Source organism: Schistocerca americana, chromosome 2, assembly GCF_021461395.2.
Source record: "Schistocerca americana isolate TAMUIC-IGC-003095 chromosome 2, iqSchAmer2.1, whole genome shotgun sequence".
NCBI lineage: Eukaryota > Metazoa > Arthropoda > Insecta > Orthoptera > Acrididae > Schistocerca > Schistocerca americana.
In genome coordinates, this window is record NC_060120.1 from 108,759,344 (window position 1) to 108,831,432 (window position 72,089).

Here is a 72,089-nt window from a genome sequence, read left to right on the forward strand (position 1 = left end):
TCTATTGACCATTTTCTCCACTTCCTCAAATGTGATCCTATTTCCATCATCATTCCTATCCCATTCTACCTCGAAATCTGAAACATTACTGATCGTATTTTCACCTACATTGAGCAACTCTTCAAAATATTCCCTCCATCTGCCCAAGGCATCATCAGGATTCACCAGCAGTTTTCCTGACCTGTCCAAAATACGTAATTTCCTTCTTACCTCCCTTTCGAGGACGGCTGATTACACTCCAGAATGGTTTTCCAGCAGCTTGACCCAAAGTCTCCAACCTGTTTCCACAGTCTTCCCAAGATTTCTTCTTGGATGCTGCAATTATCTGTTTGGCTTTGTTTCTTTCTTCAACATAACTTTCTGTGTCTACCTGAGTTCTAGTATGTAGCCAGTTTTGATACGCCCTCTTTTTCCTTTTACAGGCTGCCTTGACTGTGTCATTCCACCAAGCTGTTTGCTTCATCCTACCTTTACACACTACTGTTCCAAGACATTCTTTAGCCACTTCTAGTACTGTGTCCCTGTACCTTGTCCAAACCTTTTCCAATAACTGTAATTGACTACATTCAACTAACTGGTACCTTTCTGAGATCACTGTTATGTACTTGTGCCTGATTTCCTTATCCTGAAGTTTCTCCACTCTTATCCTCCTACATATGGACCTGACCTCCTGCACTTTCGGCCTCACAATACCAATTTCACTGCAGATTAAATAGTGATCAGTGTCATCAAAGAATCCCCTGAATACACGCGTGTCCCTCACAGCCTTACTGAATTCCTGATCTGTTATTATATAGTCAATGACAGATCTGGTTCCCCTGCCTTCCCAAGTATACCGATGAATGTTCTTATGTTTAAAAAAGGTGTTTGTCATTACTAAGCCCATACTGGCACAGAAATCCAAGAGCTGTTTCCCGTTCCTGTTGGCTTCCATATCCTCTCCAAATTTACCGATAACCTTTTCATACCCTTCTGTTCGATTTCCAATCCTGGCATTAAAATCACCCATGAGCGGAACACTGTCCTTGTCCTTTACTCTAACAACTACATCACTGAGTGCGTCATAAAAACTATCCATATTATCTTGATCTGTCCCTTCACAATGACACTATCCTAATTTTCTTGCTAGACACTGTCAAATCTATCCACATCAGTCGTTCGTTTACATACCTTATTGCAACTACGCTGGGTTCCATTTCTTTCCCGATGTAAAGCCCTACACCCCATTGTGCTATTCCTGCTTTGACTCCTGACAGATAGACCTTGTATTCTCTCACTTCCTCTTCCTTCTCACCCCTTACCCGAATGTCACTAACAACTAAAACGTCCAGCCCCATCTTACTTGCAGCCTCTGCCAGCTCTACCTTCTTGCCAGAGTAGCCCCCCCTTGATATTAATACCTTCCCATCTCGTTACCATTCGTTTGCCGAGTCCTATCTTAGGAGTCCCTGGTTTGTCAGTTAGAGGTGGGACTCCGTCACTTACAAAGGTGCGAGGCATTTTGCTCTGATTGTTGCCAGCATCATATTTATAGTACCAGGGAAGCAGGTTGCTAGCCTTACTTGCCCCGGGTCCCCTTGAGTTTTACCCCTAACGGTTGAGGGACTAACCGGTGGATTTGGTAGTCTGCCGTCTGAGCACAAAGGTGGCCACGACTCGGAATATGTCCGAGATGCCCAGCCTTATTCCAAAGTAACTGGTATCCTGACTGTCAGGACCACTTACTTGGCCACTCATACGTTGCCCGTGGTTCATGAACTAGGACATGACAACAGGAACCCACACCATTAACCACCTTCATCTTACTGTTTCAATTCTTATTTTATCCATTTTATTACAGCCTGTTACGTATCTCATGAACTTCATCTCTGCTGCTTGTATAAGCGACTTTTTCTTGTTACTGTCCATCAAATGGCTCTGAGCACTATGCGACTTAACCTCTGAGGTCATCAGTCGCCTAGAACTTAGAACTAATTAAACCTAACTAACCTAAGGACAGCACACAACACCCAGCCATCACGAGGCAGAGAAAATCCCTGACCCCGCCGGGAATCGAACCCGGGAACCCAGGCGTGGGAAGCGAGAACGCTACCGCACGACCACGAGATGCGGGCTACTGTCCATCGTTCTGAACCATATACAAGAGTAGGTAGAGCGATAACTTTGCAGAATTTTATTCATGTTTTTTTCCTGTTGTTCTTCCCAAAATTATTCCAGTTGTTCCGCAGATAGCTTGATACTTATGAACCTTCTTGTCGATGCTTTTGTTGAAACTAATATCATATGAAAGATAACTTAACTGGGATACTTGTTCCAAAATTTTCTCATTTATTATTATTTTCGATCTGACTGGATTCTTTCCTTTGAAAAGCATTATCTCTGTCTTTGGCTCGATGTCCTGGTTTAAATATCAAACCTCTCCGCAGTGTATCGGGAAGTGAGGGCAAGTCACATTCTTGATGGTGATCCGCCAGCCGTATGGGGACTGTAAGCTTGATGGCCCCCTTGGTGACGAGTAGGGTACGTCTCGATACCGGGGTTGACTCTTGCCCTTCTGTCATCATCATCACCATCATCATCATCATCATCATCATCATCATCATCACCGTCGTCGTCATACAACTGAAACATCACACTCCACTCCACACAAACACACACACACACACACACACACACACACACACACACACACACACACGCACAGACACACATACGGGCTGGGCCCCTGCGTCTGAGTAAAACCTCTGTGTTCAGGAGGTCTTTTGTAGGTCGGCGTCCGGTGAACTTATCCAATGCAGTACTAAAAACATTGCAATGAAGCATGTTGCGAATAAATAAACAAAATAAATCATGATTTGACACATCATATAAGTGTAACATTCCCTAGAAGATAGATCGGCAGAAATGGTCACGCATATTGCCTACCAGGTTCCTCAGACGTTCCCCCAAATGTAGAGACGTTTGAAATGGGAAATATACAAAGGAAAACTTGACACAAGACACGAATTGATTATTCATATTATGAGTAGTGCTGTCCTTAACGCTTTGTAGTTGATGAGACTCTTATATTCCACTAAAGGTAATAACCAGCTTCGATCGTTCGAATCTCTATACCTCATATCTCCGTAATGCTACAATCTAACGATAAGCATTCGGAACTTGGAGAAAAATACTATAGGACAATGCGGTGTGTACACAGGGTGGTCGATTGATAGTGACCGCGCCAAATATCTCACGAAATAAGAGTCAACCGAAGAAACTACAAAGAACGAAACTTGTCTAGCTTGAAGAGGGAACCAGATGGCGCTATAGCTGGCCTGGTAGATGGCGCTGCCATAGGTCAAACGGATACCAACTGCGTTTCTTAAATAGGTACCCCCATTTTTATTACATATTCGTGTAGTACGTAAAGAAATATGAAAGTTTTAGTTGGACCACTTTTTTTTACTTTGCGATAGTAATAGTAATAGTCACAAACATATGGCTCACAATTTTAGACGAACAGTTGGCAACAACTAGGTTATTTACATTAAAATACAGAAAGTAGGTACGTTTGAAAATTTTATTTCGGTTGTTCCAATGTGATACATGTACCTTTGTGAACTTATCATTTCTGAGAACGCATGGTGTTACAGCGTAATTACCTGTAAATACCACATTAATGCAATAAATGCTCAAAATGATGCCCGTCAACCTCAATGCATTTGGCAGTACGTGTAACAACATTCCTCTCAACAGCGAATACTTCGCCTTCCGTAATGATCGCACATGCATTGACAATGCGCTGACGCATGCCGTGAGGCGTTGTCGGTGGATCACGATAGCAAATATCCTTCAGCTTTCCCCACAAAAAGAAATCCGGGCCGGGGACGTCAGATCCGGTGAACGAGTGGGCCATGGTATGGTGCTTCGACGACCAATCCACCTGTCATGAAATATGCTATTCAATACCGGTTCAACCGCACGCGAGCTGTGTGCCGGACATCCATCATGTTGGAAATACATCGCCATTCTGTCATGCAGTGAAACATCTTGTAGTAACATCGGTAGAACGTTACGCAGGAAATCAGCATACATTGCACCATTTAGATTGCCATCGATAAAATTGATGTGTCGACAGAAGTGCCGACACAGTGTTATGTTGAGGGGGCCGATAGGCACGCTATCTAACGCAGACGGGCGTCAAGTCTGGAACAGGATAACTATTGAATGGTAGCAAAAAAAGTACGTAGCTGCTTTATACTTAACTTTTATTATGTGATGAATACAGCGTTCTTCTGGAGACATTTATACTGTAACTCTCAAAGTAGGTAAGGCTAATGGCGCCTTGCTAGGTCGTAGCCATGGACTTAGCAGAAGGCTATTCTAACTGTCTCTCGGCAAATGAGAGGAAGGCTTCGTCCGTATTGTCGCTAGCAATGTCGTCGTACAACTGGGGCGAGTGCTTGTTCGTATCACGAGACCTGCCTTGTGGTGGCGCTAGGTCTGCGATTACACAGTGGCGACACGCGGGTCCAACATGTACTAAATGGACCGCGGCCGATTTAATCTACCACCTAGCAAGTGTGGTGTCTGGCGGTGACACCACAAAAATGGGGGCCAATTATCCCTCCTCCCATAATGCCGCACCATACATTAACCCACCAAGTTCGCTGATGTTCCACTCGTCGCAGCCATCGTGGATTTTCCGTTGCCCTATGGTACATGTTTTGCTGGTTTACGTTACCGCAGTTGGTGAATGACGCTTCCTCGCTGAATAGAACGCGTGCAAAAAATCTGTCATCGTCCCGTAATTTCTCTTGTGCACAGTGGCAGAACTGTACACGACGTTCAAAGTCTTCGCCACGCAATTCCTGGTGCATAGAAATATGGTACGGGTGCAATCGATGTTGATGTAGCATTTTCAACACCGACGTTTTTGAGATTCCCGATTCTCGCGCAATTTGTCTGCTACTGATGTGCGGATTAGCCGCGACAGCAGCTAAAACACCTACTTGGGCATCATCATTTGTTGCAGGTCGTGGTTGACGTTTCACACGTGGCTGAACACTTCCTGTTTCCTTAAATAACGCAGCTCTCCGGCGTACGATCCGGACACTTGGATGATGTCGTTCAGGATACCGAGCAGCATACATAGCACACGCCCGTTGGGCATTTAGATCACAATAGCCATACATCAACACGATATCGACCTTTTGCGCAATTGGTAAACGGTCTATTTTAACACGGGTAATGTATCACGAAGCAAATACCGTCCGCACTGGCGGAATGTTGCGTGATAGCACCTACCTATACGTTTGCGACTATTACAGCGCCATCTATCAGAAAGCGAAAAAAGTGGTCCAACTAAAACATTCATATTTCTTTATGTACTACGCGAATATGAAATAGAAAATGGGGGTACCTATTTTAAAAAAAAAACCATAGCGCCATCTGGTTTCCCCCTTCAAGCTAGACGAGCTTCGTTCTTTGCAGTTTTTTCGTTTGATGCTTATTTCGTGCGATATTTGGCCCGGTCACAATCAATGGACCACCAAATAGGGCGACGTATGTTTTTAGCTGGTAGAGCCCTTCTGTTTCACGAAAATAGTGTCAAATTACCAAAGACCCCGTTCTAAGAACATTCGAAGTAAATAATTCTGTTTCCTTATAAATCACACCCGTTGTTCTGATACAGAACTACATCTCTCAGTGAGTCTGCTGGTTTGTAAACAATTTGTATTTAGTACGTCACGTATGCCCCAAGAAACACAGAATATAGAAAAAATGGTTCAAATGGCTCTGAGCACTATGGGAATCAACTGCTGAGGTCGTAAGTCCCCTAGAACTTAGAACTACTTAAACCTAACTAACCTAAGCACATCACACACATCCTCTTGACCAATAATTTTGTTTAAACTGCTTAACAAAATTATCCCAGTCCCTAAATTCAGTTCTATGCAGTACGGCCCATTCCGCAGCTTCTGCTTCTAAATGTCCTATTACAAATTGAATCCGTTTCTCATTACTCCATTTAGGAGATAATGAAGTTTCAAAAGCTTTTATAAAGATTATAGGGTGAAGTTCGCCTCCTGGTTTGAATACAGGAAATCGACTTGCTACATTTGAATTTGTCGTTATATCATCCCAACATTCTGCGAGAGACATAGTTGGATTTTGTTTAGATTGCAGAGACGGAGTTGCGTCGGATTTGCTTGCCGTGATTTCTTTATTTGTATTGTTGTCGTCCGAGCTAGCAAACACGATGCGACTGTTGTCTCTGATTACGTTATTATTTCTACTACTTGAAATGTTTTCATTATTATCTAATTCCGATAACCGTTTAGTAATTTCCTGTATTCGCATTTCTGTATTGGATACACGTTTAGCTAATATCGATTCTTCACTGTACCTTCGGCAATGTTATTATCTTTGGAAGTCTCAAGGTTACTGCATATTTCGGTAATTGAATATTTCATGTTTTCTATTTCAGTATGATCTTTTTCTACTCGATGAGTTAATGTCTCTAATTTTACATTATCTATTGAAGAAATCTCTACAGGTTTGGTAGAAACCTCTTTAATAGATTCTAATAATTCTCTACGAACAGTTTCTGTTTGCATAGAAAATTCATGTCGTAACTTATCGTTATTTTTCTCTATTTCATTTACAACTAAGACATTGACATTATCTAGTCTCTTGGTTAAGTCAGTAATATCATTTCGCATGCGAGCCTTTTCCTCACGCGATTCCTGGATATGTTCTTCTAACCTTTTACAATTATCAGCAATCTTATTACTAAGTCCTACTAGTTTTTCCTGCATTTCAACTTTAGAATCCTCTATTTTATCACTTAATTCTCGACTGGTTTCATTAAGATGTTCCTGTAACCTGTCTGTAGATTTTGTTAGCTCCCCTTTAAGTTCCTCTTTTAATCTAGCCGTAGATTCTTCGTTAGGTTGTTTTAATTCCTGTTTTAGTTCCTCTTTTAATCTAGCAGTAGATTCTTCGTTAGATTGTTTTAATTCAGCTAAAAAATTCCCGTTAGACTGTTTTAATTTAGCGATCGCCCTAAAAAGGGATCTCATGCTCCTATCGGTCACAGATTGCTCTTCGTCTGACATTTCACTTCCCGACATTATTGTAAGATATTAACTAGTTACACACGCAGACTTGTAATCAACAATCCTATTAAAAGCACACTCCTTATGTACAACACTCCACTTCCAACTTAAAACAGACTCAACGGACACTAATATTGCAGTTTGTAGTTCTCGGTGATCAGTGTGCTGCTATGGGCTGCAGAAGTAACAGCCGTCGATGCAGCCGCTGAGATGCTGCGACCCCGCTTCCGCAACCGGCAGGACGCTGAGTCGAACACCGGAGACGTCACTGGCTGCAACCACGCCCGGCCGCACCGTAGACAGGCGAAGCCCTCAGCAACACCTCTAATACCAGCCCGAGGAACGCCCCCCAGCTGACGTACTGGGCCTGTTAATTTAGAAAGAAAAAGGTTGTCGGGGTTTGCAGCGTTCAGCTGCTGCCCCACAGATGCGCCGGCTCGTGGAATAACCGCGTGATCGTACTGCTTGGCTGCGCTCCGTCAGATGCCCACACCCGCGAAGTCGCCGCTGGCTGGTGAAGGCTCCACGAAGACTCGCGTTGACTTCCGAAGGACTCTTGATGTTTTGTTTCGTACTTGTGAGTCTTAGTTGCACACAAGTCCTGTTTATAAGGTCGCCACGGTGTAGTGTGACGACGTAAGTTTTGTATAAATGATTTTCTTTTGACATATGACCATGTGCAGACTTCGTCACCAACGTCAGTTACAAAACACTTCAAAATTATTTAAACTCTTTTTAAAGTTGTCGCTGAATGGTCCTTGAACGAAACTGTAATTAAAACATCATCATTTGAGTCGTATGCGCAGAATTACGTCACTCAGTACAATTGGTTTGCGCAAACTTTTTTCAATTTAGATGTCGTTTGTTTCTTCTCAGAAATTATATTAATGCAAGTTATCTGCTTTAATAAATATTAAAACCTCATTGAATAAACTTTCAAGACTCAAACTCGCGATGAACGTTGTCAAAAATTAATAATCTTGTCAAATAAATTAGTAATACTTCTTCCTTAACATAATTCTTCATAAATAAATTCTCGGAACACGTATTTAAACTTTTGTAATATACGCTAGTTTATTATCTTCCTATATACTACATATAGACGTGAACATGAGTCTTGACAAGATAGGACTGAACATTTACAACATGATTAAACTTTCTATGACGTCATTGTTGTAGAAACATTACAAATTCTTATTTTTTCGGTTTTTAGAAGCACGACGCAACAACTCGGTTTCAGGATCTTCTGTTGGTCTTTGGCTGTCGACCCGCGACGTATAGTGGCCAGCAATTTTCTCTCTGGTCCCGGCAGTGAAGATGCTGTCTCCGTTCGTTGCGCCGCCCTCTCCGTACATGAGACATAAAAATAAATACAAAACTTTAAATAACTCACAACCATGACAAATATTACAAAATACATAAACAAAACACTAAATTAAATTTATATTCACCTGCAAACTGGGCTGACACTGGTGGATGGGTGACGCTTCAATTTCGCGTCCCACTACAGTATGTCCATTTACGAGGAGGGTTCAATGCAACACATTTTTTCCTCAGACAATTTAGCTTGAAAAAAATGCGGAATTTATATTGTGGAATATTCCCGCTTTATCCCCTACAGTTTCATGAAGTTCTAGTAGACGGCGGCGCTATACGTGGCCTTCAAAATGGCGGCTGTAGCGGAGGTACGTCCCAAGCAGAAAGTTGTCATTGGGTTTCTTATGGAGGAAAACCAGAGCATCGAAGATATTCATAGGCACTCCCAGAATGTCTAGGAGACGCATCAGTGAACAAAGGAATGTTAAGTCGCTGGGCAAGGCGTCTTTCATCATCGCAACAAGATCACGCAAACCTGTCCCATCTCCCGCGTGCCGGCCGGCCACATACAGCGCTGACTCCTGGGATGTTGCAACGTGCGGACACTCCCATTTGAGGTGATCCACGGATCACAACCAAACAACTCGCCGCTCAACTGGACGTCTCTGTTGGTAGAGCTGACACAGTCGTCCACAGTTGGGGTACTCAAAGGTGTGTGCCAGCTGAGTTAACAGAAGACATAAAGAGCAACGAAGGACAATCCGTGCGGAATTGTTTGCGCCTTACGAGTCTGGTCGTGACAATTATTTGTTGAACATCGTCACAGACGATGAAGTATGGGTTTACCATTTCGAACCAGAAACAAAACAGCAATCTATGAATTGGCGCCACACCACTCTCCTCCGAAGAAACAGTTCAAAGCTGCATCCTCAGCTGGTTAAGTCATGCTGACCATCTTCTGGGACTCTGAAAGGGGTTATTCTGTTTGATGTTCAAAATGGTTCAGATGGTTCTGAGCACTATGGGACTTAACTGCTACGGTCATCAGTCCCCTAGAACTTGGAACTACTTAAACCTAACTAACCTAAGGACATTACACACATCCATCCCCGAGGCAGGATCCGAACCTGCGACCGTAGCGGTCGCGCGGTTCCAGACTGTAGCGTCTAGAACCACTCGGCCTGTTTGATGTCCTCCGTCACGGTACAACGATCAACTATGAACTCTACTGTTCTACGCTCATGAAACTGAAGAAATTTCTTCAGTTTGCTGGTCGCCACAAAAATGCAAACGACCATCTCCTGCTTTGTGACAACGCAAAGCCTCACACAAGTGTGCTCACCCGAGAGGAGCTCACAAATATTCCTTGAACTGTTCTACCTCACCACCCTACAGCCCAAATCTCGCACCTTCCGACTTCCACATGTTTGGGCCAATGAACGATGCTCTCCGTGGGAAGCAGGATGTGGATGACAGAGAGATTATTGACGCAGCAAGACGTTGGCTCTGATGTCGTCAAGCAGAGTGGTACTACGTGGGCATACGGGCCCTTCCAGTAAGGTGACGTAAGGCCGCCACACAGAACAGAAATTGTGTTGAAAAATACAAATTTGTAGCAGAAGAGTGGGGAGTAATATGGAGTACTGTGATCCTTAATAAAACCAAAATCCTTTCAGAAAAAAAGTGTTGCATTACTTATTGAACGCCCGTCGTATTATAGCTCAGATACACTACTGGCCATTAAAATTGCTACACCAAAAGAAATGCAGATGATAAACGGTTGCCGGCCGGATTGGCCGTGCGGTTCTAGGCGCTACAGTCTGGAGCCGAGCCACCGCTACGGTCGCAGGTTTGAATCCTGCCTCGGGCATGGTTGTTTGTGATGTCCAAAGGTTAGTTAGGTTTAATTAGTTCTACGTTCTAGGCGACTGATGACCTCAGAAGTTAAGTCGCGTAGTGCTGAGAGCCATTTGAACCATTTGATAAACGGGTATTCAAATATATTACACTAGAACTGACATATGATTAATTTTCACGCAATTTGGGTGCATAGATCCTGAGAAATCAGTACTCAGAACAAACACCTCTGGCCGTAATAACGGCCTTCATACGCCTGGGCATTGAGTCAACCAGAGCTTGGATGGCGTGTACAGGTACAGCTGCCCATGCAGCTTCAACACGATACCACAGTTCATCAAGAGTAGTGATTGGCGTATTCTGATGAGCCAGTTGCTCGACCGCCATTGACCAGACGTTTTCAATTGGTGAAAGATCTGGGGAATGTGCTGGCCAGGGCAGCAGTCGAACATTTTCTGTATCCAGAAAGGCCCGTACAGGACCTGCAACAGTAACCAGTGGCACCCCATACCATCACGCAGGGTGATTCGGCAGTATCGCGATGACGAATACACGCTTACAATCTGCGTTCACCGCGATGTCGCCAAACACGGATGCTACCATCATGATGCTGTAAACAGAACCTGGATTCATCCGAAAAAATGACGTTTTCGCCATTCCTGCACCCAGGTTCGTCGTTGAGTACACCATCGCAGGCGCTCCTGTCTGTAATGCAGCGTCAAGGGTAACCGCAGCCATGGTCTCCAAGCTGATAGTACATGCTGCTGCAAACGTCGTCGAAATCTTCGTGCAGATGGTTGTTGTCTTGCATACGTCCCTATCTGTTGACTCAGGGATCGAGACGTGGCTGCACGCTCCGTTACAGCCATGCGGATAAGATGCCTGTCATCTCGACTGCTAGTGATACGAGGCTGTTGGGATCCAGCACGGCGTTCCGTATTACCCTCCTGAACCCACCGATTCCATATCCTGCTAACAGTCATTGGATCTCGACCAACGGGAGCAGCAATGTCGCGATACCATAAACCGCAATCGCGATAGGCTATAATCCGACCTTTATCAAAGTCGGAAACGTGATGGTGCGCATTTCTCCTCCTTACACGAGGCATCAGAACAACGTTTCACCAGGCAACGCCAGTCAAGTGCTGTTTGTGAGTGAGAAATCGATTGGAAACATTCCTTATGTCAGCACGTTGTAGGTGTCGCCACCGGCGCCAACCTTGTGTGAATGCTCTGAAAAGCTAATCATTTGCATGTCACAGCATCTTCTTCCTGTCGGTTAAATTTCGCGTCATCTTCGTGGTGTAGCAATTTTAACGGCCAGTAGTGTATTTCCCAAGCCACAACAAAAAATTTTGTTTGGAACAGTGTGTTTATTTAGCAATAACGCGGTATCGTTTGTACCGTGTTTAAGAAACGACCTTTTTGAAGCTTCAAATGTTATTGCATGCAATACTCGGTGTAAGTTATCGTTGCCTGCATCTTGGACTGGAGTAATAAACTCTGAAGATTAGTTTCTCTACGAAGATTTGGTCTCAGAGACGGGAGTGTCATGGGTTAATTTAAGGAATGTTTGCGTGGGATGAGACAAGAAACAAATTCTTTCTCTGCAGGGAGAGCTGTGTTCTGTTAGCGATGACACGTGTGGCTCTCTGTGCGAATGAAACCAGGACGAGTGGCGAGAGAACGAGGGAGTGTTCTGTTTTCTTCGCACTTACGCAAGAGAACGTCTGTTGCGAGTATGTTGACTTCCTGCCTATCGTCAACTGCTCAAACACCCAGAAACGCGAGTTAGTCATTTCCGAGCAAACAGTTTGTTTCCGCATTCTGACTAAGTGGTGACGAAATGAAACAAGTACCGCCTTACGAATAAAGTAATATTCACTGTTTTACCATTCAGTTGCTCCAGGGAATTTGCTAGTCCTTGGAAGATAATTTGACGAACAGAATCCATTAGTACCAAATTCTTCTTAGAGTAATAAGTTCCTGGGAACTTTAAACTTTTAATGACGACCTAATGGAATTTAGCATCCATACCCCCACAAAGACCAAGCGTACCTACATCAATCCCCTGCAAACCACTGTGAAGTACATGAGAGAGGGAATTTCCCCTTGTAAAATGCACTGTGGTTTCTTCCCATGTCATTTGCGTACGGAGCACACATAAAATGATTACTTAAATATCACTAATGGGTTTAAACCTGTCTTGGGAGCGATGCGTAGGGGGTTTCAGTGTATTTCTTATTTCTAGATTCTTCATGTAATACTGCTTGATGAAACTCTCACAGGCTTCAAATTTGTTGACGTTGTTAACCAGGAGATATGCAATCTGTTGCAAAATTTTTATTTATGTTAGAGATTTATTTGGATGGATTATTAGTATCGGCTAACAATTCAGCCATTTCCAGATCTAAGATGTAAAACAGATCTTTATCATGTTAGCAACATACAACACCATACAGAACTGCACATAATATTGTAGCAGGATTCAAGAGTACATACACGAATTAATTACAGAATACATACCATAATACCTTCTTGATTAGTGTCGGTGCCGTAACTGCTTCGTTCGTCGTTAAAATCTTTCTTGAAATGACAAAATACGTACATGATAACATAGTTAAGAACAGCTTCTCGTCGTTCGTGGCCAGTGCAATTGAACGATGATCATAAAACTGAAAATATACATTACTATAAAGAAGACGCAGTGAAAATAAAAGAAAAATATCTGCATAAGGAACTATCCACTGAAATGAGTAAATGTAAAACACACCGTCTTACCAAGGGCTTATGCTATTACAACTTAGTAAGCACAATCAGCATTTACATCGTCTCGTAACAGAGATCATCACATATCTGTTGCTGTATCGTGATACATGTGAACAGTATCGCAGCTGATGCCCATTATGACGCAGTAGTTGGCATATAAATAGTATGCAAATGTGTAGCTGGTACTGTAGCGAAATGGAGACTGGCGGCCACACGTTGCTTGCGTCGACGGCCGCTAGATGGAGTTAGCAGCTGGCCACATAAATTACCTAAAATGTACATGTTCTAATAATATTTTAAGAAATAAGATGTAAATGTATTTAAAATTAAATAGTTGACCTCAGAACAGCTAGTCTTATAGTTAAATCCGCAGGACTTGAAAGACAGTAAGTAGCATGATGGAACCTGCTGACGTTATATATATCAAGCGATGTAATTTTATGTAATACTTTATTTTTCTGATATTTTACAGTGGATTACTGATCTTAGCCACTGTTACAAAATATTTCTCTTTTTAATACATATTTACACAAGGAACATAATTATAAGGAACATCGCGACACGCAATACTATGGCCTACAACTGAGGTCGAGCAATAATTGCTAATAGGCAAGGTATCGGTATACTCACACCTAGACCTTGAATATTAGAAATATTGGATCCAATATACGTACTTCACATAAAACACAGAGATACATAAATGTTGACATACATGAATATTATTATTATGCCTTGTCTTAGGAAGACAATTAAGTTACAAAGGCTTCTACCGATTTGAACTGTAGACATGTATTAAAAATAAAAAAATATTCTGAGTTAGATTCTGCCTACGATTCAGCAATACTGTAGGATGGGTCGCATGAGCGTTTTGTAAGTAGTCTCCTTTGCAAACTGGATACTTTTTCACAGTACCCAAACAATGAACCACGTCTGACAACTGCTTTAACTACGACTGAGAACATGCGATAATTAGCCGGCCGGAGTGGCCGTGCGGTTCTGGGCGCTACAGTCTGGAGCCGAGCGACCGCTACGGTCGCAGGTTCGAATCCTGCCTCGGGCATGGATGTGTGTGATGTCCTTAGGTTAGTTAGGTTTAATTAGTTCTAAGTGCTAGGCGACTGATGACCTCAGAAGTTAAGTCGCATAGTGCTCAGAGCCATTTGAACAATTTGAACCAGCCATGCGATAATTCCATTTACATACCCAGAAATTATTCCACACAGAAATTTTCAGTAGTTTACTGTTCCTAATTGTGATCCATTGGTATTGCAGTCGTGGGGTATTATGTTTTTGTGTTTTGAGAAATGCGCAGTTTCACGTTTATATACATCTAAAGCTAGTTTCCAATCTCTGCATCACTTTTAAATTCTAATAATATCTGGCTGAATATTTCTGCAGCTTTTTCCGACAACATTTCACTATAGACAATTGCATCATCTGTAAAACGTCTGAAGTTATTGTTAATATTGCCTGCAACATCATTAACGTATAATGAAACTGTTTTTCGATCTTAAAAACAAATCAATCGTAAATATCTTTTAATACAGACTACTGATGATGCTTTACCTCAATGAAGCGAAATGTGTCACGTGAAAAAAGAACCGACGTATTTCCCTTCAGCTGCAGCGACGGAAAGAAAATACCCTCAGGAATTGTAAAGCAACTACGGATAATGTGGCCACGCAAATGAAGAAAAAAATGGTAACAGCGCGAGAAATGCATGCGCTTGAACATAAATGAAAATGCTAGCCAAGCCTGCAGGGTACGCAGTTCTACACTCCTGGAAATGGAAAAAAGAACACATTGACACAGGTGTGTCAGACCCACCATACTTGCTCCGGACACTGCGAGAGGGCTGTACAAGCAATGATCACACGCACGGCACAGCGGACACACCAGGAACCGCGGTGTTGGCCGTCGAATGGCGCTAGCTGCGCAGCATTTGTGCACCGCCGCCGTCAGTGTCAGCCAGTTTGCCGTGTCATACGGAGCTCCATCGCAGTCTTTAACACTGGTAGCATGCCGCGACAGCGTGGACGTGAACCGTATGTGCAGTTGACGGACTTTGAGCGAGGGCGTATAGTGGGCATGCGGGAGGCCGGGTGGACGTACCGCCGAATCGCTCAACACGTGGGGCGTGAGGTCTCCACAGTACATCGATGTTGTCGCCAGTGGTCGGCGGAAGGTGCACGTGCCCGTCGACCTGGGACCGGACCGCAGCGACGCACGGATGCACGCCAAGACCGTAGGGGACCGCACCGCCACTTCCCAGCAAGTTAGGGACACTGTTGCTCCTGGGGTATCGGCGAGGACCATTCGCAACCGTCTCCATGAAGCTGGGCTACGGTCCCGCACACCGTTAGGCCGTCTTCCGCTCACGCCCCAACATCGTGCAGCCCGCCTCCAGTGGTGTCGCGACAGGCGTGAATGGAGGGACGAATGGAGACGTGTCGTCTTCAGCGATGAGAGTCGCTTCTGCCTTGGTGCCAATGATGGTCGTATGCGTGTTTGGCGCCGTGCAGGTGAGCGCCACAATCAGGACTGCAAACGACCGAGGCACACAGGGCCAACACCCGGCATCATGGTGTGGGGAGCGATCTCCTACACTGGCCGTACACCACTGGTGATCGTCGAGGGGACACTGAATAGTGCACGGTACATCCAAACCGTCATCGAACCCATCGTTCTACCATTCCTAGACCGGCAAGGGAACTTGCTGTTCCAACAGGACAATGCACGTCCGCATGTATCCCGTGCCACCCAACGTGCTCTAGAAGGTGTAAGTCAACTACCCTGGCCAGCAAGATCTCCGGATCTGTCCCCCATTGAGCATGTTTGGGACTGGATGAAGCGTCGTCTCACGCGGTCTGCACGTCCAGCACGAACGCTGGTCCAACTGAGGCGCCAGATGGAAATGGCATGGCAAGCCGTTCCACAGGACTACATCCAGCATCTCTACGATCGTCTCCATGGGAGAATACCAGCCTGCATTGCTGCGAAAGGTGGATATACACTGTACTAGTGCCGACATTGTGCATGCTCTGTTGCCTGTGTCTATGTGCCTGTGGTTCTGTCAGTATGATCATGTGATGTATCTGACCCCAGGAATGTGTCAATAAAGTTTCCCCTTCCTGGGACAATGAATTCACGGTGTTCTTATTTCAATTTCCAGGAGTGTATTTGACCACGATCGGCACCTGTGCGATATCCTCGATACCTTGCAAGTTCGAACGCGGACATAAAGTGTTCTGTGCAGTTGTGAGTGCATTACGTCGGAGCTAAGTGAGTACGAACGTGGGAAAATTGTCGGTGCTCGTATGGTGTATGCTTCCTTAGTCAAGGAAGCCGGTGTGTCTGATGTTTCGAGACGTAACACAGCTAAGATTTATACCGCATACAGGGAATGCGCAGAAACATCCACTAAGTAACAACGCGGACGAAAGTTTCTGCCGAATGATCGCGACACAGTCCGCCTCCGACAGCTGACTGGTCAGAGCGACAGAATGTCAATCCTAAGGGCCCGGGTTCGATTCCCGGCTGGGTCGGAGATTTTCTCCGCTCAGGGACTGGGTGTTGTGTTGTGCTAATTATCATCATTTCATCCCCATCGAAGCGCAAGTCGCCGAAGTGGCGTCAAATGGAAAGACTTGCACCCAGCGAACGGTCTACCCGACGGGCGACCCTAGTCACACGACATTCATCGTGACAACCTGTTATTGAAGAGAACTGCGATGAAAAATGAGAGTATAGCAGCTGAAAAAGTTACTGCATAAGTGAATGTCGTACTCGGTGAACCCTGTAAGCACAAAAACAATACGAAGGAGCTGCATAAGCTGGGAATTGCAGGGAAGCTTTAATTTCAAAACCTCACTTTCAATTATCCAAATGTCTGTAACAGGGTGAACGTGGTCATTTGGTCGAATCAGGTTTCCAACTTCTTGCCGGGCTTACGCCTGGCGTACGCCGTCCCAAGCCTACGATTCAGACTGCTTGCTGCCAATGAAATACGGCGGTTTTTTTTAATGATTGGGTAGCCCCATGGTTACTCTGCAAGGTCGCATTACACCCAAGGTGTATGTAACCATTTTGGGTGACGAAGTCCACCCCGCGGTGCAATGTTTTTACGCCAGTTGGGATGCTGTGTTCCAAGACGGAATGGCTTCTGTCCTCACAGCATTGTCCAGGTCTGGTTTCGTGAGCTCGAGAATAAACTGACGTCTCCCCTGACCACCATAGTCACCAGATCTCAATATTATTGAACCTTTGTGGCCAATCTGAAAAAGTGGTGGGTGATCGCTAACGACCTCCATCTTCGTTACTTGAACTTTCCATTATTTTGCAGTAAAAATGGCATAAGATTCCTTTCAAAACAGTAGATGAACTGTATTTATCCATTCTGACACGACTCGAAGCCCTTATGAGTACCTTCGAGTTTCCTACACCGTATCAGGCATGCTGATGTGTTTTTAGGGTTTCCATATTTATGTCGACCCACGTGTGTTTACTGGTGCCATTCACCTCACCTAATCACTGCGTTTGAGCGTCATGCAAGGGAACATCTTCAGGTGGGACAACCCTTAGTTTAACTTATCTCAGTTTATACACTAATGGCCATTAAAATTGCTACACCACGAAGATCACGTGCTACAGACGCGAAATTTAACCAACAGGAAGATGGTGCTGTGATGTGCTAATGATTAGCTTTTCAGAGCATTCACACAAGGTTGGCGCCGGTGGCAACACCTACAATGTGGTGACATGACGAAAGTTTCCAACCGATTTCTCATACACAAACAGCAGTTGACCGGCGTTGCCTGGTGAAACGTTGTAGTGATGCCTCGTGTAAGGAGGAGAAATACGTACCATCACGTTTCCGACTTTGATAAAGATCGGATTGCAGCCTATCGCGATTGCGGTTTATCGTATCGCGACATTGCTGCTCGCGTTGGTCGACATCCAATGACGGTTAGGAGAATATCGAATCGGTGGGTTCAGGAGGGTAATACGGAACGCCGTGCCGCATCCGAACGGTCTCGTATCACTAGCAGTCGAGATGACAGGCATCTTATCCGCATGGCTGTAACGGATCATGCACCCATATCTCGATCCCTGAGTCAACAGATGGGGACGTTTAAAAGACAGCAACCCCCTGCACCAACAGTTCGACGACGTTTGCAGCAGCATGGACTATCAGCTGGGAGGCCTTGGCTGCGGTTACTCTTGACGCTGCATCAGAGACGTGAGCCCCTGCGCTGGTGTACCAGGTTCTGTTTACAGCATCATAATGGTCGCATCCGTGTTTGGCGACATCGCGGTGAACGCACAGTGGAAGCGTGTATTCGTCATCGCCATACTGGCGTATCACCCGGAGTGATGGTATGAGGTGCCATTGGTTACACGTCTCGGTCACCTCTTGTTCACATTGACGGCACTTTGAACAGTGGACGTTACATTTCAGATGTGTTACGACCCGTGGCTCTACCCTTCATTCGATCCCTGCGAAACCCTACATTTCAGCAGGATAATGCACGACTGCATGTAGCAGGTCCTGCACGGGCCTTTCTGGATACAGAAAATGTTCGACTATTGCCTTGGCCAGCACATTTTCCAAATCTCTCACCAATTGAAAATGTCAGGTGAATGGTGGCCGAGCAACTGGTTCGTCACAATACGCCAGTCACTACTCGTGATGAACTGTGGTATCCTGTTGAAGCTGCTTGGGCAGCTGTACCTGTACACGCCATCCAAGCTCTGTTTGACTCAATGCCCAGGCGTATGAAGGCCGTTATTACGGCCAGAGGTGGTTGTTCTGGGTACTGATTTCTCAGGATCTACGCACCCAAATTGCGTGAAAATGTAATCACATGTCAGTTTTAGTATAGTATATTTGTCCAATGAATACCCGTTTATCATCTGCATTTCTTGTTGGTGGAGCAATTGTAATGGCCAAGGTGTACTTCAACAGGATGTCGAAATGACGATAGGGAAAGGAGGAAAATCCTGCACTGTACTGGTCACGCAATCCGTGGTCCTTCCCCCTAAGGAGACGTCGCCTCAGCCAATGATCTCAGCGGCAGAGTCACCCAGCCTCGTCGCGGCTGCGCACAGCGAGGTTACATCACTGGCGCGCGCGGAGGAACGCAGAAATCCCGCAAATAGAGTTTTATCTGGATAAACAAGTTTCGTAATGAGCAGGCCTGCGAGCTCGCTGTTCCGCGCAGTTACAGGAATTGCGCAAAAGCCCGTGATAAGGCGGCTGCCGGCGTAAACACGCTGCCCTGCTCTGCATCGCTGAACCAGGAAGCGCGCCCTTCCTCTCTGCAATTCTCGGTTGTCCATTCTTAATTCCCCACTGCTGCTTTCTCATGCTCATGTATGCGCAAGACCAACAGCGCTCGGTTTAGAGATAAGCTCAATTCGACGAACTTTTCCTGGTCGCTGCGCTCCCTTGTTCTGATTCGCTAAAAATTGGTAGCCATCACATGACTTCGGGCGGCTAGTGTTTTGTGTCCTGCCACTGTGAACGTAGCTGATATCACGCTAACAACGCAGTGTTCTAGTAGCCATTACATCAGGCAGTGAGTGTAGTGCTCTACTGTCAGCTTTGTTTGTTTGAAGCTACACTGTTGGCCATTACAATCGCTACACCAAGAAGAAATGCAGATGATAAACGGGTATTCATTCGACAAATATATTATACTAGAACTGACATGTGATTACATTTTCATGCAATTTGGGTGCATAGATCCTGAGAAATCAGTGCCCAGAAAAACCACCTCTGGCCATAATAACGGCCTTGATACGCCTTGGCATTGAGTCAAACAGAGCTTGGATGGTGTGTACAGGTACAGCTGCCCATGCAGCTTCAACACGATACCACAGTTCATCAAGAGTACTGACTGGCGTACTGTGACGATCCAGTAGCTCGGCCACCATTGACAAGACCTTTTCAATTGGTGAGAGATCTGGAGAATGTGCTGGCCGGGGCAGCAGTCGAACATTTTCTGTATCCAAAAATGCTCGTACAGGACCTGCAACATGCGGTCGGGCATTATCCTGCTGAAATGTAGGAATTCGCAGGGATCGAATGAAGGGTAGAGCCAGGGGTCGTAACACATCTGAAATGTAACGTCCACTGTTCAAAGTGCCGTCAATGCGAACAAGAGGTGACTGAGAGGTGTAACCAATGGCACCCCATAGCATCTCGCCGGGTGATACGCCAGTATGGCGATGACGAATACACGCTTCCAATGTGCGTTCACCGCGATGTAGCCAAACACGGATGGGACCATCATCATGCTGTAAACGGAACTTGGATTCATCCGCATAAATGACGTTTTGCCATTCGTGCACCCAGGTTCGTCGTTGAGTACACCATCGCAGGCGCTCCTGCCTGTGATGCAGCGTCAAGGGTAACCGCAGCCATGGTCTCCGAGCTGATAGTCCATGCTGCTGCAAACGTTGTCGAACTGTTCGTGCAGATCGTTGTTGTCTTGCAAACGCCCCCATCAGTTGACTCAGGGTTCGAGACGTGACTGCACGATCCGTTAGAGCGATGCGGATAAGATGCCTGTCATCTCGACTGCTAGTGATACGAGGCCGTTGGGATCCAGCACGGCGTTCCGGATTACCCTCCTGAACCCATCGATTCCATATCCTGCTAACAGTCATTCGATCTCGACCAACGAGAGCAGCAATGTCGCGATACGATAAACCGCAATCGCGATAGCTACAATCCGACCTTTATCAAAGTCGGAAACGTGATGGTACGCATTTCTCCTCCTTTCACCAGGCATCACAACAACGTTTCACCAGGCAACGCCGGTCAACTGCTGTTTGTGTATGAGAAGTCGGTTGGAAACGTTCCTCATGTCAGCACGTTGTAGGTGTCGCCAACCTTGTGTGAATGCTCTGAAAAGCTAATCGTTTGCATATTCAAATGGCTCAAATGGCTCTGAGCAATATGGGACTTAACAGCTATGGTCATCAGTCCCATAGAACTTAGAACTACTTAAACCTACGTAACCTAAGGACATCACACAATACCCAGGCATCACGAGGCAGAGAAAATCCCTGACCCCGCCGGGAATCGAACCTGGGAACCCGGGCGTGGGAAGCGAGAACGCTACCGCACGACCACGACCTGCGGACTAATTATTTGCATATCACAGCATCTTCTTCCTGACGGTTAATTTTCCCGTCTGTAGCACGTCATCTTCGTGGTGTAGCAATTTTAATGGGCAGTAGTGTACATCACGAAGGAACTGGCAGCCAATCATGAGAGCTACCCATGCTTACGTCTGCGAAACAGCGAAGTGAAGAGAGGAAAATAATAAACAGCGCCACCGATAGAAATTGTTGAGCAATGATGCGGAATTTCTTGTAAATGCCAATGTCAATAAAGTTGCAGTGCGTTCCACAGCCAAAATAAGTTTTCTGAATTCCAGTAATAGTTGGCACTGGCTGCCGTTAGTTAAATTAAGATATCGTTTTGGATTCTTTATTACTAAATAGCTTCGAAGATGTAGCCATTTTAAGTGACTATTGGTTCAAATGGTTCTAAGGACTATGGGTTTAACATCTGAGGTCATCGGTCCCCTAGACCAAGAAGCACTTAAACCTGACTAATCTAAGGACATCACACACATCCATGCCCGAGGCAGGATTCGAACCTGCGACCGTAGCAGCTGCGCGCTTCCGGACTGAAGCGCCTAGGACCGCTCGGCCACAACGGCCGATTTTTAAGAGACTAAAATGCACACCAGATGTACCATAATCTAAAAACATAAAACATCGGTATTTTGATCTCTTATTGTTTCATTTTCACACCTTAAATACGGTGGATTGCAGCTGAGTATTGCATGGGATCCTGTAGGGGAGTTGAAGGCGGCGCCACCAGAGCATTGCCAAACATAGCGGAGGACTGGGCACCAGTGGCGTCATTGGCGGTGGTGCGACTATATAAGCTCGGCAGGGGCGTCCACACGACTGTCAACCACTTGACAAAGGCAGGGGAGATCCCTGCAGAAAGCTCGTGGGCAGTTAACCAGTTGACGCGGCTCAAAACAAGAGAATATTTCTGTCCCTCTTTCTGTGGCCTGTTTCTCCAATATTTTTGATTTCATGTTTTACTTTGTCTTTAAGGAAACTTTCAATTTCATTGAAATTGTGAGAACATTTTATCTTCAAGTAATGATACGCTGCTCAAAAGCGCGCAGTCGTTGACAGCATATCGCACACTATTGTATTTGAGCGTTGCGCTCTCTGGAAAGTGGAGAACTCTTATTCCTTGTAACTATAATATTAGGTGAAGAGTACTGTAGTGAATGAAGACTGCTACTGTCTGAGATTTTGTGAACATATTAAACGTAATCGCCATAACTTTCTGTTGTTGGTAATCATATTAAGAATTTTGTAATTGAGGGAGTTATGTCTGATTGTAGACGAGTTTTGAACAGTTATTGTGACTTAAAATGTTAGGGACGATTAACAACTGATACTCAAAATATGCGGCACTAGCGATGCTTCGAAAATGTTAAATATATACGGGAATTGTATACAGTGTGTAAATTTTAAGTTGACAAAGCAGAATAACTCGAAAAATAAGCTTCACAAGAAAAAATGTGTAGAATCCAAAGTTGATTATTTTCGAGGGGGACATCTCCTGGCGCTGAAATTAGCCCTCCACTCCAGTCCCCTGGAGGCAACTTTAAAATTTGAAATGGGAACCCCCATTTTTTATTTCAGAATCAGATTCTACATAAAAAACTACGTACATTTTGTCTTAAACATTTGTTTTGATTATTGGTAGTTGGCGCCGGCCTTGGTGGCCGTGCGGTTCTAGGCGCTGCAGTCCGGAACCGCGGGACTGCTACGGTCGCAGGTTCGAATCCTGCCTCGGGCATGGATGTGTGTGATGTCCTTAGGTTAGTTAGGTTTAAGTAGTTCTAAGTTCTAGGGTACTGATGACCTAAGATGTTAAGTTCCATAGTGCTCAGAGCCATTTTGGTAGTTGGCGCTGTAATTTAAGAAAATCCATGTTCTCATTTTTGCGTGGAAAATGGTTATGGATAAATAAAAAATACTTATTTACTTCGTAAATTTCGATTCGCTCAAACTAAAACTCTCCCTCTCTCCACATAGGGTGGGGTTTTAGAGAGAGGAATTAGAGTTTTACAAATGTTGACCAAACATTTTCGTGTGAAGCTTATTTTTCGAGTTACTCTGGTTTGTCAACTTAAAATTTACACCCTGTATATATCTTAGTCTCCTTCTTCCCCATCTTTGTGTCTGTCTCCTCCTCCCCCTCTCTTTGCCGATCCGCTCCTTTTCCTCCCCTCTCTTTGTCCAATCTCCTCTTCCCCCCCCCCCCCCCTCTCTCTCTCTCCATATCTTCCTTCCCCCTCCTCACACTTTCTGTCCATCTCCTTCTCACCTCTCTCTTTATTTACCTCCTCCTTCCTACTTTCTCTGGACCTGTGAGGATATTATCAATGACCGTATACTCATAGTTTTAATCTGTGAATGGGTAGGTTTGTTAAGTTTTGGATGATTGAGATTCCATAGCAGTGTTCAGATCGTAAGTCGATACATACAACATTTCTCTTTCCTCTTAAAACTCACTGCAACGAAGAAAACAAATGCTATTTTTGTTAAAAATTATGTATAAGGAGAACATCTCGGGATGTGCAATATCGGCGCGTTTCATTCATTTCAAGCGTCAACCTCGCTTTGAAATCTCACGGGATGTAACTGACGTATTGCGATGCAGCCATAGTCGTTCTCTTTCTGATTTTTCATATTATTTATTTCTTAAGAAATAATACCGGGTGTCTATTTAAAAAAAAGCATAGCTTGTGTTGGAAATATTAGCTTACGTTTTAGAATGTTTCATTGTGTATTATGAGCCTTCATACCCACGAGAGTCGTTTTCCGACATCTGTTGCATTAGCGCTATTGTCACCCTGTACATATTTATATACTACATACATTAAAAACTTCCGGACGCTTATTAGGGTATCGTGAAAAATATGAAGGAAATCAGCCAAGTACTTTTCGAATTTTTTACTAACAACTTTAATCAGTGGCCTGTGTTTGTACATTAAGTACAGATATTTACAGATACACATATAGCTCATGTCCATCTGAATGTTTATTAGAGCATCGTGTGAAAATGTGAAGCAGTTCGTTCAAGAAATCTTCGAGATTTTTTTTGTAACAATGTTTCTCCCTAACATATTGTGGTTATATTTATGTATTATAGATATTAAAATATATAGCCTATGTCCGTCCGAATGTTTATTAGAGCATATCGTAAAAATCTGAAGTAAATCGGTCAACAACCTTCCGAGAAATTAGCTAGAAATCTTTCCCTTTTATATAGTATGTGTATACTTATATACTATATACAAAAAAGCGTACCCTGAATCTGTCCGAACGTTTATTAGAGAATCGCGTAAAATTTTTAAGTAGTCTGTCAATAGATTATCGAGATTTTTGTTAACAACTTTAAACTGAAACTTCTGTTTATACAGGGTGTCCCGAAACGATAAGCCTAAGGGACAGATTCCTTACACCAAAACAGGGAAAAAATGTCTAGTAAACTGCTTTTCATGCTTTGGAAGGCAGTAGTAGAAAATAAAAGTCCAGTAAATATGGCCTCTGAAAAGCATACCTTTACAGCTTTGAGCGGTTGTTGAGTAGAAGAGTTGTGTTTCACTCCCACGAAGATGAACAAGTGATCTTATCTCTTATGGCATGCATTTTAGAGCCCATGTTTCGCAGACCTTTTTTTCTTGTTTTGGCGTAAGGAAGCTGTCCCTAAAGCTTGTCAGTGTTTTTAGGGACACACTATGTAGTGCTATAGATTAACTTCCAGGTATATGTGCAGTGCTTTTCTTACATTTTTTCTGAACTGCGTTTTTTTTTGTCAAAAGGTTTATTCCTAAGCAAGTTGTGGTGATGTATGAAGGATGACGGGTGAAATAGAATCCACACCACGCTCCTTGTTTTTCTTTCTTTATTTAGGAAATCAGTTAATTATGTAATTTCACTTCATTAGTACAACTAATTGACAACCCGTAAACGTCTGAGATTGGCATGCTTTACAGTGGGACAAAATTACTGACATTTCGGAAAGGAGGTTATAGCGCTTGATTTGATGATGTTCACCTATTTTGACTGCTGTCGTCTTTCACTGTTGGTGGGCGACCAGTCTACACAGCACTACGAACCCCCCGGCCTGTACTCTGTTTCCTGTGAGAGTGCACTTCTCCCCAGCTCCTTTACCATTGTCGCCAGACACACTTAAGCCTGCCCACCACGTTTGCTACCAGCACAGGAGGAAAATGAGCGAACGAGGAAATGGCGGTATCGCACAGGTCGTCCTGTCACTGTGTCAACATTTCCTCGCGCCTTCCTCGGAAACTTCCATACCTCAAAGGCGGCTTGCGAGGTGACATCCACTATGTCGTCATGTTTGTCCTTATCGTGGAACAAAGGCTACACAGAAATTTAGGCAAACCTAGATTCAAGAGTTCGCATATCATTTTGCATATAAGACAACTTTGTAAACACATCATCATGAGGTGAAATGCTTCCATATTAAAGATGTGATATGTATCTCTTACTAGTTCTGGAATATGGAATTATAATCGATACGCATACTGCTGTTTTATAAAATAACGGGAAGTTTGGACTTCCATCACCTGCGATGCTGAAGCTCGAATGTGCTTACTAATTGCGTATGGCTAGTGCTGGCAATTGGGTTCACTGAATCTAAACACTAAATCCGAGAAGCGAACGCAACTCCACCCCAGTCGATAGTAAAATACCGACGAGACGCATATAAATTACTAATACAAAAAAATTTGGATATACAACGAGAAGAACCCAACGACTTGCGAAAACAGTAATTAAAGCACTATTTTTTGCGTGGTAATTTGAGAATAAATATCACTGAAGCCAACCGCACTTACGAATGAATTATTTATCTGACCGTAACTACACTCAAGCTCATAAATTAAGGGTAATGCTGATACATGGTGAAACAACGGCGGTTTGCGGGCTTAAATCACATCGGGATATGACCATGCGGTGCATTCGTCCTGTGGTCGTCGCACGGTGGCGCTAGCTGAAGCCCACACAAGCAGAGATGTGTTGGTGCATGTCAGAGTACGGTGCAGCGAGTAAGTGTGCACACGTTTTCAGTCCTGCTAATTGTGACTGTGTGTTGAAAATGGCTCAAAGAACACATACTGATGACGATATGAGGGGTATAATACTAGGGCGACTGGAGGCTGGTCAAACACAGCAGGTCGTAGCACGGACCGTCCGTGTGCCACAAAGTGTGACCTCAAGATTATGGCAACGATTCCAGCAGACAGGAAACGTGTCCAGACGCTACAGTAGGGGACGTCCACAGTGTACAACACGACAAGAAGACCGATATCTTACCATCAGTGCCCTCAGACGGCCACGGAGTACTGCAGGTAGCCTTGCTCGGGACCTTACCGCAGCCACTGGAACAGTTGTTTCCAGACACACAGTCTACAGATGATTGAGCAGACATGGTTCATTCGCCAGGAGACCTGCAAGGTGCACTCCACTGACCCCTGGTCACAGGAGAGCCCATAAAACCTGGTGTCAAGGGCACAGTACATGGTCATTGGAACAGTGGTTATGTTCACAGACGAGTCCAGATATATTCTGAACAGTGATTCTCGCCGGATTTTCATCTGGCGTGAACCAGGAACCAGATACCAATCCCTTAATGTCCTTGAAAGAGACCTGTAAGGAGGTCGTGTTTGATGGTGTGGGGTGGGATTATGATTGGTGCACGTACACCCATGCATGTCTTTGACAGATCAACTATAACAGGTCAGGTGTATCGGGACATCATTTTGCACCAGTATGTGCGCCTTTTCAGGGCTGCAGTGGGTCCCACCTTCCTCCTGATGGATGATAACGCACGGCCCCACCGAGTTGCCATCTTGGAGGAGTACCTTGAAACAGGGGTGTAAAGCTAGCTCGCCTCCACGTGGTGCACCCCGGGTAACGCTAAATGAGCTAGCACATAATGGCAGTCAGACAAACCGTGAAAGGTTCTCCTGACTGTGCAAGTAGACGCAAAAAACGTCCTCCTAAGGATATGCCAACAAGGAAACTTGGACCTACGGTCCGAATCTGCCATCTCAACATAGAGAGCATAAGGTATTCTAAGTGCCAATACTTATCAAAACTACTGAAGAAAGACAACATTGATCTGATCGCCATTCAGGAAACACATTGTAGTACTGAAGTACAACTGCGGAAAAGGGGCAAAATACCCGGATTTGAATTACTTGGTGCCACTTACCACCATACCCATGGTGTTGCAACCTACATCAGACATGATATGGAAAATGCCTCCCTTATCTCCACGTCGTCAGGTGATGGAATCCATAATGTCACAGTAAAAATTGGGAGTGTAACCGTTACAAATATTTATAAACCTCCAACCACTCCATGGCCAAGATCAGTAATTCAGGCTCAACCTCACCCAGCAATCTATCTGGGAGACTTCAATAGCCACCACGAACAGTGGAGATATAAGGAGTGTGATGCTAATGGTGAAACCTTGGTGAAATGGGCTGAAAATGGAAATCTTAACCTTATCTTTGATGCGAAAGACCGTTACACATTCAGATCAGCTGCCTGGGAGCAGGAATACAACCCGGATCTATGCTTCACCTCAACTGACGGAAATAACCAACCACTACCAGCTACCCGTAAAGTCCTGTGCGACTTTCCTCATAGCCAGCACCGACCAGTCATTATTGAAATTGGCAGCCAAATCCCACTGGTGACTTCCATGCCTTGCCCCAGATGGAATTTCAAGAACGCAAATTGGGAAAAGTACTCTCGAGACCTTGATAAATGTCTAGGATGGATACCACCTACCCATAAAAACTATAGAAGATTCATCGGAGCAGTAATAAGCACTGCCAAGAAGCACATCCCTAGGGGATACCGACGAGTGTATGTCCCAGGGTGGTTCAAAAACAGTGACGAGCTCTACCAGCGCTTCCTCAAGACGGGTGACAAAGAACTGGCCGATGACCTTCTCCACAGTCTTGATACTGCAAGACAACGTAAATGGACAGAAGCAATGGAGAGCCTGAATTTCCAGACTTCAAGCCGACAAGCATGGACCCTGTTAAGGAAATTAGGAAGTGGAGCACCTATTCAAAGACAGACAGCAAACGTCTCCCCAAACACCATGGCATCTCATATAGTGGCCACGTCCAGAGCCCCTAGTGACAGAGCACACACGATCAAGATAAAACGAGAACTCAGGAATCTGAGGAATAAGGCGACAGAAACTGAATACGCTCTCCCTTTCTCACTCGAAGAAATAGAAACAGCACTCAAAGAGGTCAAGCCAGGGAAAGCACCAGGACTCGACAGCATTAACCCAGAACTCCTGATACACTGCGGTAAATACACAAAACTCTGGCTGGCGAGATTCTTCACCGACATCATCCAAACCGGTAATGTGCCTAGTGACCTCAAAAGATCGAAAATAATAGCCATCTTAAAACCAGGGAAACCAACAAACTCACCGAAGAGCTACAGGCCCATAGCACTACTGTCAGTAATATATAAATTGTTAGAAAGGCTCATCTACAATAGAATCTGCCAGAAAATACTCAATGCTATACCAATCGAACAAGCAGGTTTCAGACCAAACCGCAGCTGTGTCGATCAAGTTCTCTCACTCACGACGTACATTGAAGCTGGGTTCCAAAGAAAGCTTAAAACCTCTGCAGCATTCATAGACCTGTCAGCTGCCTACGACACAGTCTGGATAGAAGGCATGATTTATAAGTTCCTCCGCATAATCCCATGTAAACTAACAGCTCGCCTACTAAACAACATGCTGAATGACAGAACGATCCAAGTCACCATGGGTTCAGATATTAGTTCACCGAGGAAATTAAAAAATGGCCTACCTCAAGGATCGGTGCTTGCACCACTCCTCTTCAATCTCTACATTGCAGACATACCGGAAACAAGATCAAAGAAGTTTGGCTACGCCGATGACTGGGTCCTTGCAACGAGAAGTCAGTCATTTGAAGGGGCAGAGGAGACCCTAACAGCTGACTTGGAGAAGATGGGAGAATATTTCCGAAAATGGCACCTGCAACCTAACGCCAACAAAACAGAAGTATCATGTTTTCACCTAAACAATAAAGCGGCTAAGAGGGAGCTCAGAATAAAATTCGAGACCACATGGCTTACCCACAATAAAACCCCAAAGTACCTAGGTGTGACCCTCGATAGAACACTCTCTTTCAAAGGTCACCTAATGAAAACAGCAGAGAAACTAAAAACAAGGAATAACATTATACAGAAGCTCTGTGGAACGACATGGGGAGCGGCAGCTACTACGTTACGGACATCAGCCTTAAGTCTCGTCTTCTCAGCTGCCGAATATTGTGCGCCGGTATGGCTAAACAGCCCCCACACCCATAGAATCGATGCACAGCTCAATAACACATGAGAATGATCGCTGGTGTAATAAAGATTACACCCGTGGAATGGCTCCCAGTACTAAGCCACATACCACCCCATAACCTACGCCGCACAAACGCTCTTATAAGAGAGTACAAAAAGATAATGAGCAATCGGAATCTACCCATCCATGAGAATTTTGAAGATGCCACCCAAAGCCGCCTCCGCTCCAGAAGGTCACCCATCAGAACCGCAATAGCCACATCTGCAACAGAGGAAGAATTCAACATAACCAGCGCCTGGCACCAAGAATGGTCCTTAAAGAACATCAGCAAACTTCCATGTATCTCCCAGAAGCCTCCAGGTTTTGACTTATCACGCAAAACCTGGGCAACTTTAAACAGAATTAGAACTAAACATGGCAGATGCGCCTATTCCCTCTACCAGTGGGGCATGACAGAATCGCCGCTATGTCAATGTGGAGAAAATCAAACTATCCAGCACATAATAGAAGACTGCCCAGGACAGCCTATGATGGGACTCCAGAAGATTTCCTGATGGCGACTCCAGAATCAATTGCATATATTAACTCATTAGATGTTTGTTTGTAATTACTTCCAAACTACTATAACTTTGTATAACTACTGTAACATGTGTATTATGTGTAATTTTGTATAATTTTGTATAATTCTGTATAACTATTGTAATAACTGTAAGAATATCTAATGCCAAATTATTACAATTTTGCATATTGATTGTAATAACAATTGTGTCTAAATGCCATACGCTAAATAAATAAAACCTTGAAACAGAAGATATCAGGCGAATGGAGTGGCCTGCATGTTCTCTAGACCTCAACCCCATCGAACATGTCTGGGATGCTCTCGGTCGACGTATCGCTGCACGTCTTCAAACTCCTACGACAATTCAGGAGCTCCGAGAGGCCCTGGTGCAAGAATTGGAGGCTATACCCCGGCAGCTGCTCGACCACCTGATCCAGAGTATGCCAACCCGTTGTGCGGCCTGTGTACGTGTGCATGTGTGATCATATCCTATATTGATGTCGGGGTACATGCGCAGGAAACAGTGGCATTTTGTAGCACATGTGTTTCGGAACGGATTTCTCAACTTGTCACTAATACCGTGGACTTACAGATCTGCGTCGTGCGTGTTCCCTGTGTGCCTATGGTATTAGCGCCAGTTCTGTGTAGTGCCACGTTGTGTGGCACCACATTCTGCAATTATCCTTAATTTATGAGCATGAGTGTAGTTTCGCGCTACATTTAACCCGAACCCGTGCGAAAGGGAAAAACTAAGTGAAAATTAATAACCAGAAAATAACATTTTTATAAAATATAAAACCAGATGTTTAGAAGCATGAGGTTAAGTATCGTCTAGTTTTGTAATCTTTAGTGGAGACTTCCGTTGTGTTGCATTTTATTGCAGGCATTTACTTCATTATCGCGAAAAACTCAGCTGTTTGAAGAGTAGTATTTAATTGGATCTAGACTGCAGTCAAATCGTTGCTTAAATGCATTTTTGCGATGATTTCCTTCGCTGTGGGATCTTAAAGTAAAACTGTCTTTTGATAAAGCCATGGGTATACTGTACTATTGTACAATAACGTACTAAAAACTTCCAGGATACGAGTAAAGCATACAAAATAGTTTGTAAAAGTAGTGACAAAATGTTATGAAGCAGTGAAATGGATGTTACTAGAACTTTCCATTTCTGTGCTACCGAATTCGTAAGAACTATTTTCCAATTGTCACAGCAGACGTGGATGAGACGTGAAGCGATGAGAGAGTTACCAAATGCTGCTATGAAAATAACAACAGTGCGATAATTTCAGTGGGACTCGTTTGTGAAACAGAATCCTTAATTGCTAATGGTTTACGGGTTTTAATGTACGCTTTCGATAGTTTTTGGCCGGTATTTTTCTCAGACGGTGCCTCTCTCTCGTTATATTCAGACATAATAGATACCGACGAGTACGTACTCCTGTTTAACAACTTCAACCATTTGAACGAGGTAGCATTGTGTTCCTGCGTAACGACGGATTGCTGCGCATGCTAGGCACAATATACCGCGGGGCATCTCTGCTTTTAGTAGTGGTCTGTAGAACGTTCCCACAACCGTAGCCCAGGTTCTGAACGCCCACGCCGTGCAAAGGCAAGCCAAGATCGACGCCTCGTACGAGCAGCGGTGATCGATTGAATATCTTCCAGGGAATAAATCCGTGCACATGTTGCAGCTGCTGTCTCGCCGAGGACCATCGGGAACCGTCTGCTTGCAGCAGAACTGAGATCGCGTGTGCCTATACCGAGGCTATCACTGACACAGTGACACCGCCCAAATACGGCTACTCTGGTTTCGTGAAAGAGGCTACTGGATATTGAAATGGCGCTTATTTGCCTCCAGTGCTGAGAGTGGTTTGTATGCGAGTGATGGAAGTTTTGTATCCCACCTGGATAGGCGGCGCGTGGGTCTGCTCCAATGAACTGCTTCTGTAATATACGCCGTGAGTGAAGGAAGCGAGTAGGAAAATGGTTCAAATGGTTCTGAGCACTATCGGACTTAACTTCTCAGGTCATCAGTCCCCTAGAACTTAGAACTACTTAAACCTAACTAACCTAAGGACATCACACACATCCATGCCCGAGGCAGGATTCGAACCTGCGACCGTAGCGATCGCGCGGTTCCAGACTGTAGCGCCTAGAACCGCTCGGCCACCCTGGCCGGCAAAGCGAGTAGGAGCAGGAGAGGTGAAGCACTTCGGTACTGGACGTAACTTTAACACTTTTAATAAAGTCAAAAACACAAGTAAAAATCAAATGCATACGTAACTTTCGCTAGGATGGGCACGTAGGTGTGAAGCCGTAGTCCATGTCTAATCCTGTGAAGTTAGGATGACTGTTCTGTACAATCTCAAAGTTAACAAATACTCGTTGCTGTCCAAACTTTAACTGAACGTGACTAAGTCTCAATAGCAAACTAGCCCACTCGGTATTGTTGTTGTTGTTGTCGTGGTCTTCAATCCTGAGACTGCTTTGATGCAGCTCTCCATGCTACTCTATCCTGTGCAAGCTTCTTCATCTCCCAGTACCTACTGCAACGTACATCCTTCTGAATCTGCTTACTGTATTCATCTGTTGGTCTCCCCCTACGATTTTTACCCTCCACGCTGCCCTCCAATACTAAATTGGTGATCCCTTGATGCCTCAGAACATGTACTACCAACCGATCCCTTCTTCTGGTTAAGTTGTGCCACAAACTTCTCTTCTCCCCAATCCTATTCAATACTTCCTCATTAGTTATGTGATCTACCCATCTAATCTTCAGCATTCTTCTGTAGCACCACATTTCGAAAGCTTCTATTCTCTTCTTGTCCAAACTATTTACCATCCATGTTTCACTTCCATACATGGCTACACTCCACACAAATACTTTCAGAAATGACTTCCTGACACTTAAATCTATACTCGATGTTAACAAATTTCTCTTCTTCAGAAACGCTTTCCTTGCCATTGCCAGTCTACATTTTATATCCTCTCTACTTCGACCATCATCAGTTATTTTGCTCTCCAAATAGCAAAACTCCTTTACTACTTTAAGTGTCTCATTTCCTAATCTAATTCCCTCAGCATCACCCGACTTAATTCGACTACATTCCATTATCCTCGTTTTGCTTTTGTTGATGTTCATCTTATATCCTCCTTTCAAGACACTGTCCATTCCATTCAACTGTTCTTCCAAGTCCTTTGCTGTCTCTGACAGAATTACGATGTCATCGACGAACCTCAAAGTTTTTATTTCTTCTCCATGAATTTTAATACCTACTCCGAATTTTTCTTTTGTTTCGTTTACTGCTTGCTCAATATACAGATTGAATAACATCGGGGAGAGGCTACAACCCTGTCTTACTCCCTTCCCAACCACTGCTTCCCTTTCATGTCCCTCGACTCTTATAACTGCCATCTGGTTTCTGTACAAATTGTAAATAGCCTTTCGCTCCCTGTATTTTACCCCTGCCACCTTTAGAATTTGAAAGAGAGTATTCCAGTCAACATTGTCAAAAGCTTTCTCTAAGTCTACAAATGCTAGAAACGTAGGTTTGTCTTTCCTTAATCTTTCTTCTAAGATAAGTCGTAAGGTCAGTATTGCCTCACGTGTTCCAGTATTTCTACGGAATCCAAACTGATCTTCCCCGAGGTCGACTTCTACTAGTTTTTCCATTCGTCTGTAAAGAATTCGTGTTAGTATTTTGAAACTGTGGCTTATTAAACTGATAGTTTGGTAATTTTCACATCTGTCAACACCTGCTTTCTTTGGGATTGGAATTATTATATTCTTCTTGAAGTCTGAGGGTATTTCGCCTGTTTCATACATCTTGCTCACCGGGTGGTAGAGTTCTGTCAGGAGTGGCTCTCCGAAGGCCGTCAGTAGTTCCAATGGAATGTTGTCTTCTCCGGGGGCCTTGTTTCGACTTAGGTCTTTCAGTGCTCTGTCAAATTCTTCACGCAGTATCGTATCTTCCATTTCATCTTCATCTACATGCTCTTCCATTTCCATAATATTGTCCTCAAGTACATCGCCCTTGTATAGACCCTCTATATACTCCTTCCACCTTTCTGCTTTCCCTTCTTTGCTTAGAATTGGGTTTCCATGTGAGCTCTTGATGTTCATACAAGTGGTTCTCTTTTTCTCCAAAGGTCTCTTTAATTTTCCTGTAGGCAGTATCTATCTTACCCCTAGTGAGATAAGCCTCTACATCCTTACATTTATCCTCTAGCCATCCCTGCTTAGCCATTTTGCACTTCCTGTAGATATCATTTTTGAGACGTTTGTATTCCTTTTTGCCTGTTCCACTTACTGCATTTTTGCATTTTCTCCTATCATCAATTAAATTCAGTATCTCTTCTGTTACCCAAAGATTTCTACTAGCCCTCGTCTTTTTACCTACTTGTTCCTCTGCTGCCTTCACTACTTCATCCCTCAGAGCTACCCATTCTTCTTCTACTGTATTTCTTTCCCCCAATTCCTGTCAATTGTTCCCTTGTGCTCTCCCTGAAACTCTGTACAACCTCTGGTTCTTTCAGTTTATCCAGGTCCCATCTCCTTAAATTCCCACCTTTTTGCAGTTTCTTCAGTTTTAATCTACAGGTCATAACCAATAGATTGTGGTCTGAGTCCACATCTGCCCCTGGAAATGTCTTACAATTTAGAACCTGGATCCTAAATCTCTGTCTTACCATTATATAATCTATCTGATACCTTTTAGTATCTCCAGGGTTCTTCCATGTATATAACCTTCTATCATGATTCTTAAGCCAAGTGTTAGCTATGATTAAGTTGTGCTCTGTGCAAAATTCTACCAGGCGGCTTCCTCTTTCATTTCTTAGCCTCAATCCATATTCACCTACTATGTTTCCTTCTCTCGGTATTAGAAGCGATATTTCCAGCCCGTCTGCTCTTGATGAAATGGGCCAGAAAACAAGACGGCACTCCCTGAGCTCCAAGCGTCGACCAGAGGGCGCTGTGGTCGGCGTAGTCAGTCTTCTCTCGTAGTGCCAACTTACGAGAGCGTGCACCTACGTTGTGGCATCGTAACTATCGACCCCACAGGAAGTACGTGTGTACGCGCAGGCCTGCTGAGTGGTGTATTCCAGAGTGCATTTTCCCCGCGACACACAGGTTCCACCCCAAACTTCAGATGCCACCCCAGACCTCACGGTATGGAAGGCCATCACTTAAAACTCGCGGTAACATTTGGTATTTCTGCAGGTTACAGTAAACAGTGTCCACTACACTGAACCGGTTGTTATCTCAGTGCTACTGCCATTTCTTCGAAGGGAAGGTCATGTGCCTTTTTAGCAGAACAATGTACATTCACATACGGCTGTTGCGATGCGATGTGCTCTTGGTGTTGTACTAGAGATGGGCAAACTTGTTCATCCTTGGGAACTATTTCACTGGCGATCGCTCTTTTTTGGGAACCGTTCAGCTTTACTCGTTCACTGTTCATTTGTGCTTGGTATACGGTTCTTACGAAAAACTGAAAATTGGTAGCATATGTGACTGAAAACGGAAGGCGCCAAGAGGGGACACTTGTCTCCGCCCTGGAGTACAAAGCTTTTATTCGTAACAGAATTCTCACACACACTTGTAATTTTCGTGATTCTGCAAAACTTCTCGTTTAGCCAACCGTAGCGTTATGTGGCTGATCGCAATGAAATAATAACAAGGTCGCGCACGAAAAACCGGCCACGAGTGCAGACTGCTGGCCAATTACACAGGATTTGTTGACCGCTACTAGCAGTATAGATAAACATGTAACAACAATTAGGCAGTGAAGAAATAACAAAAAGCTAATCCAAACAACAACTTTGAAACAATAGATGACGATTGGAAGGCGACAATGTAGTCTAGTACCAGGGGCCGATTTTTCGTGCGCCGCCCTGTGCCACTGAAATATTGTAGTAGTTATCATATTCTCTTTACAAAAAGTGACACCAGACGCTCGATTATGGAACACGGGCTTCATTCGGTCGTTAAGTCGGTCTGCCTTCCATATCAATGAACATACTCTTTTGCCTTGGATCAAAAAAAGACGGAAAATGGCCACTCGTGTGTGCCGTGCCGATTTCCTTTGCATGTGTAATAACAAAAAGAATCTTCCCTTTTTTGCAAGAATTTCTTCTGCTGTTTATCGAAATAGTGAAGTAAGCTGATATGCCGTTTTGTTATCTGAAAAGATGTGTGTATTACATTCCACGTAATTTTATGTAATTTACGTAATTATAAAATACATTTTAATTACCGGTCATGGACGCTGAATAGAATACGAAAAGAACCAGAAATTCAGAGTTCAAAAACGGTTTGAAACAGACCTAGAATGGGCGTACGCAGCGAACGAAACGAACAACTCTATACTGAACTAATTATGAACAGTCGGCAGTGGAACTGCGATGAGTCGCCAAGCGAAGAAGGACGAGTCTGGCCGAGCGAGACTGAGACAGGGGGGGGGGGGGGGGGGGGGGACCGAGGCTCGAACGAGACCGACCGACGTGCCGCTTATAAAGGCACATTTGCATGCCGTGCGTGAGTTTCCTCGGAAACGCGAAATCTTAATTAAATAATTAATCTCTGACAAATAAATAAAGCCTATGGCACAGAACTACAGCGCTATGCCGCTGATAAAACAAAATACAATTATGACACTCTTATGTTTGATTAAGAAGGAGGAGGTCTTGTAGAATAGCTGAGGCTGGAAGCACGTATATTTTATTAACTGGCACACCGCCATATTTGATGTTATATAAGAACACTGCGAGTTGCAATTTCACTAGGCACTCGACTCTGTAAAGATTCTATATTTATGAAAGTAAGTCGAATTATTTAACTATAGGCTTATCCGTTGAATATATCTCATTTAACTAACTGTGTAAACTTTTTATGCTTAGTAGACAGTCACCTCTGTACGACGTATTTACATGGCTGGCACATTATTATAATATTGAGATTTAGATTTTGAGTCCGCACCTACCGCAGCAGTCTTTGGAAACGATTTAAATACGAAGTCCGATTATTTGAGTCTTATTTCACGGTCAACTACGAATAACATTGCATTTACGAAAAAGCCATTGCCAAGCGTCTGATACCAAATAATTAAACGTCCACGTTCCAGATAAGCAAATATTAATTACAACCAGTCACTATAATACATAATTAATAATTAATAATTAATATTTTATTTTATTTATTTATTTATTTTATACGCTGCGGGAACGAAACCGACCGTATCCCGTTCCCGGGAACAACAAGTGGAAAGCCGCGACCGAAGTGAACTGTGAAAGACGGTCCCTTAGAATTCCTTCATCGCTCGCTCCGTTCATCTTGATGAACCGTTCATTTGGACCCGTTAGTTCGCGAACTACCTATCTCTAAGTCGTACTACAACTGCTCTCACCAGCAAGGTCACAAGATCAGCAGCCTGTTGAATGCATATGGGACATGGTGGAGCGGCACCTGCCCGTTCTCCAGAGGCTGCACGAACCACTGCCGAACTGCAACGAAAGGTGAAAGATGCTTCAGACAACCTATCGCAGGATGCCATTCGGCACTTCTATGGTCATTTTCATGCGGGAAGTACACGCCAGCGTTGCCGTCAGATGCGACTATCTGAGCACTCTTTGCCCGCATCTCGTGGTCGTGCGGTAGCGTTCTCGCTTCCCACGCCCGGGTTCCCGGGTTCGATTCCCGGCGGGGTCAGGGATTTTCTCTGCCTCGTGATGGCTGGGTGTTGTGTGCTGTCCTTAGGTTAGTTAGGTTTAAGTAGTTCTAAGTTCTAGGGGACTTATGACCACAGCAGTTGAGTCCCATAGTGCTCAGAGCCATTTTTTGGGCACTCTTTCTTGTGACATACGAGTTTCGATGTGATCTTGTTGATTGCCGTAAGGCACGAGGCAGCGAATTTATCGTAGCAATGATCTTGCTGGTGGAATAGTTGTCTGAGGAATCCCAAACTGCTGCACTTACTCTGGAGGTGACCTCTGGGTCGATAAGGAGCTGTCGGTGGTTACGAAGGCTCATATGTACCTGTAAGTGCAGGTGAACCTGCAAGTGAAAATGGTATCCGTAACCCTGTTGAAGACGTTATACAATTTGTTACCATAGAAAGCGATTCAATGTGGTTCATCCTTCTCCTGCGATATGGTGATCTTAGGCTGCTGCTTCTTTAGTGTTATGTTGGTCTATGGCATTTATTTCTCCTGTGCTATGATGGTTTTTAGCTGATTCTCCCCACTCCTATACCTGAATCTGTGAATTTGGTCAGCATGTCTGTTGAATCTGTGGCCTTCATAAACCATCTCGTAACGAAGATCGCCTAATCTTGTGACGGCTGTGAACCTGATCAATTTATCCATACGTGAAATGTCCGACGAAAAATAGATTGACTACTTCATTGGCTTGAAATTATTGTTGTGAATCTGTTGTTTTTCGATCTTTGTATGAACGTCAGCAGATCGGGCTAACAGTAAGTCTATTCTGGTCCTGACACTGCGGTCAAGCAACGACTGAGTTGGTCATTGCCCCACTACAGTATTTGTGGCTGTTTTGTATTGCTGAAGAAATTTATTTGAGTTGACCTGTAACGGTCCTGTCGTTGTAGGCATGGCATGATGTGTATCTATAATTGTCTGCCTATAATGTCCCTCTTGACCATTCATCGCTGTATGATATGGAGCTGCGCATTTGTGAAATTTTACTCTGCTCGATTGTAGAAATGACTTCATTTCCGAGGCTGTGACCTGTGTAACAACTGGAACTGGAACCAAATATGACGCAAAGATATTTTCCAGTAGGTGGAATGCGTTGCTTTTATCTCCAGACATTTGCTATGACCACCAACAACGATGAGTGTCATCGTTTCTGCAACTGATCTTGCGTAATCTATATGACGTATTCACTCCTAAGGTCTTTTAGGATACTCCCAATGATGGTCTCGAAATTTTGGAGCAGACTGTGTGCGCCTACCGCTCTCGCTGCAAGATTTAACGATCTGTTCAGGCCCGAAAATGAAGAAACGAGCAATGACTTTCATTTTAACGATTCCTACATCAACTGTATGCGGATAATCCAGAATTGATTCCTGCAGTGCAGTTGGAAAGAAACCCGCCAGGATAGCCGAGAGCGCTAACCCGCTGCTTCCTGGACGCGGGTAGGCGCGCCGGCCCCGGATCGAATCCGCCTGGCGGATTAACGACGACGGCCGGTGTGCCGGCCAGTCTGGATGTGGTTTTTAGGCGGTCTTCCACATCCGACTAGGTGAATACCGGGCTGGTCCCCACGTCCCGCCTCAGTTACACGACTCGCAGACATTTGAAACACATTCCCACTATTTCACGATTTACACTAGTCGCAGACAGCTGGGGTACACTAATTCCGTCCCAGGGGTATGGGGTGGCGGCAGGAAAGGCATCTGGCCAGCCCTTAACTTAACCATGCAAAATCCGTACTTAACTCTGCCGACCCTGCGCCCAATGCGGGATAAAGGCAGTAGCGAAAGAAGAAGAAGAAGAAGAAGAAGAAGAAGTGCAGTTGGAAAGACGATACGATGCTTGAACAGTAAGGAGTTGCACAACCATTCTCAAACTTGGGACTTTTCGCGCCTCCCGAGCCGGATACTAGGTTAGTACAGGCAGTGATCCGTATGGAACATTACAAATTGACAAAATTTGTCATAAGCTATGATTCTGTGAACAGTCTCTCTTGATTTTGGTAGTGACACGAAAGTGCAATAATCCGCAGTTGTGTTATATTTCATCAGTCGTCGTCAAAGGAGATGTGAGAAAGATAATCAGTGAACTTTCTTATGCACCTGCTGCACAATAGAGGTAACGATTTATCTGGATGTAAATATTGTGTAAAGGATGTGTGATCTACTATCGGTGTAAAATGACGTGCATGTACGTAACACAAGAATTTTTGTACAGCTCATTCAATCTACCAGTGCCTCGTTGTCAGTCTGAGGACATCGCTATTCAGTGATGGTCAGTCTATGCCGAGTGAAAACTGTCGGGCGTTCTTAACCACCCATAAGGCGATGTATAGTAACAGGTATCAGTCCCATCTTACTTGAGTCAGATGCTAGCACTGGTCGGGGCGAAAGATCGAAAGGCATCTAAACTAATAGAGAGGCCAATGTATTCTTGATGTCATCGTATACTAGTGCGGTTACCGTCCACGTAAAATGGTATGAAAAAAGTCCACGCCTCAGAGGCGTCCCTTAACTGTCTGCAGTGTAGCTTCGTCTTGCGAATTAATTAGAAATTTCGGTCATTGATTTAACCCTGCACCAATATGAACACGAACTAATTAACTTGTAGCTAATTTGTAATTTTAGTTAGCTGTAGTACCCTGTCGATGCGTGTGAAGCAATTAAGTCATAGAGAAAGTCGGAGGGCCTGGGTTTTAGAGCCAAGAACGACAGTTGGTTTCTTGAAAAGCCGCATCAACGTGCTTGAAGTCCACCCCCGGTAGCTGAGTGGTCAGCGTGACAGAATGTCAATCTCAGGGCCCGGGATCGATTCCCGGCTGGGTCGGAGATTTTCTCCGCTGAGGGACTGGGTGTTGCGTTGTCCTAATCATCATCATTTCATTTCCATCGACGCTCAAGTCACTCAAGTGGCGTCAAATCGAAAGACTTGCACTAGGCGAACGGTCTACCCGACGGGTGGCCCTAGCCACACGACATTTATTTATTTAAAGTGCTTGAACGAGCTCAGGCGGTACATCCATCTCAAGCAGTAAGTGAAACTTCGACAATGCCTACAACCACGAGCGCTGTCGCACGTAATGTTGTGATCATTCGGATTCGTTATATAACTTCTAACACCATTTTTGTATTTCATGCTGAACTCCTACGAATAAATTGGACTCGCAACTTCAAATAATTAGAACTCATTGCATTTGGTACTCAACCATACTGGTCAGCATAACACTTACAGTCATATACGTGTAGGCACCTCCTTAGTAACTTTCGCTTGATTTGTCAATGCTAGCTAAGATATGTCGACGAAACTTAGACCATAAATAAAAGTTACTGCTGTAATACAGGACACAAAACAACTGAATGAAACACAGAATGAGACAAACACAAGAACAAAGACAATAATTACGTTGAAGTCACCGCGATGTGTGATGGTACCCAGGCATTACAAAAGGCGGCATGAGGTTCTTAATAGGGCGTGTAATCACCGTGAACAGCAATCCAAGATCTGCAACAGTCTCCCATGGTAGGGAGTACAATTTATGCACCAGCATGGTTGACATGTGGTGGATGGTCGTTGGTGTATATGCTGAAAGGTCTCTAAATGGGACATTTCATAATGTTTCTGTGGTGTCACCGCCAGACACCACACTTGCTAGGTGGTAGCCTTTAAATCGGCCGCGGTCCGTTAATATACGTCGGACCCGCGTGTCGCCACTGTCAGTGATTGCAGACCGAGCGCCGCCACACGGCAGGTCTAGAGAGACTTCCTAGCACTCGCCCCAGTTGTACAGCCGACTTTGCTAGCGATGGTTCACTGACAAAATACGCTCTCATTTGCCGAGACGATAGTTAGCATAGCCTTCAGCTACGTCATTTGCTACGACCTGGCAAGGCGCCATTATCATTTGCTATTAATCTTGTGATACATGTACCGTCAGACCGATGTTCACCAATTATGAATTAAAGTTAAGTATTCCAGTAGTTACTTACGTTCTTTACTACTGTAAATTCCCTTACCTTTCCAGACCTCACGCCAGCCTGCGTGAGCTTAAACGCGTGCCTTTCGGCTTCCTCTCCTAGTGGCTTGGCTGTCTTGCCAAGTCACAACAGTTTCATTAAAATTTTATTTTATTTTCCATGTCTTTAGCACCTCCCTCTTTCGGTGTAATTTGTAAACCATGCCGGCAGGAGAAGTCAGCAGCTTAGCCACAACTTCACACAATTTCTGAGTGCATGTTCGTTCTGTATCTGTTTCACACGCATCGTGCCGATTTATTAAGTGTCTATATTTCCTTTACCTTCCCTACAGTTGACTACGATGTCATAAAGCTGTACACTTATCATTATTTCTCATTCCTCCCCTCTTTGAATGACAGACTGAGTGAATGCGTCTGTGTGTTGTGTTTTCGTAGTGTATGGTGATGGATAAACTTCCCGTGTGCTACTGTGTCAGTTTAGCGACGCTGTATAGGCCTAGAGTGAAGCAAAAAGGTTTGGTTCCTTCTGGTTGAAGCGCTATTGTGCTTAAGTTGACAGGGTGTGGAAAAGGCTTTCTCTGACAATTTCCGCTGTCTGTGTGGATCCCGATTTTGCTAGGGTGCTCGTTGCTGGAATTTTGGTGAATGAAGCTCGTGTGAAGCTCGTCTGCACCAGTTAAATTTGTGTAAGTTTCAGTCCAGATGAAATCTTAAACCACTTCTCTTACCAACGTCATATCTTAATAACGACGTGGAATATTTTATTCGGTATAGGAAGTGGAAGAGTTTTTGTAATTCTTCGATGTTATAGGCAGTTACTTTGGTCAACCAGAACTTAGAAATGTGGGAGCATGGTGTACGACTTACCAGCTACGCTTGATATCAGTTAGAATACGAATTTCTCCGTGTGACTGTACGTGTGCTTCTGTTTCTTATATTCTTAATTCTTCTATCTCGTTAGTTTTATTTGTGTTCCGTAATTTCTGCCCGTTCGTACGTGTGCCTTTGTTTGTTCTATCCCAGGTGCTAGTACATGGTTTAGAAAACTTCCAGTTCTCTTGCAATTATTTCTCAGTATTTTTTTACTGTGGGTAGTTCTTCTACCGCAATAAACGAGTTTCAGAATTTCCATATTTTCTCTTGGTCTGGCTTTATGAGGATTGGCCCACATTGTTTCTTCTGGTCCATGTTAGGTTAATCCGTATTTCTGTGCACGATTGAGTCACTATGTCCAATCTGAATAACATTTCGTGTCGTAATTTCCACTTAGTTCAATGGTATGAATTTTCGGTGTTCATCGTTCAAGTCGTAGGCCGGTTGATCAAACCTTTGTCGCTTACATGTGTTTGGGGTACATGTTGTAATTCTTCTAGTTTCTTTTTCTTTTCTGCATGATGATAGTGTGACTGTGAAGGGCGTGTGTGCTTCTCCTAGCATAAAATTATTCCTATTTTACGAGTATCCAATGATTTATAAGCTCATCAGGCAAGGTTTTGGGTTAATTTTTGCATTCACTTGGTCACCTAATGCAGGCACCATCTACTATTACGTTTTTATTTAAATTTATCACGTTTTTTCTAATCTTCTGCATGGAATAAATTCAGTTGGAATTGAATTTCACTGTTACTGCTAGAGATTTATCTCTCACGTTTTAGTACGTTTCATAGGATACATCCCACAGCGTTTTCCTTGTGCAAATGTATACAGGCCCATTTATTTATTTTCTTTTTAAGTGAAGGTTCATTGTTTAAAGTTCTCAGCCTGGAAACAGATTGATTGTCTGACTGATACTGTTTAACCCGTTCGCCTACTTCCAGCCTTCCCTACATCCGAAAGAATGTGCACTATCGTTTAATGATCGAGGCTTATCTTCTGCTTCTTAATTTTAAATTATCTATTGTCGAGCTAGGAGACTCACGTGCTGCTGGAGATACTTTTAATTAATTATTTAATTAATTCAGCCACCAATTGCACCACTGGCGTGGTTCAGTCGATTATTCTGAATTCAGTCAAGTGAACTGTCGATCATTATGCAAACTAACATTATATATCCACAGTTATCTTTTAATGGTGACTATAAATTATATGCTGTATAAGAATTAAATCTGCATGAGGTTTAATTCTGTAACGTATATATTTCTGTCACATAAATAACGTGCAGAGGATAGATGCGAGGCGTGTTTTTTAAAGTCCTATTTACATGAAAGCCTGTACCTTAATCTACTATTCTACATAATTTCCGTCAATATTGAGACACTTGTCATAACGTTGTATCAGTTTTTGAATACCCTCCTCATAGAAGTCTGCCGCCTTACTTGTTAACCACTGCATCACCACTGTTTTGACTTCGTCATCGTCTTGAAGACGCTGACCGCCCAGGTGTTTCTTCAAGTGCAGGAACAGATGGCAGTCACTGGGCGCAAGATCGGGGCTGTACGGAGGATGATCTAGAGTTTCCCATCGAAAAGATGTGATGAGATCTTTGTTCTGATTCGCCACATGCGAACGGGCATTGTCTTCCAGCAAAACGATGCCCTTGCTCAACTTCAGTGGTGTGACGTATGCCACCCATGTTTCATCGCCAGTAACAATTTGGCTTAAGGAATCATCACTATCGTTGTGGTACCACTAAAGGAAAGTCAATGCACTGTCTAAACATTTGGTTTTGTGCACATCCGTCAAAACTTTCGGTACCCAACGTGCGCACAATTTTCGATAATTCAAGTGCTCGGTCACAGTGCCATACAAAACACTACAAGAAACATTAGGAAAGTCATCCCTCAAGGAGGAAGTCGTAAAGCGTCTGTTTCCTCTCACTTTGCCGCGCGGGATTAGCCGAGCGGTCTGAGGCGCTGCAGTCATGAACTGTGCGGCTGATCCCGGCGGAGGTTCGAGTCCTCCCTCGGGCATGGGTGTGTGTGTTTATTCTTAGGATAATTTAGGTTAAATAGTGTGTAAGCTTAGGGAGTGATGACCTTAGCAGTTAAGTCCCAGGGGACTGATGACCTCAGATGTTAAGTCGCACAGTGCTCAGAGCCACGTTAAGTGCCATAAGATTTCAAACACTTTATGAACACCTATATCTTTCTATACGAGCTCTGATTTCCCTTATTTATCGTGGTGATCGTTCCTCCCTATGTAGGTCGGTCTCAACAAAATATTTTCGGATTCGGAGGAGAAAGTTGGCGATTGGAATTTCATGAGAAGATTCCGTCGCAACGAAAAACGCCTTTCTTTTAATGATGTCCAGCCCAAATCCTGTATCATTTCTGTGACACACTCTCCCATATTTCGCGGTAATATAAAACGTGCTTCCTTTCTTTGAACATTTTCGATGTACTCCGTTAGTCCCATCTGGCAAGGATCCCACACCGCGCAGCAGTATTCTAAAAGAGGACGGACAAGAGTAGCTTAGGCAGTCTCCTTAGTAGGTCTGTTTCATTTTCTAAGTGTGCTGCCAATAAAACGCCGTCTTTGGTTAGCCTTCCCCACAACATTTTCTTTGTGTTCCTTCCAATTTAAGTTGTTCGTAATTGTAATACCTAGGTATTTAGCTGAATTTACGGCATTTAGATTAGACTGATTTATCGTGTAACCGAAGTTTAACGAGTTCCTTTTAGCACTCATGTGGACGACCTCACACTTTTCGTTATTTAGGGTCAACTGCCACTTTTCGCACCATTCAGATATCTTTTCCAAATCGTTTTCCAGTTTGTTTTGATCTTCTGATGACTTTATTAGTCGATAAACGACAGCGTCATCTGCAAACAACCGAAGACGGCTGTTCCGAATATCTCCCAAATCGTTTGTATAGATAAGGAACAGAAAAGGGCCTATAACACTACCTTGGGGAACGCCAGAAATCACTTCTGTTTTACCCGATGACTTTCCGTCAGTTACTACGAACTGTGACCTATCTGACAGGAAATCACAAATACAGTCACATAACTGAGACGATATTCCATAAGCACGCAGTTTCACTACGAGCCGCTTGTGTGGCACCGTCTCAAAAGCCTTCCGGAAATCCAGAAATACGGAATCGATCTGAAATCCCTTGTCAGTATCACTCAACACTTCATATGAATAAAGAGCTAGTTGTGTTTCACAGGAACGATGTTTTCTAAAAAAAAAATATATATAATTTTATTGTCTTAAAACTTTTTAAAATACGTGCCGAAAAGTCTAATCCCTGAAAAAAAAAAGAAATGTTCTACGGAATTCCAAGTTCCTCCTCTAGTGCCACGAATGACCCGAAGCGGTCTGCCTGCGCCAACTCGATACGCCCTGTAGTGCCTGGGCGTAATGAGATGCATTTCACAATAATACTCTAGCCTGGGGCCAGCAAGCGTCAGCAGTATGTGTAGGAATCTTCCTTTTTTATGTGCACTATTGACTTTTCGTAGTGTATCTGTGATCTTATAGCATATAGTTTTGTCTTTCAAGTAAGTACAACTCGTAAGAAAGTGAACTCGGGCAGCAAAGGTACGAAAACATCGTATTCAACGCTATTTCGAAGCAGTATGTCAACGTCATCAAAGCGTCTGAAGCATAGATATGCGGCTTAGAGCAGTTCGAAAGAAGTCAGTGTCTTTGCTACGAAACTGAAAGACAGTGACCAGGATTTTGATATACAGGGTGTCCACAATGAGGCTCCAACATTTTAATATCGTATATCTTTCTCATTTCAGATGGTGGACCTGTGAATCCTGAAGGGGCAGACAGAGCAACTCAACAAGTTTGTGGCGTGCAAATTTGATACGCGAAGTGGCCGTAGTGGAGCTGTAATCAACTGTTTTAGCAAAATGGAGGATATGTAGGAGCGTGCACAAATGGTCTGGTGGTATGCAGAGACAAAATCGGCGACCCAAGTGCAAAGAAACTTTCCTCGAGTTTACAACAAAGCGCCCCCGTCGTTCAAGAATATAAAGAAGTGGTGTGATCAGTTTTTGGCTACTGGGAGTGTTGCGAAAGGGCATGGTGATGGTAAGCCTGGGATCAGCGAACATCATGTTGAACAAGTGCGGCGGTCATTCGAACAAAGTCCACAGAAGTCAGTGCGACAGGCAGCACGAGAACTTTGTATGAAACGTTCAACAGCGCACAAAGTGCTTCATGAGCGATTACGTTTGAACGCATATAAAGTGCAGGTTGTGCAAGAAATCAAGCCTGATGATCGACCAAAGCGAGAAGAATTTGCATGTGTCATGTTAGGTCGCATTGCCGCGGACGAGACATTTTTATCACGCGTGATGTTTACTGACGAGGCAACCTTTCACGTGTCAGGGGCTGTCAATCGTCACAATGTGCGCATCTGGGGGTCCGAAAATCCACATGCACCTAGGGAACACATGCGCGACAGTCCGAAAGTTAATGTGTGGAGTAGTTTGATGATAAATCGCATTGTTGGGCCGTTTTTCTTTCAGGAGCCGACTGTGGATGGAGCCATCTACCTGGACATGCTGGAACAATTTGACATGCCACAGATAACAGACCTGCAGCCAAATGTGATGTTTCAACAGGACGGTGCACCACCCCATTGGAGCCTTGATGTCCCAAACTTTTTAAATGACACATTCCCGCAACGATGGATTGGCCGTGGAGGTCCAATTCCTTGGCCGCCACGTTCGCCCGACATAATCCCACTCGATTTTTTCTTGTGGGGTTATGTGAAAGACCGGGTATACGCTACACCAGTAATGGACCTGCAAAACTTGAAACAGCGCATAAGAATTGTCATCAACTGTGTCACAGTACAAATGCTCCGCAACACATGGCACGAAATCGGTTATAGACTTGATATTCTTCGCGCTACCCGTGGTGCCCATGTTCAAGTGTACTGAACCGTCCACCTGTGTATGAAAACTTGATGAGCTATTGTATGATTTCCCTGTATTTGTTCGTCAATAAATTGCGTTTACTCTCAGATTTTATCGGTTCAAATGTTGGAGTCTTATTGTGGACACCCTGTAAATTACAGATTGAGCAATGGGAGTATAAATTTTCTTGCCTTTTTCTGTTATTTCTCAACACCAGAACGAAGTCCTTGAGGCTTGGGCTTCACAAAAATTACTGCTTCTCTAAACTGTCCAGAATTGTTATACCGAGAAGTAAGATAACACAGAACGCATATGAAATCAATAGTCGAATCGTCCTAGTAACGAGCCTGCTTAGAATAGGGTTCAGATGGTTCAAATGGCTCTGAGCACTATGGGACATCTGAGGTCATCAGTCCCCTAGAACGTAGAACTACTTAAGCCTAACTAACCTAAGGACATCACACACATCCATGCAAGAGGCAGGATTCGAACCTGCGACCGTAGAGGTCGCTTGGAATAGGGCTAAACGAAATTGTAGGTTTTGTGCTTTCATGGTATCACCACAGCCAATATTTCAATCGTTCTATGATAAACTCGTGTATATTATTTCGATCGCAACTTCAACAGCATGACAGTTCAGTCCTGGGATAGTAGACTAACGTTAAGAGTTTTGTAAAAGTAAATTTTTTTCATTTGTTCCTGTCTGTAACACAAGTTAAAACTTCAAAAGTGTTTTACCTCGGAATAAGAGTTTTTAAATTGCCACACAGCTTAATTCCAACATTTTTCGACCTTTTTATTTGAAATTTTAACCACATCTTCGAAACAACATTTCACATTGAACCACTTACGGGATTTTAGATTAGTTGATTTAATCAACAATTTTTTTGATGAAAATTAAACGAATTTATTCAAACTCTCGCCAATTAACAAAAACCAATATTTCTAAAATCCCCTAAGTAGTTCATTAGCTAAGCTTATGTAGATTATATAGATTTTCTTTCTTTTTTCTAGATTCAAATTGGCACCGGTTGTAGTGCCTGGTGAAGATCGCCTCAAATTCCACATGACGCGGAAGAATTGCTGCAGTGCCACCATTTCGTAATATTTTCCGACCAAAATTTTTGTAATATACTTATGTAAGACATGTTCTGAGGCATCCAGGGATCACCAATGTAGTACTGGAGGGCAGTACGGAGAGTAAAAATCGTAGAGGGAGACCAAGAGGCATACACTAAGCAGATTCAGCGGGATGTAGGTTGCAGTAGCTACTGGGATATGAAGAAGCTTGCACAGGATAGAGTATCAGTCTCAGGACTGAAGACCACAACAACAACAACCACAACAACAACTTATGTACACTACTGGCCATTACAATTGCTACACCACGAAGATGACGTGCTACAGATGCGAAATTTAACCGAAAGGAAGAAGGTGCTGTGATATGCAAATGATTAGCTTTTCAGAGTATTCACGGAAGGTTGGCGCCGGTGGCGACACCTATAACGTGCTGACGTGAGTAAAGTTTCCAACCGATATCTCATACACAAACAGCAGTTGACCGGCGCTGCCTGATAAAACGTTCTTGTGATGCCTCGTGTAAGGAGAACAAATGCGTACCATCACGTTCCCGACTTTGATAAAGGTCGGACTGTAGCCTATCGCGTTTGCGGTTTATCGTATCGCGAGATTGCTGGTCGCGTTGGTCGAGATCCAATGACTGTTAGCAGAATATGGAATCGGAGGGTTCAGGAGGGTAATACGGAACGCCGTGGTGGATCCCAACGGCCTCGTATCACTAGCAGTCGAGATGACAGGCATCTTATCCGCATGGCTGCAACGGATCGTGCAGCCACGTCTCGATCCCTGAGTCAACAGATGGGGGCGTTTGCAAGACAACAACCATCTGCACGAACAGTTGGACGATGTTTGCAGCAGCACGGACTATCAGCTCGGAGACTATGGCTGCGGTTACACTTCACGCTGCATCACAGAGGGGAGCGCCTGCGATGGTGTACTCAACGACGGACCTGGGTGCACGAATGGCGATACGTCGTTTTTTCGGATGAATCCAGGTTCTGTTTACAGCATCATGATGGTCGCATCCGTGTTTGGCGACATCGCGGTGAACGCACATTGGAAGCGTGTATTCGTCATCGCCATACTGGCGTATCACCCGGCGTGATGGTATGGGGTGCCATTGGTTACACGTCTCGGTTACCTCTTGTTCGCATTGAAGGCACTTTGAACAGTGGACGTTACGTTTCAGATGTGTTTCGACACGTGGCTCTGCCCTTCATTCGAACCCTGCGAAACACTACATTTCAGCAGGATAATACACGACCGCATGTTGCAGGTCCTGTACGGGCCTTTCTGGATACAGAAAAATTTCGACTGCTGCCCTGGCCAGCACATTCTCCAAATGTCTCACAACTGAAAACGTCTGGTGAATGGTGGCCGAGCAACTGGCTCGTCACAATACACCAGTTACTACTCTTGATGAACTGTGGTATCGTTTTGAAGCTGCATGGGCAGCTGTACCTGTACACGCCATCCAAGCTCTGTTTGACTCAATGCCCAGGCGTATCAAAGCCGTTATTATGTCCAGATGTGGTTGTCCTGGGAACTGATTTCTCAGGATCTATGCACCCAAGTTGCGTGAAAATGTAATCACATGTCAGTTCTAGTATAATATGTTTGTCCAATGAATACCTATTTATCATCTGCATTTCTTCTTGGTGTAGGAATTTTAATGGCCAGTAGTGTATATGCTCAATAACTACCTCAAGTATTATTTCTCTATCAGATTTCCTTAACCCAAAAAAAGGTCAAGAAAACGATTTTGTAGCACTCCTCAGCGCGAGTGGTGATTACTTTTGAATGGAAACATTCCATGGTCCCGTTATGCCAAGTGTCTGGTTTTCACTTTACTGCTCCTTATAAATATGTTGTGGCACTTTATCTGTCTCATCCTTAAGTTTTGCAAGACGTGTATCGACACAACAGTGACAGGTTTAGTGCCAATCTTTGAGTTCATACACAACAAAAAGGAATGCTCGTTCTTCGCTCTTTCCTTGTGAGTCAGGTATGTGAACGTGTTGATGTAAACAGAATCACTGCCTTGATAAAATGCGGTGAAGCGCCAGGGAAAATCAAGAATGTGTGCAGATTCTATTGGCTGCCGTCATCGTGTTTGCGGGACGTGCGACTTAACGTGGCGCATTCTTCGCTGCGGGATGACGTAGCGGGCCACGCACCTCACGTGCCTGCACCCGCGACTGCCGGGTAGGGCGGTCGCAGCACGCGGCCACTCACCCGTCGCCAGGGTAACAAACAGCCGCGCAGCAGGTGTAAGACCACCAAGTAACCTACACCGTTATACAGGGTGTATCAGAAAGAGTCGTCCGATTTACAAAAATCGTAACTATTATGTTATCTGAGATACGTGCGTGAACAACACACTGCTGGAAAGAGCAAACTCTCGAGTTTACATGGTTCCCGCTAGGTAGCAGCACTGTGTGCCGACTTCGGTTCTACAGTGTGTTCAAAAAGTATTCATCTAGTTGTAATTAAAAAAAAAAAAAAAAAAAAAAAAAAAAAACCAAGTATATTTTGTGTGAACATAACGGAATATAAAATGTGAATATCCAGTCATATGCAACGAACCTTGGTAAGCCATTTTTATTGATGGACGAGGGAATAAATACATCCTTAGCGATAACAAATTTGAGAAAATGGAGAATTTATTCCACGGGTACTTCAAAAAGTATTCGTCCACTCATTTTTTTTTAAATTTACAATCTGAAAATATGAATTCATTACAAAAATTTATGTTTAGTGGGGTTTCCCTTTGCAGCTATTACTGCTTATAGTCGTCCGGGCATCGACTTGACCAAGTTTGCCGTCAGAGAGGCTGGAATTTTGTCCCATTCGTCTTGAAGTGTTTCTTTTAGGTCTCTCTTGTTAGAAATGTGTCTTCTCCTGATGCTATCTTCCAGTGCTTTCCAAAGGTGTTCAATAGGATTAATGTCTGGCCTATGAGGAGGGGCGTTAAGTTGTGTTTGCATATTGTACACGAGCCACAACCTTGTGTTTAGAGCATCATGCTTTCGGTCGTTATCTTGTTGAAAAATGTAATTTCCTTGCAGACCTCATTCGTTGGCGCCTGCCGCGCGGGAATAGCCGAGCGGTCTATGGCGCTGCAGTCATGAACTGTGCGGCTGGTCCCGGGTGTGTGTGTTTGTCCTTAGGATAATTTAGGTTAAGTAGTGTGTAAGCTTAGGGACTGATGACCTTAGCAGTTAAGTCCCATAAGATTTCACACACATTTGAACATTTGAACATTTTTGTCGGCGCTAGAATTCAGATTGTCCTTCAAAATGTTGATATACATATGGTGATCCATTGTAGCTTCAATGAAATGTAATTTTCCAACACCTGCAGCACTCATACAGCCCCACACCATCAGGGAGCCACCACTGTGTTTAGCCGTTGGCACAAGACTGCATGGCAACATCTCCGCATTCTTCTTACGCCACACCGTTCGCCTGCCATCCGACCCGAATACGTTATATTTACTCTCATCACAAAATATTACTCTATTCCAGAAATCTTCGTTTTTGAATCTATGTCCCATCGCAAAATGAAGACGTTTCTTTCGATTCTGTTCACTGAGCCAAAATTTCTTGCGCGCTACCCGGCCGCGACACCCATGTATTTTGAAGGTATTTCTGATTGTGTTGGCACACACCTTCTTTCCCCTAGACTCTAATTCCACAGCCAAATTAGGAACGCTGATTTGAGGTTTCTTCTTCATTTCCCTCGTGATAAATCTCACGTCTGCATCAGTCAAAGTGTGAGGGCGTCCGGTAGGTGGTTGGTTTCTTAATGATTTTGTTGCGCAAAATCGATCTATTATCGACTGAACCGTCGATCTAGGTCTACCGACTACTTTAGTAATCTCATAAGAAGATTTGCACTCATTATGTAAGCGCAGAATAAGTTTCTTTTCGATCAGCGCCGTCTCTCTACCCTTACGCCCATGGCGCTAATTGCACTGTATCGTCGCCGTTCAGAACCACAACAGGCGATAGAGTGGGGCCGCGCACGCTCTTGACTTTAGTGTGTACCATGGGCCAGCATTGTATTTTAATCACTGCGTTCAGAATTTCAGCATGTCCAGACGGTGGACATGGACTAGCTCTTGTATTACATTTTCTGTTTTGTTAACCTTGAGAGGTGGCATGAGCCCCCTCTCATATTTCTATCTTACGATTTTCCTCTCTAATTGCATGCAATGAAAAGTCGCTATTCCTTCGCACGCGGACTTCCCACGCAGCGTCTCTCGTCACCCGGGTGGTCCGGTGACAGGCGGGCTCTGCTGATCTGGAAAGGGTTAAGCCGACGGGTGTGAGGAAGTCGAGTGAATGCTTTGCAGACGCCGACATTGTCAAAAGACACGCCCGGAGGGGTCTGAAGTAGCGGCGGCGCTAGAGGTTCCGTTACTTTGCAGAAACTTAGCGAAAACACTTTCTGGCGGGCTACCAGCGAGGCGTGGGAATGACTTGTGTACCCAGGCAGTTGTGGCCGGAAAATTCCCGCGCTTTCTGCAAAATAGTAACTGTGATTGGCTTGCTCAAGTCATAGCTCCGTGACGTAGCAAAATCAGCGCAAAAATTGGCGCCAAGAAACTTCCATTGGTGGAATGGTAGTGTTCCGGCAATAGAGTGGAATTTTCCGCCGGTTTTCGAGTTGCTGATTGGAACGCTTAACCACGGCCACTGTCGTGGGGGCGGGAAGGTTGTGTGTTCGGGCTGTAGAGGTGCTCTAGGTAGTCGGCTCTCGCCTTTCGGTCGAGGACGTCGAAGCCACCAGCCATCGCCTCCGGTACGCCGAATCGTGTTCTTGCAGTTAAGAAGACAGATTGGTAAGGTATGTCCGCAGCACCGGCAGACAGGGACTTTCCTAGGTGATAATCAGAGCTCAGCAGAGCGCGTCTGTTCGTCTTTTTCTAACTTTGTTCTGTCTTGGGTAGCAGCAATTAATGTTGGGTTGGCTATGTGTTTTCTCTTAAGATTTGAGTTGGAAGGAATTGGCTCCACATACCACTTCGTCATAATGCTCACAATCTAGTTTAGGGACAACTTCACATTCACAGCGTTTGTTTGAGTATCCAATTTGAGCCAATTTGATGTATTGTAAATGTTTCATGTGTTTTTGTTTATTATTTTGTGTTTAGTCTTAATAAATCATATTGTTATTTTGGACAGAACTTTCATTCTGTTAATCGGTAGAGCAACCCTATAATTCCTCTCTATGTTAATGAAACCTTCGTTTATTTAACTTATTTATCAAATTAAATTATTGCAGGTGCCAAACTCTCTTCTACTCCACTGGCAGGGTTGATTACAGTCAGTTCGCGTATTTTTTTTAATCCTTGTGCAACAGCAAAAGTCGAAGTTAGAATAGGGGGGGGGCTTAGAGCATCATTTACATATGTCGTAGCCGGCCGAAGTGGCCGTGCGGTTAAAGGCGGTGCAGTCTGGAACCGCAAGACCGCTACGGTCGCAGGTTCGAATCCTGCCTCGGGCATGGATGTTTGTGATGTCCTTAGGTTAGTTAGGTTTAACTAGTTCTAAGTTCTAGGGGACTAATGACCTCAGCAGTTGAGTCCCATAGTGCTCAGAATCATTTGAACCATCATCACATATGTAGATTCTAGAAGAATTTAGTGTTAAATACACTGCTAGCCCCAGCACCTCGCAACCTTGTTATCGATTTGGATGTATTTCCTTCCTTGCTTTTCAACAAAAATGACTTGCCGAGGTACTGTTCAGATTTTTTATACATTTCATTTCGTGTTACACAGATTTTGTTTTCTAAAGTGCGCCCCGATAGCTGAGTGGTAGTCGGCATGGTAGCTCAGCATGCTCGGCCAGAGGGTTAGCTACCCCCTGTAATAATAATAATAATAATAAAAAACTGAGTGTACGGATCAACGAAGAACCTGAACGGGTGTCATCGGACGTCCGCCCCGAACAAATTCAACGAACAATATAGAACAAAACCGCCGGCACGGTAGCTCAGCGTTTTCGGTTAGAGCACTAGGTGGCCTCTATAATAAAAAGCTGAGTGAAACGATCGACAACGAATTTGAACGGATGTCATGTGACGTCCACAATGACCAAAAAAAAAAAAATTAATTAATAAATAAAAATGGTCAGCGTGACGGATTGCCGTTCTACGGGCTCGGGTTCGATTCCCAGCCGGGTCGGGGATTTTCTCTGCTCAGGGACTGGGTGTTGAGCTGTCTTCACCATCGTTTCATCCCCATCCGGCGCGCAGGTCGCCCAATGTGGCGCCAAGGCGGCCGGACCTGCCCCGCAAGGGGCCTCCCGGCCAATGACGCCAAACGCTCATTCATTCATGTTTTCTAAAATATATGCAGGTAGATGAATACTTTTTGGACTCACTGTTCGTAGTAAAAATGATGTCGGGTCAACAGAAAGGGTTTTGTGTTCTACGTCTCGCGCAGTGTGGGCCAGCAATAACTATTCAGCGTGACTTTCGTACTAGGTATGGTGTGGGTCCTCCTACAGCACAGAGCATTAGACGATGGCATGAACAATCCCGAGAAACGGGTTGTTTGTGTAAAGGCAAATCGCCGGGCCGTCCCCGAGTGTCTGACACAGACGTCGAACGCATCCGCCATACTTACACAAATAGTCCGCAGAAATCCGTTGGCCGTGCAGCTCGACAGCTCAACGTTCCCCCGACTTACGACTGGCGCGTGTTGCGTCGACTTTTACACATGAAACCACACAAAATTCAGCTACTGCAAGCTGTTCGTGAAGGTGACAAACAACAACGTGGGGAGTTCTGTAATTTCGTTCTTGGCAAGGTGGAGGATGATAGTTTTCTTCCACGTTTAGTATTTAGAGACGAGGCAACATTCCATTTAAATGGAAACGTGAAGCGTCATAAAATGAGAGTATGGGGTACAGAACAACAGTATGAAGTTGTACAACATGAGACGGACTCTCCAAAATTTAATGTGTTTTGTGCAGTTTCACGGGAAAAGGTGTATGGTCCATTTTTCTTTGCTGCGAACATTGCTAAGGAAGCATATAACTCGATGTGCTTAAGAACTTTCTTTTCCCCCAGTTGGAGACTGATTCTAATGACTTCATTTACCTAGAGGATAGGGCACCGTCACACCGGCATCTGGAAGTGCGGTAGTTTTTAAATCAAAGGATTACTGGACGATACAGTGATTGCACGGGACCAAATGATTCAGCCTTAAATTACTGGCCTCCAGGGTCACCAGGTGTGACTATGTTATTATTTCTTGTGGAGGTTTGCAAAAGCTGCTGCTTATATGCCTCCGTTACCAGAAACAGTGAATGAACTGAGACGTCGCATAACAGCAGCTGTGGAAGCTGTAACTCAAGCCTTGCTCTCTGCAGTGTGGGAACAATTTGAATACCGCACTGACATATGCTGTCATATCTCAAATGAGGCATATTGAACATCTTTGGAAGGTTATGAAAAAACTTTTTTTTGAGTTTCTCGTTCATCAAAAAACAAAATTCATTGTATATATTTTTTAGTTTTAGTGTGATGCGGAGATGGCGCGGTTGCAATTTTGGCACCCACATTTGTTCGTCCGCTCTTGCCCCCACGGATACTGTTTTGTTGTTGTGATGATATTTCACTAATCTTTTACATTACTGAGTAGCCACTTACTACGATCGATTAATGCGTATAGTACTTCGCCTACCTGTCCTTGTGGTTTTCAGCAGGAAGACTGGCTTCATGCAGCTCTTTACGCCATTCTGTACAGTGCAAGCCTCTTCGTCTCCGAATAACTACTGCAGCCTTCATCAGTTTGCACCTGCTGGTGGTCAAGTCTTTCTGCCTCTTCACATTTCACCCTTTCTCCCTAAAACATCTCTCTCTTCATTTTTTACGTCACTGAGGATCTATAGCAATCATAAAATGCGTTAAAAATCCAGATTTCAAATATTATTTATTTATATTTCCAATAACCGGTTTCAGTCTGTAAGTTCATCTTCCGACCAGATCAGGTACAAAGAGCAGTTGTGTATATCAACTCGTATCTGTCACTAACTGTCGATGTTTGTATGCAGATGATCCGTGTACCTGATCTGGTAGGAAGATGGTCATGCAGACCGAAACCGGTTACTGGAAATAGAAATAAATAATATTTCTGCCATCTGGTTGTGCCGCAAAGTTCTTTTCTCCACCAATCTATTCGTCTCTTCACTAATTGCCCTGTCAAGCAACCACATTTGGCAGTCATTCGGCAGTCTTCTGTAGCACAATCTTCTAGTGTGTTCATGTCTATTCACTTCCTTACATGGCTACACTCCGCTGGAATGCTTTAAGAAAATACTTCCATCCACTTAAATTTATACTCAATATTTAAAAGTTTCTCTTCCTCAGAAACGCTTTTCTTGTTACGAGTCCGCATTTTATTTCATCTTGCTCACCAAATCTCAACACATGCAGATTCCTTTTAGTGTCTCATTTTCAAATCTAATTTATTCAGCACTGCCTGATTTAATTCAACTATATTCCATTACCATTGTTTTACTTTTGTTGACATCTTACAGCCTATTTTCGAGACACTATCCGTTTCGGCATCAGAAGAAACAAAACTAGCATCCTATGGACGTAGGCGTGGAATGTCAGATCCCTTAATCGTTCGGATAGGTTAGAAAATTGAAAAAGGGAAATGAACATATTGGTTGAAGTTAAAAATAATGGGAACTGGTGAAGTTTGGACAGGAGGATCTGGACTTATGATCAGGAGAACATAGGTTTAAAAACACAAAATCAAATAGGGGTAATGCAGGAATAGATTTAGTAATAAATAAGGAAATAGGATAGCAGGTAAGCTACTATGAACGGCGTAGTGAACGCATTATCATAGCCTAGAAAAACACAATGTGACACCCACCACAGTCGTACTAGTTTACATGCCAACTATCTCCACAGATGATGAAGAGCGTGAAGTGATGTATGATGAGATAAAAGAAATGCTGTAAATGTTGTAAATTTTACTAGCTGCATACAAAAGGTAAGGAGATAGAGGTGAATATTTAATACATTACTAGCCATTAAAATTGCTACACCAAGAAGAAATGCAGATAATAAATGGGTATTCATTGGACGAATATATTATACTAGAACTGACATGTGATTACATTTTCACGCAATTTGAGTGCATAGATCCTGAGAAATCAGTACCCACAACAACCATCTCTGGCCGTAATAACGGCCTTGATACGCCTGGGCATTGAGTCAAACAGAGCTTGAATGGCGTGTACAGTACAGCTGCCCATGCAGCTTCAAAACAATACCACAGTTCATCAAGAGTAGTAACTGGTGTATTGTGACGAGCCAGTTGCTCGGCCACCATTCACCAGACGTTTTCAGTTGTGAGACATTTGGAGAATGTGCTGGCCAGGGCAGCAGTCGAAATTTTTCTGTATCCAGAAAGGCCCGTACACGACCTGCAACATGCGGTCGCGCATTATCCTGTTGAAATGTAGGGTTTCGCAGGGATCGAATGAAGGGTAGAGCCACGGGTCGTAATACATCTGAAATGTAACGTCCATTGCTCAAAGTGCCGTCAATGCGAACAAGAGGTGACCGAGACGTGTAACCAATGGCATCCGATACCATCACGCCGGGTGATACGCCAATATGGCGATGACGAATACACCCTTCCAATGTGCGTTCACCGCGATGTCGCCAAACACAGATGCGACCATCATGATGCTATAAACAGAACCTGGATTCATCCGAAAAAATGACGTTTTGCCACTCGTGCACCCAGGTTCGTCGTTGAGTACACCATAGCAGGCACTCCTGTCTGTGATGCAGCGTCAAGGGTAACCGCAGCCATGGTCTCAGAGCTGATAGTACATGCTGCTGCAAACGTCGTCGAACTGTTCGTGCAGATGGCTGTTGTCTTGCAAACGTCCCCATCTGTTCACTCAGGGCTCGAGACGTGGCTGCACGATCCGTTACAGCCACGCGTATAAGATGCCTGTCATCTTGACTGCTAGTGATACGAGGCCGTTGGGATCCAGCACGACGTTTCGCATTACCCTCCTGAACCCACCGATTCCATATTCTGCTAACAGTCATAGGATCTCGACCAACGCGAGCAGCATTGTCGCGATACGATAAACCACATTCGCGATAGACTACAATCCGACCTTTATCAAACTCGGAAACGTGATGGTACGCATTTCTCCTCCTTACACGAGGCATCGCAACAACGTTTCACCAGGCAACGCCGGTCAACTGCTGTTTGTGTATGATAAATTGGTTGGAAACGTTCCTCATGTCAGCACATTGTAGGTGTCGTCACCGGCGCCAACCATGTGTGAATGCTCTGAAAAGCTAATCATTTGCATATCGCAGGATCTTCTTCCTGTCGGTTAAATTTCGCGTCTGTAACACATCATCTTCGTGGTGTAACAATTTTAATGGCCAGTAGTGTGCATAATTGAAAACTTTTTGTAAGTTATAGAATAGCATAGTCGCTACACCCAAGAACAAGATTTATGCAGGAAGATGAATTATTGTCGTTTTTGTTATTTTTTTTTTGGTGCCAGGATATCCTGGAAATTCTAATAGAGAAGGTTTTGCGTTGATTCAGTCTGTTCATTCAGGGTTTCTTGGGGTGATTTTAGTTTGTGGATGAAAATTTCTAATTGTTCGAGGAGGCCCATCCTTAGACCTTTTTCAGCAATGCGTAGCACAGAAAGACTACCGCTTGGTCCACAAGATAATGTTTCTGTAACACCTCCATCTGAAGATGAGCCTACAGTGGCTCGAAAACATGTTCATAGATAAATAAATGGTAAAAAAGCGAGTGGTTGCATATTTATTACCAAATAAACGCCAGTTTAAATCACAGTCACCGTTCGTCATCCACAATGGATATACTAAAATTTTATTTATTTTTAACTTTTCGAAATGCCTTTCGAAATCACCAGATATTTAACACCGATACAAAGTATCTTACACTTCTCTCATTGCATTACAGTCCGTCTGCGTAACCGAGTCGTAACGTGTTTGCCTACCATGCAGCGGGCCCGGGTTCGATTCCCGGCTGGGTTAGAGATTTTCTCCGCTCGTGGACTGGTTATTGTGTTATCCTCATCTTCTTCTTATCATCACCGACGCACAAGCCGCCCAATATGGCCGCACTTGAAGTTAGACTTGCAACTCGGCGGCCGAGCTTACCCCGGATGGTGCCTCCCGGACATTAGTCCCACACGATCATTTCATTCCATTACAACATCGGTGCCAAAACCCAAGAGCCCTGAGCACTATTGCTGCAGCGAAGTTGGAGTTGATGTTAGTAGACGCATCGCATGTTTATTTCAAAAGGGTCCACGCCTATGTTCTATGATTATTTGCAAGCGAACTTTAGACGCCTGTAATTTAGGTGTGTGAATTACAGACCTAGCATTTTGTAACACTTTGATATCATGAAATTAGGAATAGGACATTTTGTTAGCAATTTTAAGACGACACACAGCACCTTTCTTAGGCATTACCACCCGGAATCCCAGGTCAGGATATGAGAGGTTGTTGTTGTTGTAGTCTTCAGTCCTGAGACTGGTTTGATGCAGCTCTCCGTGCTACTCTATCCTGTGCAATCTTCTTCATCTCCCAGTACTTCCTGCAACCTACATCCTTCTGAATCTGCTTAGTGTATTCATCTCTTGGTCTCCATCTACGATTTTTACCCTCCACGCTGCCCTCAAATGCTAAATTTGTGATCCCTTTATGCCTCAGAACATGTCCTACCAACCAGTCCCTTCTTGTTGCCAAGTTGTGCCACAAACTCCTCTTCTCCCCATTTCTATTCAATACCTCCTCATTAGTAATATGATCTACCCATTTAATCTTCAGCATTCTTCTGTAGCACCATTCTCTTCTTATCCAAGCTATTTATCGTCCATGTTTCACTTCCATACATGGCTGCACTCCATACAAATACTTTCAGAAATGACTTCCTGACACTTAAATCTATACTCGATGTTAGCAAATTTCTCTTCTCCATAAACGCTTTCCTTGCCATTGCCAGTCTACATTTTATATCCTCTCTACTTCGACCATGATCAGTTATTTTGCTCCCCAAATAGTAAAACTCGTTTACTACTTTAAGTGTCTCATTTCCTAATCTAATTCCCTCAGCATCACCCGACTTAATTTGACTACATTCCATTGTCCTCGTTTTGCTTTTGTTGATGTTCATCTTATATCCTCCTTTCAAGACACTGTCCATTCCGTTCAACTGCTCTTCCAAGTCCTTTGCTGTCTCTGGCAGAATTACAATGTCATCGGCGAACCTCAAAGTTTTTATTTTTTCTCCATGAATTTTAATACCTACTCCGAATTTTTCTTTTGTTTCCTTTACTGCTTGCTCAATATACAGATTGAATAACATCGATGAGAGGTAGTGCCAACTTTTGTTTTGAACTCGCGGTAAATGCCACCTGTATTCCCACTAATCGCCTGAAATTCCCCACTGCGTCGTCGGCATCGCGGAATGACCGCAGACTTCGGTCACGCCGGCGCAGCCTGGACCTGCGTGCCGCCGAGGACATCGACTGACGTCATTCAGCGCTTCGCCAAGTTTACGTTACGGACGAGCGCCAAGGCGGCGGCGGAGCACGCATCCTTGTTCTCAAGGAAAGTAGCAAACAGGATCTACCTCCAGGACACACTTCTAAGCGTCCTTCTGACACCGACCCATCGCGAGAGGCTGAGTGTTTTAGCCTTGTCGTTTCGCAATATTATCGTAAAACTTCTCCGTACTGACACGGATTCACTGTTTCAGGCCACAGCAAGCTAATAATACTAATAATAATAACAATAAAAATAATACGAGGGTCACTCCAAAAGAAATGCACACCATTTTTTCCATCTTTTATTATACATGTTTGAAAGTTTTACAGTGTGTAGATACATCCTTTAGGAACAATATTTTCATTTCTCCAAGTAACTTCCATCCCTCTCAATTGCCTTACGCCATCTTGGAACCAGCGCCTGTATACCCGCACGGTAAAATTCTCGACCAACCTGTTGGAGCCACTGTTTGGCAGCGTGCACAAGGAAGTCATCATCTTCAAACCTTGTTCCACGAAGAGAGTCTTTCAGTTTCCCAAAGAGATGATAGTCACACGGAGCCAGGTCAGGACTGTAAGGCGGGTGTTTCAGTGTTGTCCATCTGAATTTTGTGATCGCTTCCACAGTTTTTTGACTGATATGTGGCCGTGTATTGTAGTACAACAGCAAAACATCCTGTTTTTGACGCTGTGGTCGAACACGACTCAGTCGAGCTTGAAGTTTCTTCAGTGTCGTCACATATGCATCAGAATTTATGGTGGTTCCACTTGGCATGATGTCCACAAGCAAGAGTCCTTCGGAATCGAAAAAGACCGTAGTCATAACTTTTCCAGCAGAAGGTGTGGTTTTGAATTTTTTTTCTTGGGTGAATTTGCATGATGCCACTTCATTGATTGCCTCTTCGTCTCCGGTGAAAAATGATGGAGCCATGTTTCTTTACCTGTCACAACTCTTTCGAGAAATGCATCTCCACCATTCTCGTACTGTTCCAGAAGTTCGCTGCATACCGTTTTTCTTGTTTCTCTGTGCGCCACTGTCAACATCCTGGGAACCCACCTGGCACAAACCTTTTTTAACGCCAACACTTTCAGTGTTCTGCAAACACTTCCTTCCCCTATCCCAACGTAGAGTGACAATTCGTTCACTGTGATGCGTCTGTCAGCAGTCACCAATTCGTTAACTCCCTGCACATTGTCTGGAGTGTGTGCAGTACGAGGCCTGCCGCTGCGACGACAATCCTCAATATTGCCATGCCGGCTTTCGTTACGTAACCTGCTTGCCCACCGACTAACTGTACTGAGACCGACAGCAGCATCTCCATACACCTTTTTCAACCTGCTGTGGATGTTTCCAACTGTCTAGTTTATACAGCACATGAATTCTATGACCGCACGTTGCTTCCGACGAACGTCAAGTGTAGCAGCCATCTTGAAGACATGCTGTGACGGCCTCATTCACGGGAACAGTTTGAACTAAGTTTGAAAACAAGCGGGAAGGATGTATCTACACACTGTAAAACTTTCACGCATGTAGAACGAAAACTGTATTTTTACAAAAATAGTGTGCATTTCTTTTGGAGTGACCCTCGTACCACTCAACCATTCGACATCAACTGCGGTACATAACCGGCTTAATACTGCCTCATATCACTGTCTTCAGATAACAGCTATTCTTGTTGTTCTTGCATATTTTCTAATGGCGTCTATCCACCTTCGATTTGCTCGTCTTCTTTGTCTCTTCTTACATCTTCGAAATCACTAAAGAACTTCGTTGGTCCATGTACAATCTCTTCATCCGTGTACATGGCCTGCCCTGCTCTGTTTCATTTTCATTGCACTAATAATTATGAGGCATCTCCTGAAAGTGAGAGCACTGAGCATCTGACACTCAAAGAAATTTTTTTTTCGACAAAGTTGTCAGCATTGTGTTCAAGGACAAAGTGTTGGTAGGAGAGCGCACCCTTGTTTGTCTCAGTCCGCTGAAAACTGTTGTTGAAATGTCGTGTTGAAATGAGTGTCTCTGTTCCGACGCCGCCAAATGCGAGGTTAGGGGCGTAATTTTGTTTGAAGCCATTTTGACTATTTTTCGAACGTGACTGTCTCAAGAAATATGTAAAGGTTCTTTCTAAATTTCCGCTGCCAGTCACAAACTTTGTCAACTATTGTATTACTTATTTATTTTGCGACATGTTTCGAGGGTTAAAACTCATCTTCAGGCTAAATGGCATTACAAAAACGACTTCACAATAATGTCATACTGATGTTACACAGTCTTTCGTAAATGCTGTGGTCATCCTGTGGAAGAAGACAAAACTTAGTAAGAGGCGATGCCACTTTGGAAGCTGGACTGCTTTTTGCACGAAAGTGTTGTGTAACGGTCACTCACTTTGTTCTTCTGGCGTAGCAGTGTCGTTGTGATGAGTTGCGGTGTATCCATTTCCGTGGCTCTCTTGGTCACAAATTGTCACTAACGTAGAGAGCCACGGAAATGGAAACACCGCAACTCATCACAACGACACTGCTACGCCAGAAGAACAAAGCTGTGGGTACCGGGCGTGAGTCGTGCTTCGGTAGCTCAGATGGTAGAGCACTTGCCCGCGAAAGGCAAAGGTCCCGAGTTCGAGTCTCGTTCGGGCACACAGTTTTAATCTGCCAGGAAGTTTCATATCAGCGCACACTCCGCTGCAGAGTGAAAATCTCATTTTGGAAACATCCCCCAGGCTGTGGCTAAGCCATGTCTCCGCATATCCTTTCTTTCAGGAGTGCTAGTTCTGCAAAGTTCGCAGGAGAGCTTCTGTAAAGTTTGGAAGGTAGGAGACGAGGTACTGGCAGAAGTAAAGCTGTGAGGACGGGGTGTGGGTCGTGCTTCGGTAGCTCAGATGGTAGAGCACTTGCCCGCGAAAGGCAAAAGTCCCGAGTTCGAGTCTCGGTCGGGCACACAGTTTTAATCTGCCAGGAAGTTTCATATCAGCGCACACTCCGCTGCAGAGTGAAAATCTCATTCTGGTCACTCACTTTGTTCTTCTGGCGTAGCAGTGTCGTTGTGATGAGTTGCGGTGTATCCATTTCCGTGGCTCTCTACGTTAGTGACAATCTGTGACCAAGAGAGCCACGGAAATGGATACACCGCAACTCATCACAACGACACTGCTACGCCAGAAGAACAAAGTGAGTGACCGTTACACAACACTTTCGTGCAAAAAGCAGTCCAGCTTCCAAAGTGGCATCGCCTCTTACTAAGTTTTGTCTTCTTCCACAGGATGACCACAGCATTTACGAAAGACTGTGTAACATCAGTATGACATTATTGTGAAGTCGTTTTTGTAATGCCATTTAGCCTGAAGATGAGTTTTAACCCTCGAAACATGTCGCTAAATAAATAAGTAATACAATAGTTTAGTTGACAGAGTTTGTGACAGGTAGCGGAAAAAAAAAAAAAAAAAAAAAAAAAAAAAAAAAAAAAAAACTTTACGTAATCCTGTTTCCTCCTGTAAGAGGAAATGCGCTGTTTCAGATGTTTAACGACATCAAAACCGTCTGCGGGGATTGTATGATGAATCATACTAATGTGTCAAATGGTATCGCGAGTTTAAACCTGGCAGAATGAATGTTCTGGTCGCCTTGACTCATGCCTGTTGAATAGAGTCCGGATTTCCCTTCGCCCTTGTGCGCGTGAAAAGTATCAATTTTCACAATTGTGTTGCCAACATTGATATTTTCATTTTATTACACTCCTGGAAATGGAAAAAAGAACACATTGACACTGGTGTGTCAGACCCACCATACTTGCTCCGGACACTGCGAGAGGGCTGTACAAGCAATGATCACACGCACGGCACAGCGGACACACCAGGAACCGCGGTGTTGGCCGTCGAATGGCGCTAGCTGCGCAGCATTTGTGCACCGCCGCCGTCAGTGTCAGCCAGTTTGCCGTGGCATACGGAGCTCCATCGCAGTCTTTAACACTGGTAGCATGCCGCGACAGCGTGGACGTGAACCGTATGTGCAGTTGACGGACTTTGAGCGAGGGCGTATAGTGGGCATGCGGGAGGCCGGGTGGACGTACCGCCGAATTGCTCAACACGTGGGGCGTGAGGTCTCCACAGTACATCGATGTTGTCGCCAGTGGTCGGCGGAAGGTGCACGTGCCCGTCGACCTGGGACCGGACCGCAGCGACGCACGGATGCACGCCAAGACCGTAGGATCCTACGCAGTGCAGTAGGGGAATGCACCGCCACTTCCCAGCAAATTAGGGACACTGTTGCTCCTGGGGTATCGGCGAGGACCATTCGCAACCGTCTCCATGAAGCTGGGCTACAGTCCCGCACACCGTTAGGCCGTCTTCCGCTCACGCCCCAACATCGTGCAGCCCGCCTCCAGTGGTGTCGCGACAGGCGTGAATGGAGGGACGAATGGAGACGTGTCGTCTTCAGCGATGAGAGTCGCTTCTGCCTTGGTGCCAATGATGGTCGTATGCGTGTTTGGCGCCGTGCAGGTGAGCGCCACAATCAGGACTGCATACGACCGAGGCACACAGGGCCAACACCCGGCATCATGGTGTGGGGAGCGATCTCCTACACTGGCCGTACACCACTGGTGATCGTCGAGGGGACACTAAATAGTGCACGGTACATCCAAACCGTCATCGAACCCATCGTTCTACCATTCCTAGACCGGCAAGGGAACTTGCTGTTCCAACAGGACAATGCACGTCCGCATGTATCCCGTGCCACCCAACGTGCTCTAGAAGGTGTAAGTCAACTACCCTGGCCAGCAAGATCTCCGGATCTGTCCCCCATTGAGCATGTTTGGGACTGGATGAAGCGTCGTCTCACGCGGTCTGCACGTCCAGCACGAACGCTGGTCCAACTGAGGCGCCAGGTGGAAATGGCATGGCAAGCCGTTCCACAGGACTACATCCAGCATCTCTACGATCGTCTCCATGGGAGAATAGCAGCCTGCATTGCTGCGAAAGGTGGATATACACTGTACTAGTGCCGACATTGTGCATGCTCTGTTGCCTGTGTCTATGTGCCTGTGGTTCTGTCAGTGTGATCATGTGATGTATCTGACCCCAGGAATGTGTCAATAACGTTTCCCCTTCCTGGGACAATGAATTCACGGTGTTCTTATTTCAATTTCCAGGAGTGTATTACATAAAAGTACATATTATTACTTTTTTTTACTCTTCGTACCTTCAGAGGGTTGCTTCCTAGAAAAACATCTGAATCAGTTGTACCATAAAAGTTGAAGACAAGAAGTCAACTTTACATATCACATTGTAGTGAAATAAAACGTGGTTATCAGTTTTCAAAAGCAAAGCAGACGTAATGGAAATGGAAATACCGTGTAGCTAGGGCCTCCCGTCGGGTAGACCGTTCGCCTGGTGCAAGTCTTTCGATTTGACGCCACTTCGGCGACTTGCGCGTCGATGGGGAAAATGATAATGATAAGGACAACACAACACCCAGCCACTGAGCGGAGAAAATCTCCGACACAGCCGGGTATCGAACCCGGGACATTATGTATGACATTCCACCGCGCTGACTACACTTTTTTTATCTCATTTTGTTCTATATTGTTCGTTGAATTTGTTAGTGGCGGACGTCCGATGACACACATTCAGGTTGTCCGTTAATCCGTTCACTCAGTTTTTTTTATTACAGAGGGTAGCTAAACCCACTGGCAGAACACGCTGAGCTACCGTGGCGGCATTTGCTAAATAATACTTCTTGGGAGTTAATGACTGTTTGCGTTCATGATACCTCTTGCTGCAACAAAATTAACACCTAAGTTACGATCTTGAGTTACGATGAACGACCCTTTCAGTATTGATGGAGGATTGTTCTATATCGAGCATGCAATAAGCAGATCGGATGGTTTATGAAATCCCAACTTCAGTAACATATACTTTGTCATGCGCACATAAAACAGCAAAGCAATGCAGTCGTCTGAGAAACAGATGTTGTGAGTGCAGATGCAAAAGCCTCCAAACTCCACAAATTACATTTGGCTTGATATGTGCTCTGCTATGGTTGTTGCGAACGTTCCATGGTACAAACTTCAAGTCCCTCAATATCGCACGCTTCTTCGAAAGTAATGCGGGTAACAGATTCATGATGACTCGACATCGATGAAAAACTGTTTAGATGTTTGTTACCAGGAGGCTCTGATAAGTATGCGACTCTAGCTAAGCAGCCACCACTACAGATAGCCGTCGGCGGAACAGCTGAAGCGTGTGTTCATTGGAAATTTCATTGTTGGTAAATTCTATGGAGAAGAACCGTCAGAGCCAGATTCTTTGCGAAGTGTTGGAATACACAAATCATTCGGCAGGAGCTCGTTTGGTGAATGACAATCTTAAAGTTCTTTGGTCTGAGGGAATCGAAGAATAAAAATTCTTCTTGTGCATGCGGATTCTGCGGTCTACACGCTGAAGGAAGTAACTGCTCTTCGTATATTCTGTCCGCATGTAATCCGCCTCACCTGTCTGGCCCATGCGCTGCAACGTATAGCCAAAGAAGTGCGCGGTAACTACTCAGAAGTAAATAAAATAATTTCGTACACCAAGCCCCTCACAGTCTGAATCTTTATAAGCTGCTGCTGAACCAAGCTTTTCCACCTCTGCCTGTCCTAATGCCGTGCGGTACGCTGATTGAAGCTGTTGGTCTGTATAATGAACATTTTCAAGCCGTGAAATCTGCGGATGATTCATTTCCGAGAGAATCCTTCACTAGGAAAGGCATGAAATGCTGCCACTGAACTTAAAATCGTAAATGCACCGATTTAACATTGGCTTCCTGGGCAGTAACATTAAGTAATTAAAACTTAACCGGCTGTCATTGCAGAAACCATGAGAAATTGTTGAGAATATGACATGTAAGCTGACTGATATTAGAACTGATATTGAGCCGAGGGTACTGAGTAAGTTTGACACTATTTTGTGAATACGTTTGACACTCTTTTGGCAAGAAATCCGGACTTCTCTCCTTTTTCTACAGAACAGGCTAGGATGTAATTCAGAAGTAGATGCAGTTGACATTATTGTTTTATGTTAAATACTGAATAAAATATTTTCGTGATGTTACGTATATTTCATCCATTTTTATTACATAAACATGTATTTAGAAGGAAGGTCAGCATTGGCCGTAATATTGGTGGTTTATTGATAGTAAAATCGATTTTCAATCACATAGTGATCATCTTCAGTGCTGTGGTGTTCAAATTAAACTCATAAGCACTGGTATCAAGTTATTATCAGTAACCAAAGCTAAGAATCCATCACAATAACTCCTCACAATAACTGGTATCAAGTTATTATCAGTAACCAAAGCTAAGAAACCATCACAATAACTCTTCAAAATAACAAGTTATTGTGATGGTTTCTTAGCTTTGGTTACTGATAATAACTTGATACCAGTGCCTATGAGTTTAATTTGTACACCACAGTACTGAAGATGATCACTACGTGGTTGAAAATCGATTTTGCTATCAATAAACTATCAATATTACGGCCAACGCTGACCTTCCTTCTAACTTCACATATATGGTCGTTGTGCACACAGCACCCCATGGAGTCGCCAATCAATAAACATGTATATATTTTACTTGTTGATATTACATAAAAACCCATGAACTACTGATGAGATGATGAACAAGATCGAAGAAATGATGGGTGGCGACCTCGATTGACTTTGGGTGAGATGAACACAATTTTCCAGAAATATCCAACGAGAAGTGGATACAAAACGGCTCACAGGTCGACAGAAAGTCAGAAGGGTCGCATCATACTCTTCCTCATCGTTTCTCCGAACTGGAGGGGGAACAGTTTCTTGACTCTACTGTGAGCGATGACGAAACATGGGTGCCCCACTACACCTCAGAGACGCAAAGACAAAGAATGCATGGCGACATGCCTCCCACCATCAACAAAAAGCCGGCCAGAGTGGCCGTGCGGATCTAGGCGCTGCAGTCTGGAATCGAGCGACCGCTGCGGTCGCAGGTTCGAATCCTGCCTCGGGCATGGATGTTTGTGATGTTCTTAGGTTAGTTAGGTTTAATTAGTTCTAAGTTCTAGGCGACTGATGACCTCAGAAGTTAAGTCGCATAGTGCTCAGAGCCATCAACAAAAATACTTCGAAACTCTTGTCTCGGCCCCAAAACATCATGGCCTCTGTCTTTTGAGCAACAAAGGGATTCTCCTCATTGAATTTTCGTCCTGGAGGGAATAACTAATGCTGACCGATACACTGTGAAACTCTAAAAAATCCACGGCGAGTGATTCAGGACAAAGGAAGGGGAGTGTTAATAAGGGAGTTTACTTGTTCCATGACAGTGCACGTCCCTATACAGCCAAACCCATCAAGCAACTCGCGGATTCATTCTGTTGGGATACCACCAACCAACTCGCTCACATCTCGCTTTACTCTTTTCGCTTCTCTGAAGTTTTTTGTTGGTGGAAAGATGTTTTGTAGCGACAATAAAGTCCAGAGCGGCGTCAGTGGGACAAACAGGAGGCAGGGAACTTTTTTAGCGAGCAGATGTGAGAGCTTTATCTGTCGGCTCACAAAATGCATTGACAACGAACGCGACTACGACGAAAAATTGTGTTTGATGCACAGGTGAGAACTTGTAAATTTTTCATACATATATTGCCGTAAAAAAGTAAGTACTGTTATTGTCTGATCATGCCTCGTCCTCTCCAGCCTGTTTTCTGATCGCTTTGTAATGAAAGCAATGAGCGTGAATGAGGCTCGAACCAGAGGTAGGACAGACGTCAAATGACATCCACCGACCCGATGTAACCAACCCCCAACATGGCTACCCTGTTGCACATGTATCTAGCAAACATGTTTTCAAACGGCTAGAGCATGGGAACGGTACGTTTCCGAGCCTGGATTCCCATTCAAAATATTATGTACAGGGTCACAATTATTGAACTATATGAAAAAAATGTAAATTATTTACAAACTACGGCGAGCACACACATTATTCAACATATAAACGTCACTACAGATATTAAGATTTAGGTTATGATACGTTCGATATGCCTGCCATCATTGGCGATGATGTGGCACAGTCGAATAGCGAAATTCTGCATGACCCGCTGAAGTGTAGGAATATCGACGCTGTCGGTGACCTCCTGAATGGCTGTTTTCAGCTGAGCAATGGTTTTAGGGTTACTGCTGTAACCTTGTCTTTAATATAGCCCCACAAAAAGGAGTCGCATATCCGGAGAATGTGGAGGTCGATCGAGGCCCATGCCAGTGGCCTCTGACTACCCCACAGCCAAAACGCGGCTCCCAAAGTGCTCCTCCAGGACATCAAACACTCTCCTGCTTCGATGGGGTCGAGCCCCGTCTGGCATGAACCACATATTGTCGAAATCAGGGGCACTTTGGATAATGGGGATGAAATCATCATCCAAAACCTTCTCGAACCGTTCATCTACATCCATACCCCGCAATCCACCTGTCGGTGTGTGGCAGAGGGTACTTCTATCGGTTCTCCCTTCTATTCCAGTCTCGTATTGTTCGTGGAAAGAAAGATTGTCGGTATGCCTCTGTGTGGGCTCTAATCTCTCTGATTTTATCCTCAAAGTCTCTTCGTGAGATATACGTAGGAGGGAGCAATATACTGCTTGACTCCTCGGTGAAGGTACGTTCTCTAAACTTCAACAAAAGCCCGTACCGAGCTACTGAGCGTCTCTCCTGCAGAGTCTTCCAATGGAGTTTATCTATCATCTCCGTAACGCTTTCGCGATTACCAAATGATCCTGTAACGAAGCGCGCTGCTCGCCGTTGGATCTTCTGTATCTCTTGTATCAACCCTATCTGGTATGGATCCCACACCGGTGAGCAGTATTCAAGCAGTGGGCGAACAAGTGTACTGTAAACCGTCTTCCTTTGTTATCGGATTGCATTTCCTTAGGATTCTTCCAATGAATCTCAGTCTGGCATCTGCTTTACCGACGATTAATTTTATATGGTCATTCCATTTTAAATCACTACTAATGCCTACTCCCAGATAATTTATGGAATTAACTGCTTTCAGTTGCTGACCTGCTATATTGTAGCTAAATGACAAAGGATCTTTTTTCTGTGTATTCGCAGCACATTACACTTGTCTACATTGAGATTCAATTGCTATTCCCTGCACCATGCGTCAATTCGTCGCAGATCCTCCTGCATTTCAGTATAGTTTTCGGTTGTTACAACCTCTCGATATACTACAGCATCATTCGCAAAAAGCCTCGGTGAGCTTCCGATGTTATCCACAAGGTCATTTATATATATTGTGAATAACAACGGTCCTACGACACTCCTCTGCAGCATACCTGAAATCACTCTTAGTTCGGAAGACTTCTCTCCATTGAGAATGACATGCTGCGTTCTGTTATCTAGGAACTCTTCAATCCAATCACACAATTAGTCTGATAGTCCATATGCTCTTACTTTGTTCATTAAACGGCTGTGGGGAACTGTGTCAAACGCCTTGCGGAATTCAAGAAACACGGCATCTCCCTCGGAACCCGTATCTATGGCCCTCTGAGTCTCGTGGATGAATAGCGCGAGTTGGGTTTCACACAATCGTCTTTTTAGAAACCCATGCTGATTCCTACAGAGTAGATTGCTTGTCTCCAGAAAAGTCATTATACTCGAACATAATGTTGTTGTTGTGGTCTTCAGTCCTGAGACTGGTTTGATGCAGCTCTCCATGCTACTCTATGCTGTCCAAGCCTCTTCATCTCCCAGTACTTACTGCAACCTACATCCTTCTGAATCTGCTTAGTATATTCGTC